The sequence below is a fragment of the Metarhizium acridum genome (assembly GCF_019434415.1).
Source record: "Metarhizium acridum strain ARSEF 324 chromosome Unknown scaffold_579, whole genome shotgun sequence".
Classification (NCBI taxonomy): Eukaryota; Fungi; Ascomycota; class Sordariomycetes; order Hypocreales; family Clavicipitaceae; genus Metarhizium; species Metarhizium acridum.
Genome location: NW_027094047.1, coordinates 498285 through 559232, shown reverse-complemented (window position 1 = coordinate 559232; position 60948 = coordinate 498285). Strand labels below are relative to the sequence as shown.

The following is a 60948-nucleotide window of genomic DNA, read 5'->3' as shown; positions in this document are numbered from 1 at the left end:
AACTTCTTTTATAATATTTTAATCTTTTCTTATAATATATTTTATTTCTTTAATAAAATATCTTTAAAGTATTTTACTTAATTTAAGTATATATTAACGTATATATTTAAAAATAATTTAACTTAAAGTATAATAAGCCTTTCTATATAGCTTTTAATAATAAGAAATTAAAATAAAAGTTATAATATATAATATATTTTTATACTTTAATATTAATTATAAGAATACGTATATTTACGTTATATTAAGTAAAGTTAAGTATTTAATTATACTTTAAGTAAAAGTATTTCTTAAAGAAATATTCTATATTATTATAATAATAATATTATATCTTTTAATATTCTTTTATATAAATATAATTAATTTTAAGATAATTATTAATATTATTATTATTTAATTCTTTATTCTTAAATTAAATATAATTAAATTAAATTAATTTTTAATTATTTTAATTAAACTTATTACTTTTTTAAGGTAAGTTCTTTTAATATTACTTAAGTTATTCTTTTAAGTTAATTTATTCTTTAACTTACTTAATTAACGTAATTTTTATTTTTTTAAGTTACTTTATAATTTTATTTATTTAATTAAAAGAAAAATTAATAATAAAGTTAGGTTTTTTACTTTCTTTTTTATTTTTATTTACTTTTTTAATTATAAATTTATTTTAATATAAGCTTTACTTCTTATAATTATTTAAGTTACTCTTAAAAATACCTTTTATTAGTTTATAAATAATCTTTAAAATATACTTTTAATTTTAAAGTAAGTATTTTAATTCTAATATAATTAAGTTATAATTTATAAGTTTAAGCTTAACTTATATATACTTATTTAACTTACTTTAAAGTATAATATACTTTTTTAAGATAATTGTACTTTATAAATACTTTTTCTTATTTATAAAGTTTATAATTAAATAATTAAGTAAAGCTTTATATAAGATATTTAATTAAAAGATAAATTTTATTTATATAAAAGATTTAACTTTACTTTATAAGCTTTAATAAAAATATAATTAATAAAAAGTCTTAAAAATCTCTCTTAAATATTAAGTATTAAGACTTTTTAACTTATTTATTATAATTTTTATTTAATTTTAATTAATTATATTATATTATAAAAGAAGTTTCTTTTTAACTTTATTTTAATTATTAATAATTATAAGAGTTTTAATATACGTTTTTTTAAAAGAAGTAATATCACGTTTTAATATTTTTATCTACTTTTTCTTTAAAATAATTAAAATAATTATTTTCTTTTTAAATTTCTTTAAAAAGTTAAAGATATTCTTTTTATTAAAGAGTTTAACTTTAAAGGCTTTTTAAAATATAATTAAAATTCTTTATTTACTTAAAGTTTCTTTAAGAATTTTAATAAATCTCTTAAAGTTAAAGCTTATATTAATAAAAAAAATAAGACTTTATTAGCTTTTAACTTTAAATAAGTTTTTATTATAAATTATAATAAAATTAATTAATCTTAAAATATTTAACTTTTTAATCATAAGCTCTTTTTTCTTTAAATTAAATTTTTAAAGAGAGTATTATTAATAAAAATATAAGTTTTTCTTAATAACTTCTTATTAATTAATAATAAATAAATTAATAAAATCTTTTCTTTTAAATTCTTTTTAATTATTTAATTAATTATATTTAAGAAATATTTATATTAATTTACTTAACTTAAAAATAAGCTTTTATATCTCTTTTAAAGATAATTTTATTATAAAGATAATTTTATAAGCTAAAATAATAAATATTATAATATTATTTCTTATAATTAATTATAAGATTATAATTATTAAAAATATTATAAGAAATATTATATTCTTTTAATTAATTAATTAATTCTTTCCCTTTTTAATTCTTTTTTAATTAATTTAAGCTATTTTAAAAAAAGTTTTCTTTTTAATTATAAGTTTATTAATATTTAAAGAATAAGTATATTCTTATTTTAATTAAAAACCTTTAAGATAACTTTTTCTTTTTAGCTTAATTATAATAATCTTTATCTTATTATAATTTCTTTTTACTTAATTAAATAATTTAAATTATTTTTATAATTTACTTATTATTTCTTTTTTAGTTTTCATTTATTTTATCATAATTATAATTCTTTTATATTCTTTTAAATATAAATATTGTTAGGCTTTTCTACTTATTTAAATTTATTTTTATAATAATTAAAAAGTACCTTTTATAAGAGATTAAATAATTCTTTTTTAATAAAAATATTACTTAAGTAAAACTATTATTTTTATTAGCTTAAATATAATATATATATATACTTATAACTTTATACGTAATATTATAATTTAATTACTTTTTAATTTTTATAACTTACTTCTTAAGAATAATAAGATTCTTAAATAAGTAATAAATTAATTTAAATAAAGTAATTAAATACTTTTAAAATACTAATAATCTTAATTATATATATTATAAGTTATAGCTTATTATAAGTATAAATAAGTAATTAAATAACTTAAATAATTTAATTATATAATATAAGCTTATATAAGGTTAATTAAAAGACTTAATAAAATATTAATAAAAGACCTTATAAAATTAATTATAAAGGTAAAACTTATTAAATTAAAGACTTAAGCGTATACTTATTCTCTTATATTAATAATATAGCTATAATTAAATATACCGTTTAACTTCCTTTAACTTATAAGTATAAATACCGCTACACATTAATTAGTATAATAGAATTATTATAATAATTAATTACAGGGATAAATATAATTATTTTTATTATTAAGGAATAATTAAAATAGCCTTAATAAAGATATTTAAGAGCTTAATAAATTATATTAATAAATTTAATAATATTATTAAAGTAAAGAAAAATTTATAATAATTACCTTATTATATACTATTAAAAACCTTATATATTATAATACCTTTAATTAAATTATAACTTAACGTAAAAAAAACGTGAAAATATTAAAAGATTATAATTTACATTTAATTACACGTAAATTACGTACGAGGGTATAGTAGCCTAAATATATGTGTATTATTTACGAGGTAATATAGGTTATAGGCTTATAGCTAGAGCTATAGAAGTAGTATAGTTTTATAGTTTTATAGTTTTTATAGTTTTTAATATAATAAATAATATTAAATCTAATAAAATACTTATAAAGTTATAAGTTTATAAATAATTAATATTAATTTAAAATTATAAGCTAATATTAAAATAAGTAAGTTCTTATATACTCTTATAAGCTTAAAACTTTAAAAACTATAAAATATAATTTTTATAGTATAATATAATATAACAAGTTTTTAAAAAATTATATAATTTAATTTTTAAGCTTATTATAAGCTAAAAGAACCTACTTTTTTATATAAGTTAATTATTTATAATATAAATTAATTTATATATTTATTATTATAGTTTAAGTATTTTATTAGATTTATTATTAAATATATAAGCTTTTTTAAAAATTAAAAATATAGTTTTCTTATTAATGCTCTGGTTACAGCGCTCATACATACAGCGGCGAATAGATGGACTCCTCACACTGCCATCCTTTTTTATTCATTGCTAGGCTCGCTTTGGTGGTCGACACCCTCTTTGAGGGTGCAAGCGAAGATGGAACCTAAAATGCCAATGGGGGCGTGGCACGAGTAGGCAGCCACGGGGCCCGTACGAGCATAATTTAAACCAAGGTCTGGTAGGTGTGCTCAGAAGTCGGAACGGGCCCTGTTACGGCAGACACTAATTGAGTAGTAAGGACAGTACAGTTCGTCGGCGTATCAGTGTCAAGTGTTGGCTTGGATAAAACGAGCGGCTGGAATTACATTTAAAAGAGCGAAATAATATAAAGCTAACCACCTATTGTAATACTACTACCTGGCAGGCAGCGGTATAATAATGACCGTTGGCCTGAACAAGGGACTTAATCTTGACATAGCAAGTCCCGTAACGTGATAGTCACAACCTGAAAAGAATGTGCTTGAGCTGTTGCTAGCTAAAAAGCCCAAAGGGGACAAATCCGGCCTGCTAGCTACCTCGGCTAGGCAGCTTTAACATATAGCCCAAATACCCAATCTAGGAGATAATAATGCCCTCACGCCCGCACGCACTTATAGCCCTTTACACGAACCGTAGGCCCCAATACTTCATCATAGCCTGTGTAAGAGATCACTTTCCCGCCAACTCTGTTACACTCCCGTGCGTTGTCATCGTAGTTGTAACCCCAGGTATGTCCGATAATGGGTTCAGCGAGAGGGGTGTCCGGCTTGGGCTTGCACCATAGCGTCTTGTGTCCAATCCAGCATCCGGCGCCATAATTTTCGCAGCAGTTCCAGCCAGGGAATGTGGGATCTTCGCGATCTTCGGGGTTGCAAAGTTGAGACTTGGACTTGGACTCTGTTGTCGCGTCTGTAATGCTAAAATCATTTGAAGAAGGAGATTTTGCCAAGCAATCAGTCCATTCGCACTCCGATCCTTGACGTATGCATTTGCCGCCACTAAGAACAGCCGGCACGAAGGTAATAGCAATCGTAATAATGGTAGGCCGCATTGTAGTGGTTGATGAGAGATGATAGATATAAGAGAATAGCTGTCTAATCGTAGCAGCAGAAAGTTGAAGAAAAGAGTAGATTTCTTTCTGAATGAAAACTTCTCTATTTATCTATAAAAGAAAAACTACTCTTAGCAATTTATCCATTATTTACACGGTATTAATAAGACAAGCCTTCTTATCTTGGACCTGTGTAAAACATCTACTGGTACCACGCCCCACTTTCTTCGTACTCGTATAGTTCATAAGTAAGAGAGCTAGCTATACGAAGGCTAATAAGCTGATTCCGGAGTCTTAATTTGAATACTTGGGCTAGGTAGCGTTAAGGGCGGTGTCAGTCATAGGTTACAAGCCCGCCTCCTAGTAGCATATCTCAATATGGCCTGATGCGCATAAATAACATCTTATAAGGTGTGTGGAAGCTACTAGGGCATCCCTTCAAATGCATATCTCTTAATTGACCTTTATACTTGACTTTATTAACCTTAACTATTCATTTCTACGGGGTGTCTATTATACCTGGTAGTAATCAAGCAGAGACTCTGGTGGAACGCCAACTACTACGGTGGTCCTTGATCACCCATCATCTTGGAAGCTCCCAGTGATGCCGCTATCAAGGATGATGAAGTCAACCATTCCAACTCGACCTTGACTGGTCTTTTTGCCCAGATCAACAAGGCCGGTGTTATGACTCTTGAGCATCGCTACTGGGTTGGCAATTCTCCTGTTGGAAAGAACTTTACAGCGAGACTCTGCAGCGTCTTACCCTCGACAACGCTATCCAAGATCTCATCTATTTCGCCAACAATGTTCATCTTCCACTTGATTCCCGTGGCAAATCAAGGCCTGAGAAGGCTCCTTGGGTCCTGACTGCCTGCTCATACGCCAGCGCTCTGACGGCCTGGAATGTCCTAGAACCCGGTATCTTTTAGGCATACCATGCAATGAGCGAGGTTTCTTCATTGCTGACGGGTCCGCTGGGAGACTTTCAAGGCACCCAGCTCACCAGTTATACTAATTCTACCCGGATGTGTGATTACGTCGAGGTTAGTATATAGCCGAACCACCTCCTTGCATCTAGCATAGCATTACAATGCCAAATAGTACAGACAAGCTGACCTAAAACCTCTCCCCGGGACCAATGGACTGGGAGCAATGTTACACTCCCTGGACCAGAGGGTGTTGTTGTGCAGCTTGCGCTCGAGGGTTTTGCCAAGTTGACGAGGGAACGTGCGGCTCGTCGGAGAGTGAAACAGACCCCGATGAGCCTCTCTGGTCGTAGTCCCATCGCAATGAGCCACAGGTCTGCCGTTCACTTTACAAATTTAAGGCCTAGTATCATCTGACATCAGAATCAAAAGGTTTGAGTAGTGGCCAGGCTGGGGGCCTGGTGCAGACAACGTCCTCGTTTCCAGGGCTTGCACCCGCAACAGTACCCTGGCTCGGTGCAGAGAAAAGTTCCCTACCATCGGTAATTTCACATAGGGCCTTGAAAAGGGCCTCGCAGTCGATCAGGTGAATTTAAAGACGGGCGGCTGGAATTACGTCAACACGACACGCCTCATGTGGGTGAATGGCGAGTATGACCCCTGGACCCCGGCTACCGTCTCGTCCAAGTCGCGACCTGGAGGCCCTTTGAAGTCCTCCAAGCAGGCTCCTGTATGGATCGTTTCCAATACCAATTATGATGGCATATTTACCAGTTATAATGGTATATTTACCAATTATGATGGCATATTTACCAATTATGATGGCATATTTACCAATTATGATGGCATATTTACCAGTTATAATGGTATATTCACCAATGAAGATGGTATATTCACCCGCCAGGATGGTATATCTATCCATTATGAGGGTGTATCCATCCGTCATATTCTTTATCCAATCACTTACAACGTCGTGCACACACGCTACCCTTTGTGAATTTGGGTGGGGGGGGGGGAGTAGTGTTTCCAGCCCTTGGACATACTCAAGTCTTGTTTTCGCCAATGAGGCTCATGAACCCGTTATGCGTCTTATATCCCTCCTGAAAACAGTCAAGGACGCGCCCTGAGGATTGAGAATGTCCATGATGGCGTGAGAGACCTGTTTAGTGAGGCAGACTGGGATTTTGCTTGCTGTCTGGTCCCGCGACCAAGATGGAACCGAAGCTGCTCGAGCTTCCGTACAATGGGTATACAACGTGATTGGAGAGTTGTTGCCCTTGAGCAGCGGAGTCTACGGCGCCGACCTGGGGCCGGATCCCAGAGACACCGCTTTGGCAGCCAAAGCTTTCGGACCGAACCGGCCGCGCTTGATCCGTCTCAAGCAGATCTCGGATCCGCGAAACGTCCTGGCTTATGCTTGTCCACTGGCCAAAGCACCGATGGCGCCGACGCTCATCATTCTCGTTACAGGCAAAAGCTGCGCAGGCAAGGATTATTGCGCCGACACCTAGGTCTCCATCGTCACCAAATGTGCCCTCCAAAGCTCACAGCACGCGCAATCAGCATTGGCGACACGACCAAGCGAGAATATGCAGAGGCTGCTTGGGCCGATCTCCAACGCCTGCTTCGGGACCGACGCTACAAAGAGCAACATCGGGCTGCGTTAACGGCATTCTTCCAGGAACAGCTGCACCATCGATCTCGGCTGCGGGAAGAGCATTTTCTGGATGCGGTGAAAGACGCTATGGATGTGGACATGCTGCTTATCACAGGAATGAGGGATAAAGCACCCGTCGTAGCCTTTCGCACTTGGCCCCAAGCAGCAGACTGCTCGAGGTTAGAATTCAAGCTAGCAGTGAAACGCAACGGGCTCGTGGGGGTTGCCAAATCAGCGGCGATAACGACGACGGCATGGAGCTCTACCCGCCCAGTTTGCTCTTCAATAATGACTCTAGTCACTCGACCGGCAATGAGGCGGCAAAGAAGTTTGCCTAAACCCATCTGCTTGCTTTCTTCCACGAGAACCTGCAGCGACTGGCTAGTATGGTACGCCTAGTGCCCGGCTTCCCACGCCCTGGTCTCGATTTTCGCCACGGGCTTGACATCTCCCAGCAGCCGGGCGGGCTGGACTTGTGCACGTCCCTGCTGCAAGCTCACTTCACCGGTGACTAGGCCAAAGCTGATTTGGTGGCGTGTTGCGAGGTTGGCGGCTTTGTCTATGCGTTGGCCTTGGCCTTGCGTGTCGGCGCGTCTCTGGCATTGATTCGCGAAGCCGGTAAGCTTCCTCCGCCCACGATTTCCGTCATCAAATCCCCGTCACACATCTCGTCTTGCGCCTCCCACGGTACGGTGGAGAAGGGAATTGAGATGGGCCTGAATATAGTCCCAAGGGGCGCGTCTGTCGTGGTGGTGGATGATGTGCTTGCCACTGGGAAGACGCTTTGTGCGGTACTGCAGCTCCTAGGACCTAGATGAAGCCGGAGTCAGTGCTGACAAGGTCAATGTCATGCTTGTAGCAGAGTTCCCTATTCACCGAGGCCGGGAACTTTTGCGTCGGCGTGGCTATATGGTTTAACGGCAGAATTGGTGACATGACTTAGTCAGCACCCGTCAATGGCGTTTCTCAAACGGGCACGAGTGTTAGGGTTAGGGTCAGCTTCACAGTGGATACTACATTGAATAGAAATAGAGTAACCTTTTGACTTCCATAGTTTATTTGGACACTAAAAAAACTTTAGATAATTTGATTCCGAAGAACACGATAACTCTCTCCCTTTAAAGGCCAAATACCCCATCCTTTTTATGAAGAGCTCCACTACTAATAGGCCGTAGATATCGCGTTCTTCTTGCACAGCGTGTTTTCTGCATACTGCTATTATCTTCAAAAAAGTTAACAAGGTGGTCGGTTGGAGCCGACAAGTCCCAGCCATCAAGATGTCCCGAGAGTAAACAGGGATCAAGTTCCCCGTTCTAACCCTTGTGTATGACGTAGTGACAAGCACTCACAATGCAGCCACGGCCGACTTTGCATGGCTGATTGCCATGAGAAGAAGTCCACAGATCCATTCTAGTCAAGGTAGTTTTACGCACCACATGTAGATTCCTGGTCTCTAAGGTAGCGTAGGAGACCAGGGCCCCATGTGTTCTGTTCCTATCGTTGAGCCATCTCTTTGAGATTGACCGGTCGGCGGAGGAAGAACCGCCGGATAAGAACAAAAGGGGGACGGATAATGAGACAATTGATGCGAAAGGATTCTCCACATTCTGTTTCCCCGCATAGGCAAGCGAAGTCTCCCCAAGGTGAACTTGACTCATGGCTGCAGATCTGGAATTGGGTGTGCTCGAGGCCGGGTCTGCGCAGGACTCGATAAATCTCTGACAAGGCATTCCATCAAAAACCAGCCACATCCTTTCCATTCACCGCAAGTTAGCTCAATTATTGATGTGATTTGTCTGTGTTACTGAAAAAGGGGGGTGCCAAGGTCACGCGGATCATCTAGAGGGTGAGACATGCTGCCACCGCGGTACCATCGCCGTATGAACTATATTGATCCGATGAAAGAAATACAGAGTTAAAAAGCCCCCAGAAGCTAAACTGGCGCGTCAAGTCGGTTATGATAGTTGCGGTGGTGAGAAGTTCAGCAAGTCGTAGACATAGAGAAGGGATGAGGCCATCGTATCCAACCTCGGAGTACAAGAACTTACAATGCGTCGCGGTATGGATGCCCAGTAGTAGTAAAGTTGTACAACTCTTGGCAATAATCTCGAAACGTTTCGGTGCAGCTATTGCAATGGGACATGGTAACGATGGCCCACGCCAAGATTTGGCGGGTTGGGCGGGAGACTGTCGATTCCCAACAGTCTGCAGTCGGTGCAAAGAATTCGGAGAAGGGTACTGGTTCGGCCCGTATGGTTTGGTGACTTGGCGAAATAAATAATAGTTTTAGTGTGCGCGAGAATAGCCTCGTGGTTCTCTCATTCCTAAGGCTTTTGCTATAGCATCAAAGCAGAGGCCAGCAGCAGGTTCCAGGACTATGGATAACCTCAACTCAAAGAACTGGCTTGTAACAATGTCTCCTCTGCCCTCTCGTGTCCTGGTTGGATGGAATACGTACGCATCATGATGCTTTTGGAGGGACTTGGGCATCACTAACAGCTGCTGTACATACGCAGATGGTAACGGCCCTTGCTCGCGGCATCTCCACGCAACATCCGTAAACATATGCCAGTCCAACCAGAATACAGACTATGTAGCTGTCATGCCGGCAGATATGTTGTGACTGCTGACGAGTCAACAAGCCAACACTGACCGAAAGGCAAGAGGGGATATTATTGTCACACAGCAGGCCGGGTAAACATGGCCCTCTAGCTGCAGCTCGTTCCCATGAGCTGCCCGACTTCCGACTTCCGACATTCTTCATCCATTCATTTCAGAAGATGCGGCGCCATTGAAGATATAAAGGAGGTCTCACGCCGTCTTCAAGGACCAGACAACTGAAACTCCACCGCCCAGCCATACACTTGATATTCAATCACTCCCAACAAGCATTATTTCATCTGAAACAAAGTCAAAGCCTTATCAAAATAGCCTTCCAAAATGCACTTTAATTCATTCACCCTTCTCTGCATGGCTACTGCTATCGCAGCTTCTGGCTCAGCTATGGCTATTCAAGGTTGTGAGCGAAGTTACAGCTATTGCGGCTGGGTGCTCCGTAATGATTTCGGTAGGATCAGCCAAGCGAATAATGCCATAGAGACAGTTGTCAAGTTTTGGATATTTCATGCTAACGTTAATTGACAGGTTGGGACGCAAGAGCAGTCCCCGACCTAAACGGGATTTACTACTGCGATTCCACCTACAACGCCATTTATATTGATCATTGTGGTGGAGGCTGTGCGGGACCAGTTGCTCATTGTGCGTAGAACATGCTACACGTCTGAGCTCCGGTTGCATCGACTGGTCATATATCCCGGGAAATGACTGTCAGCCATCACCAAAGTCGGCCAACTCTTTCATAAATCTCGGGCAAGCCTACACTTGACCTGGCCTATTTTTCCTTCTTCCAGTCTTATTTTTACTACTGGCCCGCTTTAACCTTCTTTGACTACTGCTGTGGAATGCTCCTTAGATGATTGGAATTCTGGTTCTCGAGCTAAGAATGACAATTAGTGTTGGCAGTTTTTGGTTTGGAGACTGCCGTCTGCCTTGGCGTTGGTTCTGACCTTCTTTTAGGTATCCCTATGTCATAGTGCAAATGCAAAGGAAGTTCTTAGCAGCATTGATAATAATATAAAACGACATATGTTGCGGTCTGAAACCCCTCGCAATCATATCGTGATGTCAACTACTGTGTATGGTACATCATAAGCCATTACGGTATATCATATCGAATCGTCATGAAGTCGAAAATAATCACCGGGCCTCCAACATCCCCAACATCAAATCATGCAAATACAGGCACCCTACGTATCGGCTTCGGCGTTACAATGTCCAACCAAGTGACAACTAATCCAACAAAACTCATTACTGAGGTCTCGAGAAAACTTCGTGCGAGTCCACTGCAATGCATACTCGGAGTTTTCTAGGATGGGCTTGTTGACAAGATCATGAGCCACGGGGCTCGACTGGGGGTCCGCATGGAAGCACCCGATACCCGACAATTGTTACCACAAGATCTAGACAGAGGTCCCTATGAGCATTATAAATAAGGTGAGCGCAAGAATTGGAAGTTGGATGGGGTGACAGTGAGGAGCAGTGGAAAGGAGGCATCAAAGAAAACACATTGAGTACAGGTGGTACGGAATTTATACACTCTAGTCATTGATAGAGAAATAATTTACACTTGGTAGTACTTCGCCTATCACGTTAACAGCTATGGAAGCAGATTGAATAGTGGAATTATCCTTGATTAAAGCTATCTGGGTACGAATAACAGGCCCTTATTTATAGATATAAAGGTCGACTAATAGGTTACCTAGAAAGTAATTAATCTAAGGGGTTCTACGGTATTTAGCTATTAAAGGTTTAGCTTTAATATAATAGTAGTGTACGCCTTCTTTTAAGGCTTTTCGTATAATTAAAAAGCAGCTATTTAAGGCATTTTAGGGCTTATTAGGGTCCCTAATAAATAATAGCTATTTTCTATTAAAAGGGGCCTTTAACGTTAATATACCCCTCGTAAATTAGATTAATAGCTAGCTATTAAAGCTATTAATAGCTATTAGGGTAAGCTAGATTAGTTAATTTAAGCTCTTTTAATAATGCTAATAATATTAATAAGCTTTAATTACTTAATAAAGCGGTTAAATTATTAGCCTATTAGGGTCTTTATTAATTTATTAGCTAAATTATTAGCGCTTTAAACGAATTTAATATTAAAGGTCCCTTATTAATAGGCTTATTAAATCTAGCTATTATAAATATTAATATAATAAAGAGTAGTCTTAAGCCTTAAAAGATTACTATTAATAAGCTAAATTATCTGTAAGTTATTACATTATATTATAGGCTTTAGATAATTTAGTTAAAGGTTTAGCTATTAAAAAAGCCTAGATATTATAATAGTCTCTTTAATTATATGTGTAAAAGCTAATAATTTAGCTTTAATAGACGATATTATAACTGTATTTTACTTGCTAGCTATTTAATTAATAAGTCTATTAAATAACTGAATTATTAAGCCTTATAACGACTTTTAAGTCTATTAGTCGTTTATAAATACGGTATTAAAAGCTATTTAAAGCTCTAGGTTATCGGGATTTTTATTGAATTTAATCGCTAGGTATCACGTTAAATACAGGTACTTAATAACTTAATTAGCGACTTATTAGTGGATTTCTAACGAATTAAAGAGGAATTTAGCTAGCTTAACTACTAGTTTAGCTATATTAGGTCTTCTAATAACTATAATATAATTAATAGAACCGATTATCTACTAATATTAATGAATTTAATTAGTAGTTATAATACCTAGATTAGATTTTAATTAATTTTTAGGTATTAAACTTTCTTTAAAGCTATCTCTCTTAAGAATATTAAATTTTGTAGCTAGTTTTTTAATATAAAATCCTAATATAATTAAAGCTTATAAGTAGCCCTATCTTAAAGGACTTAAATACCTAAAAACTATTATAGCTTACTAAGGTCCTTTATATTATAGGTTAATTTAAGCTTTTAAATCATTTAATTAGTAGCTTTAAAAGCTACCTAATAGTATAAAAAAACGATATTATTAACGTAGAAAAAGACCGTTAATATTAGGCTATTAAAGATATAAGAGTCTTTTAAATAAGGTGTTAAATCTAATAGCTTAAAGGTCTTACTAAGAGACTATTACTATAATAAGGCTAACCTTTATAGCCCGTATAGGGCTTATAGTAGCCTTATTATTTAACCGGGCCTTTTAAAGCCTTTAAGAAATTTAACGTAAACTTCTTCGTTAATTAAGCTATTTATAAAGGTATTTACTACGTTAAATTACCTAGCTTTAAGGTTAAATTTAGCTATAATAGCTATTAAAGTTTAAAATAACCTTTTAGCTAAGGTTATAGCGTAGGTCTTCTTATTATTAGGTAGTTAAAGGTTATCTTATACGTATAAACGGGCCTTAAATTTATTAACGAATTCGTATTTATCGTATTTATATTTAAACACCTTAAGTTAATAGTAACGGGTAATATAACTATTTTATTTAATTAAGTTAAATAAGTTAAAAGGTCTCTTAGCTAGTTAGGGTATTATATTAAGCTTAAGTAGCCTTTTTAAATTTAAGCTTATAAAGGTACTTTTATAGCTCTTTTTAATATTAAGGTTTAAGTAGTAGGCTTCTTTTATATAGCCTTTTAAGCCGTTTAATTAAAAAGCTATTATAAAAGCTACTAAGAGCCCTATTAGAAATCCGTTATAACTATTAAGGCCCTTTAAATTAATTAAAAGGCTCTAATAAAGCTAGTATTAAAAGGTCTTAATAAGAGCCACTTATATTAGATTTAAAGTCTTTAAAAGTGTTAGATTTAAATAACTAACTTTCTTTCTAATTAGCTTAAAGGCCTTAAGTATTAAGTTTAATAATAAATCGTATCTTATTAGTATTATTATTATTATTAGACTTAATATAGGTTAAAGATTTAAGCTATTATAGCTTTTATAGTTAAATTTAATAAATTTAGCCTTAATAAAAGGTTTTTTTATTAAAGGTTATATCTTTAACTCGTTTAACTTTTAATTTTAATGGAATTTATATATAAAAGATATTAGTTAAGTTATATTTAATAAGGTAGCTAATTTTTACGTGAGCTATTATCTTAAGAGCTCGTTTTTAAATGCCTTAAAGGGCTTTCTAGGTTATTAAATAGGCCCTATAATTATACGCGATTAAATGTGTAATATTAGGCCTATTTAAATAACCTATATCGCGATTATTTAATTAGAGCTACTATTAAAGCTATTAGAAGAGTGTCTTTTAGTTTAAGCCTTATTATAGTAATAGATTATAAAGGTAAGTAATAGCTTTTTAAATTTTAGGCTATAATCTAGTAGAAAGGTTAGCTATTAGTTGTATTATACGAGCTTTTAACCTTAAAACACTCTTAAACCTTTTAATAGGGCTGTTTTAAGTAGGTGTATATAGTAATATAGGCTTATTAATAATCCCTTTATAGTTAATCTAAGCCTTATAAGCTATTTAAAGGCTTCTATTATTATTCTAATAGATTTAATAAATACCTAGTTAATACTACCTTTAAATTTAAGCCTTAAATAATTAAAGGGCTAATAATAGGGTATTTTAAGTGGTATTTTTAAGCTTAAAGACCGTTAAAAGGCCTAAGAATTTATCTTTAACTATTAGAGCTATTAACTTATTATTATAGCTAGGCTTAAATTAAAAGATATTAATGTAAATCCTTTAAAAGAGTCTTAGACTCGTTATTTAAGAGCTTTTATAAGAGATAACCCTTTTAGCCTTAGCCTTAAAATAGGCTTTATAATTAATTTATATAGGGCCTTAAATCTTTAACCTAATAGTCTATTAGACCAGATATTTAAGGCTATTTACGTTTAAGTAGCCTAGCTATTAGTGCTAGAGGTTAGTAGAGGCTATTTTTTAGGGTTAAGGTAGCGTTAAATTAAATTAAAAGCTTTTAATTTCATAAATTTCATTGAATTTAATAATAGGCTACTTAAAACGACGTCTTATATAAAAGATAACCTTATTATCCTTTAATATAGCTTTTATAACTAGGTTCTAATTATAGCTCTTTTCTAGAAAGCTATCTAGTAAGGCTATATTTATGTGAAAGGTTAGAATAAAAGCTACTTACTCTAGCTAAAAGAGCTCTATTTGTATTTATAGAGAGACCTTTTTATAGCCTTTAATTTAGAGCTTTATATCGCTTATAAAGGCTTCTTTAAGCTATTAAAGAACTTAATAGTTAGTAAATTAATTAAGGTTATTATAAATATATGTGTTTAACCTAGAATCTAAGATAAAAGAGTCCCTTAAAGAGTAAATATTCTTATAAATTAACTAGATAAATAACGCGGTTACTTACTTCATGTAATTTAACCTATACTTTAATTAATTATAGCCTTTTTCATTGATTTAAGCGTTTTTAGCGTTTTTAGCGTTTTTAGCGTTTTTAGGCCCTTTAGGCTACTCTTATTTTTTAATCTTTTAAGCCCTCTAATATCTAGACCTTTATAGGCTTTATTATTTATTGATTTTTTAGGCTTTTAATTCTCGTAAAAAGCGTTTATTAGCTTCTCTAATTAATGCTTATAAAAAGTATTTATAAGCTTCTTTGATTTAGTGCTATTAAGGCCTAGATTACCCTAGCGCTTGTAGAAGGCCTTTATCTTGTAAAGAACCTTATTAATAAGGGCCTTTATTTTAAAGAACACCTTATTATTATTATTAAAGTTAGCTTAAAAACGCGATACCTTTTATTTTTAGGTTTTCCTATTACTTTTAATTAATTTAATTGAAAGCTTATTAATAAGCTTAATTAACTTTTACCTTAATAGATAGGTTTAATAGCTTCTATTAAATTTAAGCTTTAATTTTAGCGTTAGGCTTTTATATTAGATCTTTAAGAGGCTCGTTTAGGTATAAACACTTATAATCAGAGCATTGGAAGTAGTGTAGTTTTCTAGTTTTGTAGTTTTTGTAGTTTCGAATATAAAAAATTATATTAAATCTAATAAAATACTTATAGAATTATAAGTTTTACGAATAACTAGCATAAATCTAAAATTATAAACTTATAATAAAAAAAGTGGGTCCTTATATACTATTATAAGCCTAAAACTTCAAAAACTACATTTTGTAGTTTTTGTAGTGTAGTGTAGTGTAGTAAGTTTTTAGAAAACTATATAATCTAGTTTTTAAGCTTACAAAAAGCTAAAGGGACCCACTTTTTTAAATAAGCTGATTGGCTATAATATTAGCTATTTTATGTATTTATTATTATAATTTAAGTATTTTATTAGATTTATTATTAATTATTTAAGCTTTTTTAAAAAATGAAAATGTAGTTTTCTTGTTAATGCTCTGCTTATAATAGTAGTATTTCTAATTATAGAGGCACTTTAAAGCTGTCTTTAACCTTTTATTTGTAGGTTAGCTAGGTGCCTATAATACATTTAAGGTCTCTAATAATAATAGGCTTCCTTAAAAGGTAGAGGATAAAGAACCGCTCTTACCTTTCGTAGCCTTTTAATGCTAGTAATACTATTTATATAGATTACTAATTTAAAAGCTATCTAGGACCTTATCTATTTAACCTTTCTTATTAAGGTTTAAGAGGTTTAAGATATAATTATTCTAGTAGCTTAAAAATATAAAGCTAATTAAGGCTATTACAGCTATAAAATCTAGGGTTAGTTAAAGCCCTTTCGTATTAGGTAGGTTAATTTAGCGAGCTTCTACTAGCACCTTCTACTAGCTTATAATTTAAGCCTTAATTTTCGTACGATTAGCGCCCTTTAATACCGATTTATATTTTAATAGAACCTCTCTTTTATATTCTTATAATATGGGTTATAAGCTTATAGCCGAGCTTATAGCAGCTCTAGTTATCTTAAAACGCTATTTTTAGTAGCTATTATATTATAATAACTACTAATAGTCTTTATAATAAATTACTAAGTAATTAAAAGGGCCTTTTAATACCTTTAGTAGGCTTAAATATTAACCTAATAGTTATTTATAAGGAATTTAAGCCTCTTAAATTAAACCTTTTTAAGGTTTGTAATTATTATAGCCTTAGAGTTAATATTACTAGGTTAGGGTTTTTTTAAAGGGATAATAGCTACCTTATTAGGCTATTAAGGGTTAATTAAATGCTAAATACCCTAATTAATAGCGTACTTTTTAACGATAAAAATCCACTAAAACTAGCTTTTTAAACCTATTAAGGTTACTAATAAAGGACCTTTAATATTTATAGCTAGGTTAATTAAGTCTTTTATTAAAGACCTTAAATATATTATAATTTAACGTTAAAATATCTTAAATTTAATAGTAAACTAAGCTTATAATTATTACGTTAATAGCTATAAAAGTAGATTAAATAGTGGAATTATCCTTAATTAAAGCTATTTAGATACGAATAATAGGCCCTTATTTATAGATATAAAGGTCAACTAATAGGTTACCTAAAAAGTAATTAATTTAAGGGGTTCTACGGTATCCAGCTATTAAAGGTTTAGCTTTAATACGGTGGTAGCGCGAGCCTTCTTTTAAGGCTTTTCGTACAATCGGAAAGCAGCTATTTGAGGCGTTTTGGGGCTTATCGGGGTCCCCGATGAATAGCAGCCATTTTCCATTGAAAGGGGCCTTTGGCGTTGATATCGCCCGTTACTCTCGCCTCGTGACACTGCATGCAACTAAGTGATTTCCATTCACTTACACAGGAAATCTGTCAATGTGGGCTTCCTTGACGAATGGGCTTGGAGAGATAACATGATCAACAAGTCACTCTTACAAAATTCCATACCCTGATTTACAAGGGCGAATAGGAAGTATACAGGTCCATCTCCATCATCTCATCAGTACTACGGGTCAAATCACGACAACCATCTTCTGCCCTCCTCCTCCCTGCTCCAGATTATCATGAATTTCCTGCAGTTGGTCGAGGCGGAACTCTTTAACTGGGACTTTAATCTCCCCCTTCTCAACTGCCTGGATTAGTTTGGCCCATGGCAATGCCATGAAGTCCTTTGGGTCACCTGAGTACCCTGTGAGACGCCGACGCTCCGGCAGATCTGTAATGGGCGAAAAGTCATCCATTATCCACTCCCCGCCCTGTATGCCAGTCATGCAGACCATGCCCTTGGGGCGCAGGCATCTGATACTATCTTTGAGAGTTTTTGTGCCAATCAGCTCCAGTACCTTGTCGAATCGTGCAGGAGCCTGCTTGGCAATGTTCCCATCGTCAATAAAGATCTCGTCGGCCCCGTAGTCTCGCAGCATCTTCTCCCTGGCACCAGAGCGTGTCGATGCCGCCACACTCCCGGCGCCCAGATACCGCGCGAGCTGGATCGCCGTGAGGCCGACGGAGCTCGTGGCGCCACGGATGAGGATGCTTTCGCCGGGCTGGAGTTCCAACGCTTGAACAAGCGAACCGTACGCCGTTTGAAACATCTCTGGCATGGCGGCAATCGTGGCGATGGGGAGCGTAGTCGGTGGGATACGGGAAACATTCGCCTTCCACGGGCAGGCATATTCGGCGTAAGATCCATGGATGTGTCGTCCCAGCCCTCCCATGCAGGTTGCGATCCTGGTGCCGATGGGCAGGTCGTCCGCGTCTGCTTCAGAGCCAGAAGGATACCCAGCAACTTCGCCAACAAGTTCAATGCCCAATATACGAGGAAATTCAACGCTCGGCGAGTGACCTTGGCGAGTGTACATTTCTGAAAATCAAGACAACAGCAGGTCCGTTAGGTAACATTAAGTCGGTGTGTGTTAAGGCGAGACGTACCAGCACGGTTGATTCCAAAGCCAAGGACCTTTACAAGGACTTGTCCTTCCACTGGAGTGGGCAAAGGAATATTTTGAATCCTTAGCACGGAAGTTGGGCCCGGCGAGTTGCAAACTACGGCTCTCATGGTTCCGGCCGCTGTCGAGGACATTTTTGGGAGAGGATCTAAAACCGTGCTCATGACCTTGACGTGGAAAATTCAAGAGACATCACTTGCGAGAGAATTACGTTCACTGTGTCGACCATGGCTGCCCCCGCGAATCTAGGCTATGAGACCAATTTACAAGAACTCTAATATTGTTACGTCAGCTATCGCGCTCTAATTATATGGAGACAGTGGCAAGTGGCGGCCCCTCCATAATACTCGGGGGCATCGGAGGTTTGCTGTAGATAGGGTGGTCAAATACGTAACGAGAGTAAAGCATATTTGCCATCGAGGCTCCCACATGTAGATGCTGGAGTGCCCACCTCGACTATGAAGTCTTGCAGCGTGCTGTCACCAGACTAGCTATATCCGAAGCTCACCCAGCGATACCAAGCTTCGGAGACCGGCTTTATTAGTCGTTTCGCCGTACACCAAGTGCTAGCGGTGTTGCAAAGATTATATGACCTATGAGATATCTCGTCTGCCACCGCATCTTGGCTTGGTCGACGGCAGTTGCCGATACAGTGGTGGAGAGGTCAGCATGCCCCAAATGTCGGTCCGTATTTCCTCGCCTTGTGTTGGCGACAGGGCGAGCTCGAGTCAGCCTGCCTTATGTCCAGGCCCAGGCGGTTAAGATGGCCAACGACAAGATTGAATGGCTTATCGTGACACAGCGAGTGATGCAGCAGCAAGTCATATTACTATCCTTGTATATATGAAGGAAACTGTAATGAACATCATGTTTCATTTATCAGAGGTGGCCGGACGACATATCCCAAAAAGCAGCACATGACTGAGGCATACGACAGGGTCTCCAGGTGAGAAGACGGGATCTCGGGGTATGATAGGTTCAAACGGAACGGGAAGAAGCTCTTCTTAGACAAGTTGACTAATAACGCTGACACGGCACAGGTGTGGCGGCGGAAAGGTTGTAGGCTGAAGTGATCTACATATAATACTACCCCATAAAGGACCATTTGGCTTACTACTTGGGCAGAAACAAAGCCTGTGTTTCAACCTGTCAAGATACATTTCAGTCACAGTAAGTCGCTTAGACATATCCTATATAACGCCATATCAAGTCATTCGTCAAGTTGTCCTGGAGAGAGATTCTCCAACGTAATGGAGTTTTCCTGAAACTGACTAATTGCAAATCATTCAAAAAAGCAACTAGTTCTCGTGACGTGTTCTTTTTCCCAACACTCCTGGCTGTGTAGATGTATGTCTCGGCACATTTGCCGAGCCAAGGTGAATGTTGCCATTACACCGTGACGAAACAAGTATTAAAGGAGGACGATGCCTTAACCGTTTGTCCTGCTCGCACAAATACTCTACACAAATATTTCACTACTGTTTGTAATACGCAGCATCTTGACACATACAAACCATGAGATTTATTGCCTTGATCCCTTTGCTAAAGGCCGCTGGCGCGGTGCAGATGGTCCATCTGGGCTGGGAAGCAGCAAATGTCCCAGCCAGTGGGCTCCAAGATGTTACGTTTCCCATGGCGATGCCAAAGGCGCCACACGAATCAGGCTACTATTTTGAGCAGGCCGTTTCATTCCAAAATGTTCCCAGCGGGTACCCCAACACCGTCATCTATACCGGCCTACAGCCCAGACCGGATCAAAACGGGCAAAGCATCGTGCATGCCACCTACTCGAGCTTCTTCCCCAACAGCACGACGACAGACGCAAACTGTCACCCCGGTGCTGACAACGGGCCTGGCGTGTCCTGCGCGATTGATGTGCAAGCGAGCTACGACGACACGTATCATTTGCAGATCAACGTCACCAAACAAACTTACAACGGCACACTTGTCAACCAAAGAACCAAGCAGGCTTGGCACATGGGGTCCTTCGACTTGCCAGACGGTGTCAGCGGAATGCAAGGAGGGTACTGGGTAGGGTTTGTAGAGTACTACTACACCGGACTTGGCGACTGCTCCAAATACCCCTATACAGCTGCAACTTTTGGCACTCCGTTGACTTCAGCAGCCGGAGTGGAGATGAGCTTAACTGCTCCCTGGAAGGATGGCAGCTGCGGGAGCGACATGCCGTGGAGCGTAACTTCAACCGTTCCCGGAACATACGAAATCACTGTTGGGGAGCAACAGAGCAAGTAGCGTGGCTACAACCGGCAGCAAGTCGTGACCTGTTTGGATTGCGCTGAAGCTGGATAAGAGTTTTCATTCGATTCCAGGCCAAGATTTGGCCATGGGGAGATCTGCCGGTGCTTGCGCAAGATCCAGTGTCTCTCGTCTGACCAGTATTTACATTCTCATTAGTATATTCGCAGATAGTTGAGCTACCAAAGCCTGAATAGCCTGCTTTGAACGTAATGGCTCGTGGCTCCGTGACTCTCATGTACTGTATCCGTATGATACGTCTCTTTATCGAGCATTTTGTGTGGTTATGGCAGTTACAACGAATCACTATGTAGTTATGGACTTAGGACTTGCATTACATTTTTGTCGTTTATATCGGGACTGCTCCCCAAGCCCTGATAGACGGTGGCGATAAAAAAGCTGTCGTTACTAAGAAATCGTCCGCATGTATCTAATAGAGCGAGGGCGGCAAGTATTATAATTTCTATTTGTTTCAGATTAGGTTGCGGGTAGCAGCGCTCGTGCTAGCATTAAATAGCGTTAAATTTAAAAAAAAAAAAAAGGAAAAAAGGAAAAAATGAAAGAAAAGACAAAAAGAAAAATGGAGAAGGACCTAGGTTCCTAAAAACAGCTCTCCGAAAATCACATCTACAAAAGCAAAGCCAGTTATAGCAGAACAAGAGCACATTCGTTTCCTCGTGGCATACCAGCAAGGAGTCATAAGCTAGCTACAAATTGAATTGGACAACTATTTCCTCGTTGCCCGAATCGGGCGAGCACCAAATAGAGCTAAGGCCACATTTCCTTGTAGTCTTTCCTCAAGACCACGGCCAAGGCTGTGCGAAGTTGCTCCGCCCACTCTTCACGATCCTCAAAGCTGCCCGCAAGAATCTGGGCAATGACTCGGTCCAGATCCCCGGCAATGTCCGCCTCGGGTTTGGATGCCCAAAGTACCCTCGCCATGACGGCATATCCGCTAGTCAGCAGTTCAAGCCCAGGTGCGGGTGCAGCATGATACTTGTCAGAGGCGGCCGAGAAGCGAGCAAGCGCCTCTTCAAAGTTTCCCAGCACCAGGTCGAACGCGCCGACGAGCCAGGCGCCTGTGCCGACCTGGATTGGACCAAGTCTCAGTCTGTCAACCAGAGATGCCGAGCGCAGGGCCAGATGCTTTGCTCTGAGAAGAGTAGGCTTGTCCAGCAAGGGTCCGTCGCGTTGCCAGCCCGGCCAGGCATCGGCCGCAACATTGAAGGTGAAGCGCTGGGCAGCGGTTAACGCTTCATTCTCGTCTGCAGACCCGTTGATGGTCTCGCCAATCTGGCTTTCTATACTGTCGGCGGCATAGTTGGCCGCAGTGATGGCCGCTGCGGCATCTCCTCTGCTCCGAGCCTCTTTGACTTTGTCCACCTCGCCATTCCAAGACGGCGCGGGACGAGGGGGACGACTAGCTGACATGGGCAGCGGTGGTAATTTCGCTCTGCAAAGTGCTTTGTACTGCGGGCGTCTTGTCGAGAGTGTTGGCAAAGAGATGCCGGGCAAAGACGAGTCTGGTTTGTTGGGGAGGGGAAAGGCAGCCGGTGTTATATCCGTCAATACAACATTCAGCTGCACATGTGCTGACTCTTGACCAGCTAAATGACCATGCAATGATGTGAATTGCCGTGAATGTGGACCTGAACCAATTACATGCAGCAGCCGAATCCGAGTCTTGCCAGCACCACGTTTTGATTCTCCTCTTTGCTGTCGAGACAGGCCGTCCCAGCCATGTGGCACCGCAAGCTTACCATTTGCCAATGGTTCATTTCAGATTACTGTATTCTGGAATCTTTACTTGTCTACTATCTAGTACAAACATTTGAAGGCATTACCCCAGACGAAGACAAGGGTAGGGTCCCAATGCAGGACGCGAGGACCACCGAAGTCGTAAGCAAGGTGCTCAGCCACTAGAGCTCACAATTAGTCGTTCTCAACGGAGGTCTGGTATTAGACTACGGCATGACGAGCAATAATTTGCTGCTCTATCTAGATCAGGCTGCCGCATCAATTATTGAAAGGAGTGCTGTGGCATGGCCGAAAGTATGACAAACGTCATCAAAGGTGCGGTGAACATGGTTCAAGCGGTTACAGGGCTGTATCCAGCTTTTCCTCTCAATTTTTTTATTCTTTATTTTACTTTCGACTTTTGGAGTTGACTGATATGTATATTAGCATTGTTGCGACGCGTCTTGGGCAAAGGACTTCATCCCACGACTCAGATGGCTGTGGACATGCCCCGAGCACAGATATTCACCCTTGTCTTGCCTGAAATGAAGCGAGAAAGACCTCCTTATATATTCTCCATTTGTGTCCGCGTCGAGGATCGCTGCTATACTTCGCTAGCTACGTATGGAAAGGCCGGGAACCCAGCAGGTATCGAGCCTGAAGTTGCAGCACTAGACATGCTGCTGGCAAAACGTCACGGCTTCATACCAGCGTAAACGTCTTCGCCCAGCGGCTGAGATTGTCAATCACGAAGGAATAGAGCTCTCTTGTCCAGCTGAGTTGACATCTCACTGGACCTGTTTGCAAGTTTACGGAGTTAAGGGGGTGGAAGCGCGGAGATAGCAACTCTCCTCCGTCAGACAACCCTCACCAACCTATATAACTGCCGCGAGGCGTCAACCATTGACAGTAATCCAGATTTAACTGACCTAAAAGCCTCAAGCGGCTGCGTGCGTAAATCTACAACATGTCCCAAATCCTCGCTGTCTTTGGTGCCACAGGCCAGCAGGGCAGCTCCGTCATTGACTACGTTCTTGAAGACGCGGCCCTGTCTCGAAAATACAAGCTCCGGGCCATTACGCGCGACCCGGATTCTATCAAAGCGCGACGCCTTGCCGATAGAAACATAGAGGTGATTCGGGGAGACCTCCATGACGCCGACTCCCTGGATAGAGCCCTGGCCGGAGTGCACGTCGTCTTCCTCGTCACGGTGCCAGACTTCACTCCCGATGCTCTTCAAAATGAGTTCCGCGCAGCCAAGAACGCGGCCGATGTTGCCTGCAGTAAAGGGGCGCGGTACATCATTTTCAGCACCCTGCCGTCCGTCAGCGACATATCAGGCGGCAAGTTCAACAGCGTCGCCATGTTTGATGCAAAGGCCAGAGCGGAGGCCTACATCCGCAGCCTCCCCATCAAGAGCGCCTTTTACTCACCGGGTTCCTTTATGGAAAACTACATTACTGTGGCGGCCCCGAAGCGATGCCAAGACGGCGACGGCGCCTACATCATGTCCATGCATGTTTCTCCCCGGACCACAGTCCCGCTGATAGACGCCCAGGGCGACACGGGCAAGTTTATCGGATCCATTCTCGCCCACCCTGACGAGCATGATGGCAGGGTCGTCTACGGGGCGGAGCGGTTATATAGCCTTGAAGAGATTGCACTGGCCATGGGCAAGGCGACGGGGCAACAAGTCATCTATCGCCAGGTCTCGGCGGAGGAATACCAGGCCGCTGTGCCATTTGGAGGTGATATCCTCGTGCAGACAATGGGCTACTTTGAGGAGTTTGGGTACTACGGAGGGGCTACAGGCGAGTTGGTCGCTTCGGCTGCGCAAAGCGCGAGAGGAGGATTGACGTCGTTTGAGGAATTTCTGGCAAAACATAGTTCCAGGCTTATCGTTATGTTTCCAAAGATCAACCAAGACTAGGGCTGCATCAGGTCTAGTTGAGCCTACTTCTACATAGGATTAGGGCTCAAGACATCAGAGAGATAGATTCCGCAAGTCCTCACGATAGACGGACATGGTAACTCAATAGAATGCAGCACAATGCACCCCGTCCAACAGGTTACACAAAGTTGCTGGTGCCGCTCGTTTTCCTCTCAGATTCTTTGTCCTTGGTTGTAAAGACGAGCTTAGGCCTTTGGCCAGCATGGCAATGGACACCCCCTGCCCTCCCGCAGCCAGTATTGCCACACAGAGTCTGTGCTTGCCAGATTCCAAGCCTTTCAGTGCGCCCGGGGGATTTCGTCAAAGCCAACAGGCGTCAACTGGTATGCTTTGCAGATAATTCCCCTTCATTCGAACCACATGTCATGGCCCGAGCTCAGCAAACAAGGCAGAGTAGGCATCATATAAAGCCAGAGATGCAAACACCCGCCGAGATGGCCAGGGCACTCATATCTAGTTTCTTATCCCCTCATCTAAATCTTGTCAGCAAAACAACATGTTCCCAAAGCTCGTCTTCGTCACGGGTGGCAACACCGGCATCGGATTTGAGACGGTCAAGGCACTCATCAAGTCAACCAAAGACGACTACCACATCTTTGTTGGCGGTCGCACGCTGGCCAAGGCATCGGCGGCCATGGACCAATTGAAGGATCTGCTGGCGCCGTCTAGCACCACTGCTGAGGCAATACAGGTTGACGTGACGGATGACGAGTCGATTCAGAAAGCAGTCGAGTATGTTGAGCACAGATTTGGATGGCTTGACATCTTGATCAACAATGCTGGTATGCTGGTATTGTCAATGGCATTTCACTCACACTTGGCTAACGCGTGCACCGAGGCGCTCTCTTCGACACCACCTTCAGCGGAGACGCATCCAACTTCAGGGCCGTCTTCAACAAGGCATACGACGTCAACGTTACCGGCGCCCAGGTCCTGACCGGCCTTTTCGCACCTTTGCTCATTAGATCCCCAAGAGCGCGGCTCCTTTTTCTCAGCTCGAGCAATGCGAGTCTCAGCGGCGCGTTTGAGGGTTGCGCTTCAGGCGGGACAAAAGAACCGCAGGACGGCTGGCCAAAAGATGGACTCATCACGCACCAAGGATATAGGTGTTCCAAGGCGGCAGTGAACATGTGCATGTTGACTTGGTACCAGGTGTTGAGAGACGACGGCGTCAAGACTTTTGCCGTCAATCCTGGGCTGTCGGCGACACATCTGGGCGGGAGCACTCCCAGAAAGATGAAAAGGCTGGGCGCTGTTGATGCGGCGCGGGCCGGCGATCTCGTGCGAAGCGTGGTCGAGGGCGAGAGGGATGAGCATGTTGGCAGAGTCGTGACGTGGGACGGAGCGCAAGAGTGGTGATTGATGACGGTCTTGAATGACGCCACGTACATGTACTCAAGCAGGTAGTTTGAAATCAAGCCATGGCCATTCGTCGCCGGGTGCCTCTGCCCGACTTTGCACCTGACGCCCGAGGCTGGAGGGGTGAGGTGGTGAAGAAACGAGGCATCAATTGATCTCGTGATGCGCGCGCCGCGCTTCGGCCAAACAATTAAGCCGTCACTTGATGACTAGACCAGTTGGACCTCGCCTGGCTGCGCAACATGGACCGACCAAGCATTTCACCACTTGCGCCATTTCAAGACCATGGGCCTCTCTTCCCTCTCCCCGACAACGTGGAACGCGCTCGGTCTCGGCGTGGCATCGAGCTGGTTCCTTCTCAGCTCCCTCGCCACCTTTTGCCCTCATCGCACAGCTGCGCTCTTTGGCATCACAGCCTTGAGCGACTCGCAAACGGCAGACTACGAGAGCACCCTCGGCTTCTCGGGCGTGCTTGGGTCGCGAGACTTGGCTATTGGCCTTGCCATGTACTTTCTTGCCAAGAAGGGCCGCAACGACGAGTTGGGCACCTTGATTCTCAGTACCCTGTGCATTTGCGCTGCCGACATTGGGCTTGTGTTGCGGAGGAAGTCGTATGGAGAGTACGCGCTCTTGGTTCTATGTCATCTTCTCCTTGTCGTCCCTTGTCTTTTACCTTTTCTTTTTTTAAAAAAAATTCTTATCCCTCTTTTGAAGACAAACATGGTGCTAACCATTTCAGATTGTCCGTTCTGGCCGCTGGTACGGCCGTGTATGCTGTCATCGGGCTGGGGCTTCGCGGCTTGTTCCATTGACGCGAGTGACCCCTCTGTGAAGCTCGCTGGATACGAGTGTTGTGCCTCTTTGTGTCATAACCTATTTGGATAAATCAAGAAAGAAACAGAACCGTCAATGATGCCCGACCCAGTACACCGCATCCCTCGTAAGACCTCCGAGCGTGAGACTTCTTTCCACATGCACCTTCTCAGATTAGTCCTTTTGCAGCCTCGCTTTAGTCGCAGCTTCGCCTTGACGGTTTTTCGAATACGTCCCATGCCATTGTTTGTCCGCCTGGTCCAGCCCATGGACTTTCCAGCTGGTGCTCGCGGGCTTTCCGCGGATAAGCATCATGTATCGAGCCATGTAAGGCTGGAAAAGTACATAGAAATGTCATGATATCTGTCAAGTTCACTTGCACTCATCTCACAACCATCAACTCAAAAGCTCACTCCCACCTCTTCAAATCAATATAGGTTGCATCATCTCCACGGCCTCCCAAACCAGTCACCATGTCTTCTACGCAGAGTCTCCAAGACATCAACAACCAGACCATGGGGACATTGGCCAAGTCGTTTCCCATTGTCACGCTCCCCAACGGCGACAAGCTTCCCACAGGCACAGTCGGTGCCTTAATAGTCAACATCAAGGCGTACGACGCCGGCGACGAGCATCAAAGAAAGGCCCTGGAACCAGCCATCAAGGCTGCAATTCCAGTGCTGCGCAAGGTCGGCATGTTCGACATCTTTCCCGAGGACGATTGGATCAAAGGAGAAAGTGCGGGCAGGGCGTTGGTGGGAAAGCTGGCCAAGGAGGAACGATAGGCCAGGCATTGGCATCGATTTGCGCTGTCATTGATCGGGCGAACATGGGCTACTCTGTACATGACAACGGCAAAGGGAATTGTTGTACACCCTAGGTTTCCTTCTTGTTTCTTTTCTTTTTTTTTTTTTTTTTTTTGGGCTGTAGAATTCAAAAAGAAACAAAATGTCCATGAAAACCCAACAACTCACACGCAAGATGCCTAGTCAAGATGCATCGCCATGAACCCGAGCGCTTCCACGCGTTGCCAGCCCAACCTGGCATACTCGCCGCTCGCACATCCAAGTCTCGCAAAACGACCAAGACAATGTTTAAAACGCAGTCCAGCTACAAAGTAGAATGTTCGTCCCATCCAAGCACGGTCTAGTTCTTTCAGCATGCCGGGTGGTCCTTCTTGTGCAACACGGCTACCACTTCGACATATGATACCACACTTATACACAGTTTCATGCAAAAATGAAGGCACTGGCCAAGATTCCATCCCGCTACACTGATATCCAGCCTCCTGCTACGAAGTACTCAAGGAAATTTCGCGACGCGGCCACGGCATCGCGTCAAAATGTCTCAGACACCACTCAACTACTCACCCACCACACAAAGCCTTTCCGCCCTCTTGGCGCCTGTCTCTGGAACGCTGTCTTAGAAGCCGAAATACCTGTCTAGAGGCGGTACAAGGGCTACTTCCAGTCCCTGACGGCTCGCACAAGTCCAAGTCTACTACTGCCAACGCCAGTGTAAATTGCAGCTGCATTCCAACGCCCCCTTTTCCCCCCTTCAGCGCTCATCGGCCGCGACCTACCTTGAATTTGTATGTGACGTCGGCTACATGCCTTGGACGGGCTCGTGAATAGCTTCAAGTGTTTCAGGTAGCTGTGGCATTCAGTAAATGGCGGTGCTTTGAGGGATATAATACGATGTCCTTGCCTATCCGTATTCCTCCATCGACAACAGCAACACTCTTCACCAACGCTTCATCCCACCCTAGTAACAGTGTCTTCAAATTTTGATTCGACTTGAACGATTCCCCATTCATTCTTGGTTCTCTTTTTTCCCTTGCCCAAAAGGTCTTTCAACGCTCACTCGTCACTTTCCTCCGGATCACGCAACGCGGTCCGGGCAGAAGAGTCCCATCATACAGTGCTTCTCTCAACTTGCTAAAAGAACTCCCCGCATAAAAAAGCCAAAAATGATGCACACGCTCCTAGTCACCGGTCTCATGGCCGCCAGCGCCTCCGCCCAAGCCAGGTATGCGTCCGACGGCTTCCAATACGTCGGCTGCGTACAGGCCAAGGCCTGCGATTTCCCAGTCAAGATGGATCTGGGCGATTCCTTCACCGCCGCCCAGTGCCAGCAGGCCTGTGGCAAGAACGGCTCCTACGCCGCGGCCGGCGTCAACGGCTGCTACTGCGAGGACCCCGTGTCCCGCGCCGCCCCCAAGTACGGCGTGACCGACGACTCGAGGTGCCCCAAGGCCTGCAAGCCGGGCGACGACAAGGCAGGACACTGCGGCGGGCCGAGCCCAGCAGACGGAGAGCAGCTGTACAACCTCTACAAGCGTGTTCCCACGGAGCCGGCCGGCCCAAACGCCTCCGTGACCCGTCTTACTGACAAGCCTGGCGCTGCTGCTGGAGATCCCACGCCCACGGCTCTCCGGACGACTGCCACGCACCCCGCCGAAACTGCCAATGCCGCCGGGACCAGAACCGAAGAGCCTCACGCGGCATCCTTCAGGGAACCTACTTCGTCGGCGGCCGAATCAAGGGGCGGAGTGGCCTACTCGAACGACACGGCCCCTCTTCCTCCCACACCTACTGCTAGACACGGAGGGGACGAGCCCTCTGCGTCTCATCCATCCGGCCCCTGCAGGGGGCGCGAATGCCCGGAGACGGAGACGCCTCCTCCGCTTTCGTCCAACGCTGCTCGGGCTACTGCTGCCGACAGCAACCCCAGCAGCCCTAGCCACTCGGTCATTGTCAGCGAGGGCCCGTCTCAACCTGTGAGTGCCATCACGATAGTCCTGGGCATGGCGGCTCTTGTTCTCGCCATGGGCATGTCTTGAACGTCGGTTTCCGAGTCCGAGTCCTGAAAAGTAGAAGCGGTGACAGTTTTGCCCTGGTGGCGTACATTGTTTTGCTCTTTTTTTTTCCCTATCTGCATTTCTTATGATGAAATTTCATGACGTTCGGTATAGGTGGGTTATGGCATTGGATGAGGTGCACAAAAAAGGAGAGCACATGAGACAGCGCTGGCAAGTTCGTATACTAGTAGAGTTGACGAGTTTTAGTGTTTACTCTCAATTTCCAATTTCGTCGTAATGTGACAAACCTCCATCCCATGTGACACAGACTTTCCGCAAAGAAAGAAAAAAATATTCCCGTAATACAAAGCCCAAAAGCTCAAATAGTACCCCCCGACCCCGTAAGGCGGGCCAGATTATGTCGGGGGATCCGTCAACTTGACATAGCGAACACCACAGATATTCTTCTTGGTCACCTTGCCCTCCTTGTCTTTGGAAATGCGCCAAACAGATTGCATCACGCCACTGGGGTCGTCGTCAATAGGGATAAACATGCTGCGAATTGTCAGTCGTCAGAATCGGTCCCAAAAAAAAAAAAAAAACTCACCACCCTGGTGCCTTCAACTGGTCCAGCAACGCCTGGTGCAGCTCCTTTGCGCTGGCACCGACATGAATCACGTCCCAGTCTGTCCCGTGCGCCTCCTCGCCACGTCTCGCGGGCTCCTTGAGCCCCAATCTCCCGTCGCCAACTCTGAACTTGACCTTTCCAGAGTCCAGCAGCTTCATGCCCTCGGTGCTCTTGCGCATGTTCTCCTCGCCAATCTGGCGCAGTGCGGGGATGTGCTCCAGCCCAACTACAAGACCCCTTTCGCCAACGAGTTCGGCGAAGAGGTGCGTCAGGTAGCCCGATCCGGAGCCGATGTCAAGGACTCGGGGAGCCGGGGAGGCCGCAGAGGGCGTGAGGTAGTGGAGCAGGTTCTCCATGGCCATGGCATGCATGTGTGGTGCAGAAATGGTTGCCTCATGGCCGATGTACTGCGGCGAGTCTTCGTAGGGGGAGTGGGGGGCGTAGTGAGCTCTGTCGACCTGTTTCCCAAATGAAAGCAAGACAAGGTGAGCGTATGCACTCGGCATGGAGTGGGTTCGAGAGGAAATGTACGCGGTTACCATACCTTGAGGAAAGCCTCCTTGGCGCGCGGGTCTGTAATCAGGCCCGATCGCCACAGGTTCTCGATGAGCTGTTCATTTGAACCCCCAGAGCACCGCCACGCCATGCTGTAGTTTTGGCGGATAAAAGGGATAGATGCAAGTGGTTGCAGAAATTTGGCAAAGAGCATGCAGGCCCGGGGGTGAGACCGAGTAGCTATTATCGACGTGGCCAGGCTGCGTGATGTCGTTTGAGGAGCTGTTAGTCTGGTTCGGCAGGATAGTATGAACGAGGAAATCCTCCACAATCGAATATCCTGGAAAAAAGATCAGGGGTTTGTTACGATCAAAGGGTATTTTCAAGAATGTTTAGAATACGGGAAGGCTAGGATGACTTTATTACAAGGTGTGTAGCTGGGATATCCAGGTGGCAAACTGAAGCTTGAACCATTATTTGTATGAGAGAGCCGGTGCGGGGCCGCCCACGCTTAATTTCTGGAAGCTATCCGAGAAGTGGCTCCACCTGTATTGAACGTTTGAACCGTCGACAATTGCCCCGCGGATTTGGACGGAGCGAGTTCCTCGATGTAGGTCTACGTCTCAACTTGACATCATGTTCCAGCCATGGTGTACACATTTGCCCATGTTAGAATATGGCAATAAACATGACTTTGAGCCGCGTACCTCAAGGTGTTATTATCACCAAGATGTTAACAGCCGTCCATCGCCGTCTTGGCTCGCAGGTCAAGCGATCGCACCAACAATAAACCGCATGGTGACACAAGAAGCTGTGCATTAAAATAAACGAAGTCTATTCCAAGCTGCAGTTGCTATTTTTTTTGCTATTCAACGAAAAGAAGAGAGAAGTGCGTGCTCCGCCTCGGCTTGGTTCAACATTAGCCCAGTGCAATCCCAGCCAAAAAAAAAAAAAAAAAAAAAACAGCGCAGAATAGCAGCAACGCCGAAAAGAAATGCCAGACGCTTATCCAGGTCCGCGAATTCCCATCTCTCGAAGTATACTTGGGGAATCCAATCGCCATCATATATACACCTGATAGGTATGAATCGTCAGGGTGCTTGAACACTCGACTCCTATACCACTCGTTCGGGGCTCTCTCCCTCAGCAACAATCGGCACAGCCAGTCCTCGATCGGGGCTCTGTAGCACTAGTTGCTCATGTCTTCGAGCCTTCAGAAATTCAGCCACACTCTTGATAAGGATAAACCATCCTACTACCATCAGTACATATCCCATCCACTCGCTTCCAGTAATCGTCGTCGAACCGCCATCTGTGACATCGCCTGCGTTAAAGTCGTGAGAGTTTGGATCCGGCGGAGCGGCATAGCCGTCAGGGCCACTCATGACTGGGGCATCGCCGCTTCCAGAGTCCTTCATGTAGAAACCATATTGTATCAGTGTAATTCCAAGACCGGCGCGTGATCCATTTTTGGCGGCATGTGTCGAGTGAAGTAGGTACGTGAGCAGGAATCCAACGAGCTGGAAAGAGGTCGATATCATGCCGTTCCATATGAAGGAGAATACTGAGCCAACAGGCATTCCGTCAACATAGACTTCATCCAGACCGCCCAGGCCAGGTGCCAGAATAGTTGTTTCCCAGTATGGCGGCGCAGCGTCGGCGGCGGCTTGTTCATATGACTATGGGGGGAAATTAGTAGAGGAGCAAACACGTCATGCGCTGGCTAGAATCTTACCGGTGGTTGTTCCTCCTTCTCAGAGTCCGATCTCTCAGGTCGTGCCGACATGTTTGCGAAAACACCGTCGGTGCCGACACCGCCTCCAACGACTCGCGGTCGTGAGCCCGATGACGAGTTTGATTGTGCTGCCGCTGGCTGGGGAGATGACGGCCCATGATCGATGGGGGGCAAATGGGTGGTGGAAGGCGTGGTATTCTGCCTCACAAGTCGTTGTCTATCGTCGGCTTCATCTTCACTAGCATCCTCATCGTCAAAGGCATCTTCCAGGTCCGGGTCAACACGATTTCGTCGAGTCAGAGAAGAGGCTCGTGAATGGAATGACGGCGGCGGGGAGTTGGGGATCGGGTGCAAAGGTTTCGGTTCGTGAGATGATTGAAGGTCGTCGTCATCGTGTTCATTAACCTATCGCAGGCAGTTAGCACGTAATGCTCTTCGGGATATAAAGCGCCAGGAAGATGGGACCAAACGGCAGAAAAATCACTAACCCGTTCGTATCTTCCGGAACCAGGCATTGTGACTGATGCTGCGATGACAGCGGCGACTGAGGGTTGAAAGGGAAGAGTTGCTGATCGGGCGTCAGGGATCGCTGCCACGCACGTAATCAAACGAGGGGAGGCGGAGCACGAGTCAGGGATAACGCCTTGCGCGGTGCAAGAGCAGAGGGCGGCTGACAAACTCGAGAGATTTGGCGCACGAGTAGGGAAGTAAGGGAAAGAAAATCGTACAAAGGTATTCCAAGGAATGAACTAGCAGTGGATTGAATGGGATGAAGGATACCGCCCTGCTCTGAGTGTTGAAGAACCGGACCAGACTGATCAAGGACAGAGCAGACTTCGCCAGCTAAACCAGACCACTAATGCCAGGCAACTAAAGAACAGTCAAGTGCGGAGTTAAGCGCTGAGCGCTGGTGGCAGCAGTGGAAGCCCCTAGAACACCCGCTACGGCCACTAAAATCGAGATGCGAATGGCCGCATCAACCAATCGAGGGACCCGGGATTGATACTGTACAGATGGCGGAAGTATCACATAACAGACAGTGTGAACCTTAAGCAAAATACATTATGCAGGCCCCGCATGTATCCCCTTGGGCGCTCGAGTGGAGATCCGATCCACCCGAACAGGCCATCTCAATTACGTAAGTCATGAGTTGGCCCAGACAGAGTCGTGACGACATAAAAACAGCATCACCAGCACCTTATCATTACCAGTACCTCACCACCAGCCGACAGCCATGTCGCGCTCAATAGCGGTAAGCTCCACGTTGACTTCCTCTGACATGCGCCATGCGCCATGCGATGCCCAAGCTCAATTTTCTAACCCCAGCTAATCACCACTCAGCGCCGCATCTACGCCGACGCCTTTGCAAAATGGCCTAAGCAAGACCTCCGGCCCGATTACCAACTCCAAGACATCCTTAAAGCAGCCGTCGAAGAGCGCTACAAGAACTACAACCCTGCCATGGAGGCGGAGGAAACTTTGAAGGCGAGAGCTCTTCAGTTCCTTGTGCAAGACAAGTTTAACAATAGGGTACGTTGGTCCGCCACTCGCCAACAAATGCGATTATGTGACCACATATCCGGATACACTTTACTTGCGTGCATCATTTGATACTGATGTTACGATACAGTATAAGCTCAAGGGGCCAATGCTGGAACCAAAGAGCCAGCCGACCTATTTCCAAGATCTAGTACGGGAGATTGAGGAGGCGCCGAGAAGGACGTGGCTGGAACGATTAGGCAAACGACTATCCGGAATGATTCGACTTCAATAATGGCTTTTTCGAGCCGATTGTGAATTGGTGTTGCTCCGCTTCGATAGATGTAATGTACCAAGGAATTCAGGATTGGGCTCCTGGATATCCCATGAGGGTTCGAAATTAAAGGGAAAGGGGAACACGACACCCCCTCCATGCCATGAGAGGCTGACTGTACGATATTTGTGTAGCATAGCAAACGCTAGAAAAAGAATATTTGCATCGTGTATTATCCCAATGGTCTATATAGCTCTTTTTGAAGTCTACCACTGCATCGTGAGATGTCCACACTCCGCTACAAAACGCCCAAACCCCGGCCCCAATCCCACCAGAAGCTCAGATGTACTTCATTTCCGGATCCAACCTGTTGAACAAGTCCATGCTCTTCTCATACATGGTAAAGACAATGCCGCCACTCAGGACCAATCTCGCCAGCCTAGGCAAAGCACCACTCCAAAAGGTCAAGACACCCTCCTGCTTGAAGATCATGGTCGCGCAGCGGAGGGTATTCCCGTACTGCTGACGGGCCTCGATGCTCTGCATACGCGTCTTGATGGTATCCAAGGGCTGCGTGACAAACACCGTCACCAGCCCTGCGAGGCCGCCCATGGCAAAGGTGCCCACGGCACCGAGCTTCTCCCCGGGCGCCGTGTACGATTCGGCCATTTGCTTGAGAAAGGTGTACGAGCCGAAGCGGGTGGCACTGTTGGCGGCCTGGCGAGCCGTCGTCGGCACGAAGCCCTGGAAGAAGCCGCGGATGCCACGTTCGCGCGCAATGATGGGGACGGCGTGGAGGAAGCCGCGCATTCGGGGTTTGGGAGACTTTTTGTCGTCGATACTGGGGAATGAAAGGAGGGGTCGCCCGTTAGCAGGTAGGTTTGGCAAAGAGGAGGGTGCATGTTGCACGCGGAGCAAAAAACGTACAGGGTGGTCTTGATGCTCTCCGTCGGTGTCACAGCCAGCAGTGATTCTGTGACACCAGCTCCAAAGCCGGCGAGGACGGTTCGCGGACCAGATAGTTTTCCGTCAGCGTCGGCGAGCATCCTCTTGTACTGGTCGAATGCGACGAAGCCTGAAATCACACACGGCGGGCTATTAGCACCAGACGGCACCGCGAGGGATGGGAGAAACTTTGGGCAAACGTACGAATGCCAGCCTTGGCCGAGTTGCCAATGATGAGTGTGGTGCACCCTGCGTACCATTGCTTTCCAAACGGCGGCCAGGGCAATTTCTGACCCTCGGCCAACCGCCTATTCAGCTGCGATCTGGTCTTGGCGACTGCGCGCGTTAGTATCGTGGCTGTTTGACTCGCCGAAACGAATTCGAGGGCCTACGACATACATTCCGCAGGATATGTAATGGCTAAAACCAGAGTATTAATTAGTACGCCGTTGGTGACCAAGATGTAGTCTGGGAAATTGGGCAGCATACCAATCTCGATGGCTCCAGCAGTCGAGCCCGCCAGAATTGACCGCAGAGCGCTGGGGCTCTTCTTCTTCTCCGGGTTCGCGGGATCCTGTGGTAGTGACGCCATGGTGCCTCCTGGTGGTGGTGGTCGTTGGGCCAAGATGACTGATGGACCGCGGACGGCAATGAAATAAGTTGACGGCCGACGGCCGAAATGTGGCCAAGATCGCCCCCGGTCGTTTTTTTGAATTTACAATCCCATCACACGTGCCGCGGTCCGATGCCGCTGGGGCATGGAGGTGGAGGTCCATGTCTGGTACGGGGCACCTAGGTACCTAATGTTTGTTGGGTGCTCAAGTGGTCTGGTCGGTGGTGGCTGGTGCATTCAGCGCTGACTGCTTGGGCCGCCAGCCAGGCATGTGGCTGCGACAATCAGTCTTTGGCGTCGAGGCGGGTCAGGAACAGCAAGACATCCGAACTCAGACATCTGCAGTGCCGCGCAGGGCGATTACCGAATGCATGCATCACTTATGTGGCACATGAATGCGCAGGTCCGCACGGGCAGATTCGCAGGGATTCAATCATCACATCTCACTCTTGCATGACCATTGACCACGCAGGGAGGTGTACCAAGTATGAGAGCCAGGCACCAGACACCAATCCTGCCTGCTAGCATCACAGTCATTGTCACTCCGCTTCACACCTGCAGACAAGCAAAACTTGTACTCCGTATTCCGTCTGCCATGTTCAAACCAGTTCCCAAGTCGTAAATAAAATGCCCTCGCCATGTTCTTATTCTTCACAGGGTATCAGGATCCGGCCGCGACAACCCAATCACGCATACTAATCCCATTCTAATCCCAGTTCACCCAGGTAAATCCGCAATAAACACATCATGTTCGCTAAGTGTATAGTCATGTCCAGTAATCTATCGTGTATTCTCATCGTCTGTCTCCAGTACGTCCTCTTGCACCTGCTGCTCCGAAAGCTTGGGGTTCCTCAGTGCCAAGGCAAACGCAATCATTGGTATGCACAGACACAGTCCTGCCGTGCAGAGCAACAGCTGTACTGACTTGTAGCTTTCGATAATGGCGCTTCGAATTTCCGTGCCAACGGGGTACTGTGCCACAATGGGAAATGGTGATTTATAAATGTCCCGTGCAAGCGTCTCGTTTGGCTGAAAGGCCAGGTTCTGCTTAAGCGTGGGATACAGGGCTTGGCTCCAGATGGCGCCAGCTAAACAGGTGCCAAAGGCGCTGCCGACGTTGTAAAAAGACAGGTACAAGCCGGTCAGGATCGCAACGTGGTCGCGAGTCGCCGACGCCTGGATAGATGCCTGTGTTGGGTAGGCAAAGAGACCGCTGGCAAGACCCATGAGAACTTGCCCGCTAATCATACCCGCGTGCGAACGAGCCGTCGCGCCCCCGGGGAAGTTATAAAGGACGACAAAGGCAATGGTAAACAGAACCGTGCCTCCGACAATGATGGCTTTCAGTCGTCGAACTCGGTAGACCACGAGGCCCACGATGACGCCGCTTATAACACCAAAGAAGGAATAAAAGGATAGAATGCGGGTCGCCGTGCCGATGGAGAAGTCGAACGCCACGATGAGAACCGTGTACAAGTAGTTGCCCTGGACGTACCAGGCAAAGTTCAGCAAGCTTCGGACAGCGAGGGCAGACCAGACACCGCGATCGGCCAAAAGGTGGAAAGGCACAAGGGGCGTCTTGGCACCGCGGCGTTCCCAAATGATGAATATCGGTACAAGGACGAAGCCCATGCCAAGTGACGAAATAACATACGGGTTCCTCCAGTGCTCGGTCGTAGTTCCAATAATGGAGACGGGCGCGAGTATAAAACTGAACCCACCAACCATGGTGACAAGTCCAACGACATCGAGCTGGTCCGCGAGCCCCTTTGTCGACTTTCCGAACCCAAGAAAGTTCCATCTGTCACGGAAGTTCTTGGGCGCACCGTGTTTCGGCAGCGAGACCCGGCGGTCAATCTTGTACAAGGTGGTGATAAGGGGCAAGGAGCAAATGGGATAAATGATGCACCACATGCCAATACCCCATCGCCAAGTGGTCACGGCCAAGACGGCAGACGTCACGTTGCCGCTAATCCAGGTGTTGATGACAAAGGGCAAAGCAGGTATGTAGCTGAAGAACACGCGGGCTCGCATAGATGAAAAGTCGGCAACAAGGACCTCGAGCAGCAACACGATGCAAGTATATCCGACCTGGTAGACGATGGCGCCGGCGCAGAAGGCATACACCGAGGAGGCGGTGGACTCGATGGCCATGCCGACGACGTAGCAGAGGGTAGAGGCCACTACGATTTCAAACCGGCCAAATATATCTGCGATTTTGGCAGCTGTCGGCTGTACGGCCACGGCAATGACGCTTCGGAGCACATTGATGGTGGACAGGTACGAGTGTAGGGAGAAGGAAGAGGTAGCGTAAGGTTGGTAGGTTGAACGGACTTGGCTCTCGAGACCATATGCATACCCGACGAGGAATATGCCAAAGAACAGCCAAGCTCGCTCTGCAGTCGTAAGTTGCGATGCCACTATTTCCATCCGTGCCACACCAGGGGCACGGCTTCGGACTCGGCCGGCATCAGGCTGGGATGGCAGAAGGGATGTCCGTTCGTGAACATGTTCGGAGCTTCGGGAGAGATAGGATGACGGCTCACGACCCGGCTGGGAGATACGGCCGAACAGCGGTGTTTGAGATGCTGAGCGCGACATTTTGTCTCAGTCGGATGTCGGCAACAGGCCGCAGTCACGGCCTTGGCTTGCACGATGGATGATGGATGGTTCACGGGTCCGAGGAAATGGCGCAGGGCGTTTGCAACTCATGGCTGGAGGAGGGAAGGCAAGCAGGACGCAAAGGAATCAAAAAAAGAAGGACACAAGATCTAGTAATCAGGAGAAGGGCCGGGGGTGAGCAACAGACAATGTGACCAGTGTGTGGCCGACGTGAGCGAGGCGAGCGAGGCGAGCAAAGTGACTTGCAGTGACCGGTGACTTGACTGTACATTGACAAGGCACCTGGCATGGGCAGCTGGACACCTGGTGGGAGCATGCAAGTCGGCTGATCAGATAAGATCAGTGATCGGCTCAGGCGGCTGAACATGATTGACGGCGGTGGTAATTATAGGCCTCCGGGGGGTGCTGCTGGCCGGGGGGGAGCCGGGCGCTGCTGGGGGGGCGCTGCTGGGGCCTGTGCCCGCTATAAATCCCAGCGCCCAACGGGCCGTCCCAGCCAGCCACCCCACTGTAACCACGTCATCCGACAGTCACGTTGTCACTGCCAGTCCTGCGCATGCAAATGCTGGGTTTAGTCGAGGCGAAATACGCACGCAGCTTTGTGCCCGAGTTGCACCTCTTGATGTCTTTATTTTTGGGGGGGTTTTTTTTTTTTGGTTCTTTTTTGCAACCGCCAGTGCCGTTTCGACCCCCGTCTTGTGTTGTCACACGGAGATACATGGTCATCTGTCTCTTCCACTTTGATCCTGCCGCACAACCTCAACCCCATTCATCCCCCAGGACCAGTTTGACCCGTTTTGGAATGTGGAGCCGAACTCGGCATCTTGGCCTCATCCTCTGAACCGGGCCCCCATGACCGTCTCAGCTGAGGTGCTCCGTAATAAATGGCATTGTATTCTGCGTGTACAATCAAGCCCCTCATCCTCCTTGCCTCGGCGGTCCACGTCGCGCGAAATAGTCCGAGATACTCCGGGATGACAAACCCCCTACGGAGTAGTCTGCTTGTATCGACGCTTACCAACCAACCAACTAGCCAACCGTCGGAATACGACGTCCAGGAGCGGCAAACCGAGAAACCCTGCACACTGCCAACCTGAACCATCGCCGGTGACCCTAGCGGCCAGGACCTTGTATCACGGAGTACTGTTTTGCCATGTTTTTGTGCAAGACATGCAGCAGGATAGCTGCCTGATCTGGATACTACGTGGGCTAGGTGTGACTGACTGACGCAAATCTGGTCAAGTCGTTCAAAAATTGTAGGTAGTTAATTAATTAGTACTCGGTTGTTGTCCGGTCCGATCGGATGGGCTGCGAGGCTGGAAAAATGACGCTGCGGCTGAGGTGGTCAGCCCCCAAGGTGTGACATTTGTTCTTGTCCAAGGCAATCTCTGCTATCCTAGAAGAACTTCTATTCCATGTCCCGAGTGGTGGCCATACATATATTCCCTCCACCACCAAAAACGCGCTGTCCAAATGTACAAATCTTACACCAGAGACGCAAAGGGGTCGTCAGCCGAGTCCGTGTTGCGGATATACTCGGACCTTCGAGCAATATCGCCCGCCACGTCCGGCCCATATATCTCACTAACAAAGGCGTACATCATGTCGATTCCCGCAGAGATGCCCGACGAGGTCCAGATATTACCATCCGTGACCCATCTGGCCTTGGCAACCCAATCGACCTTGTCATCGAGACTCACAACCTAGGGTGCCATTTTGTGTCAACGTCATCCGCGTACTCTTGTGTTCGAGACAAAACGAAGAAATCATACCCATTTGTACGCAAGCTTATTCGTAGTAGCCTTCTTCCCCTCCAGCAGACCCGCCCTTGCCGCCAGCGAGCTTCCCGTACACACAGTCAACAGATACCTGAGCTTTGGGTACGTGGCCCGCAGAAAGGCAACCAGCGGCTCTGTCGACTCCAGCTGTCGGGTTCCTCCACCACCGGGGACGAGGAGCACTTCCAGGTCCTCGGGCGCGTTGTCCAATGAGTGCGTAGGGACGACAGACTGCCCGACGGTAGGGCTCGTAGGCTCGACTTTGGTCGACACGGGCTCTAGGGTGGCTGCTATGATGGAGAAGTGGACGGGTGCGGTTTGCGACAGCATGTTGAGGATGTCAATGGGCCCAAAGGCGTCCAGCGCCTGGAACCCAGGGAACAGGAGGATGCCATACTTCACGGGAGGGCTGTCGGCCACTGGCGACATGTTTGCAGCTGGACCTGAGCTGATTGAAGTTGAGGTTGAGGAAAATGATTCAAGAAGACGGGACGCAGCCAACACGGCGTTTCTCTTGAATGTTGCAAAAGCCCCACCGCATTGACAGGGTTCAGGAACAGGAGTATCATGATCCATGTCATTGCGAGCTATTTCTTATGATTTTACTATCATTATTATTATTATGATTTTATTTTATTTTTCAAATTCTTCACTGAAGGGGGTTGGGGAGAAAAAATTAAGGGAGGGGAGCTGTGTTTAAAAATAAATCATCAAGACGAAGCGCGATCCGCAAGATTGCGACAAGAAGGAGACGTGGATTAGCGCGTCATTTCGTCATCCCACCGTAGCAGCGGCCATGGTGTAACGGTTAGCATGGCTGATTTCCATTCAGCCGACTCGGGTTCGACTCCCGATGGCCGCACACATTCTTTTTTTTGGCTGCCATGACACTGCAGGCTTTCTTTTTTGCAACACAAGGGAGAACTTGCATCATACCTCATCGCCGTCGCGCACATTGTCAAGGTCAGTAGTCTAGGCTTCGGAATAGGTCCTGGAGACTAGCGCTGCACGAGCGCATTCTGTTATTGGGCCTATTAGTTGATGTCCATCTGTCGCACCAAACGCAACGTCTATCCTACAAGAAACAAGGCATTGGGCCCTCTTTCAACTGCACCATCAGAAACAAAACACATAGCGCAGACCTGGCACAATTAGTCGACAATCCCACGTCTCGTGCTGCCCAACACTGGCTTCAACGGCCGTCTGGCATCCAACGGGCCCAGAGCACCGAGGTAATAGCACAGTCTTTGCAATGACGCGCAAATAAACGTCTGCTCGTGCGTCATCACAACTCTTGGATCAACTTCCATGCCCGGTACCCAAATCAGCTTGAATCGTGGCGTGTGGCACCACGAGCCCGGCTGGTCCATTTGGGCGAGCATCCTGAAGCTCAGGGGACAAAGATGGTGGAGAGGACTCAGAGGAGGAACCGAGCTCGAGTAACCAAGAGAGCCCAGCCTGCAGCATCAAATGATGCGATGCGGTAGAATATCTGCGAACACGCCGCATCCAGACTGGACCGGGGCCATCTGCCATGACTCTCTGACCGAGGAGTCGTACCTGCTTGATTCGTATGATGCATTCGAGAAGTTGGTTTGCGCAGGGAAAGTCGGAATTTGCTCCGTCCCTGCAAACCGTGTCTAGAAACGCCATGTACTCAAGCTGAGCGACTGTGTCGTGGGGAATCTAGCATGTTGCTTGGTGTGAATATAGCACTAAGAACGTCCATGCTGATCATCTTGTCAAACTCGTGCTCCTTGAAGGGTAGAAATGCCTTGGAGAGTGAACCTACAAAACAAAGGTTGCCAAACCCTCGCCAATTTTTGTATTATTTTTCGGCAAAAATATTTGGAAACCGCCGCGTTGAGCGATGATGGCTCTCGCGGCATCAGGATGTGCGTCCGTTGGTCTGGGGACGGCGGCATCGTCATGTTGCAGGATTTGTTGAGTTGGCGGCTAGACTTGCTTGGCAGATTTCAGGCACTGATGGGAACTGACGCTGAGGAATACTTCAAATAGGTCCGGTCTGGATAGGGCTGCTTCACGCACACCAGCGGCCCAGTTGGCGCGCCATCCAGAACCAATAAACGTAGGACAAAGAGATGGAATCGGATTTGAGACTCATTTCCCTATACTAGCACTCTAGTTTTCATAACCTAAATATACTCCCCATTGTATTCCGGCTGATGGGATTTCCCGTCGGCGGAATACACATTTAGTTTCGTAATGTCAATCCCCTGGACGATTCGCGCTTGTAATCCTGTTAGCGTTTCCTCTCGAGCGCAATTTACGAAGTATTTTCTTGTCTCTTGGCCCAATACCGAAGTATATCAGGCAGAGGAGGTATGCTTATAGACCAGAAATCTCACATTAATGGCAATAATATCCCCCTTTTCATTACTACCCATGAAATCGATGCCGATGCTTGTACCGCAATCTCCGCAGAACTTGTGATCACGAGTTTTGGACGCGAAGCGATAGTTTCACAGGGTTTCCCAACCGTGGATATGCTGAATGTCGGTTCTGAAAACATAAATCAATAGATGACCGTTTTTAGAACAGATTGAGCAGTTACAAGCTGCTACTGGCGCGGCCTTGCCAAGGAATGCGACAAGGGCTCGATAGAGGGCTTGAAGCAAAAGGGCTTAGGAGACTATTTTATATATATAGAAGAAACGGCTTATACTTAATGCGCTTTATAGTTCTCCGTCTGCCAGTGCGCTATTTCCTTTCGACATGATAATGGGCAGAGCTGAAATTCTATCAACAGCGTTGTGCAAGCGGCCCTTGGACTTGATAAAACCGGTTATCCCTCTTCTGAGAGCAGAGGTTCTGAGAGCAGAGGGCGCCAGACGCATGCGTTTACCGTCTTGTGTAGCATCAGCCTCATCAGGTGTATAGGCGGCCCTGCTGGCAGAGACGGGGTTCTCAACCCGGTCTTATCACTTGGATTAAACCTCCTGGCAAGAACGGTATGAGACTTTCATCAGTCTTATTTCGGGGCATTCAGTCTTGTATTTGCAAACCCTAAATAATCTAGGTGCTTTCCAGCGGCAACTACGACTACTATACACAGTCATGATTGCTATGTAAACTGCCGTTATGATTGCCATGTTTCATCTACAGAAAGAAATTATCACCATCAGGCGTTTGCCTAGCCCGTTGTGGTGCACGACCATGTCTCACTTGTGTATTTCAAATACTGAGCTTAATTATCCATGTTTATAAACCAGCGAACATATGGAATTCACAAACTTGGAGGCATATCTTGGTAATGTGATTTTCTGTTGCCTCTGAATAGTGAATGTCCGACTGTCTTGGTCTCGTCCCCTGTCCTCTGCCTAATGGCCCAAGCTGGCTAATGTGACTCAATTTTAACCATCCCAGGCGTGGAGGGTCTCTTTCGGGCTCCATACTTAAAGACCTAACTTTAAGGTATTCATATCATGAAGGGCATAATCTTGAGACCCTAGTATGTCTAATAACACTATATACTGTACACTCTAACGGCTGCTTCTGACATGGTTCAACGGCTCCTAAAGCCCCTTCCTTACTCTGTGTGCTTAAGCCATCAGGAAGCCCTCCTTTTGATACCTCTCAAGCCGTCGAGGTTCTATAAGGCGAATAGGTTGACCCTCTCTTTTATATCGCCAATGTTCATGAAACTCAACCAAGGCAAGAGTAGACAGACCGAGCTTGCTCTGTACAGGGAGTCCTACTAGACCGACTGATCTAGAGCCACGATAGACCCCAGCCAGACCGACAGGCTGGTCTGGGTCTGTCGGTCGATTAGCCACTGGTGAACTTTTGGGGCGACGCGTAGAGAAGGCTTTGCTTCCTCAGGGCATATGATTCGTCGCGTTTTATAGAAAGGCTTAAGCGGGAAGTTACTTACAAGCCACAATTCTACCTTGCAAAGAATCTGCATCTTGTCTTGCGCACCCATCCTGTGTGGCTCAAGCGGGGTCGCTGGTTGCCCTCGCCCAAGACAGGCAACTTTATACGCATGTAGTAGATGTCTCCGTGTCCCTTTCTGAAAGAAAAGGGGCTAATCACCTTTTCTGGCTCAATCTCTGCCACATACCATTCAAACGATTATAGCCTTCATAAAGCAAGATCCTGACAGGCATTTCCATTAGGGCCTACCTTTTCCTATGAACGATCCATCTCGAACTCCTGCGGCAGGTCAATGCTATCCAAGGCCATGGCTGGGGAATTAATCTCAACTACCATGCACTATTTAACGAGTGCACCAGTGATTGACCCACGAGCGGAAGCATCACAAAGCCCTGAACTATGCGGGTTCAAGGACCGAACCTCTGCTGTGACGTGTCCCAGCGGTTATACCTGCAAATTCAACACCGATATCTATGGCGTCGGTTGCTGTACTGGGGATACCTGCGACTGGCGGACGACTTGTTGCAATTATCTGCCCGGGCTTACTTCCAGTTCCCAATGTGGTAAAGGAGGGAGTTACGCCTTTTGGTAAAACCCTGTTTCCGCATAAAAGCCATTTATGCAACTAACTTTAATAAGGAAGCCCCGTCACTGATCCCAAACACTCAGCGGCTATATATTGCCTTACGCAGCGATTCGAAGGAGGATTCACATGGATGCCGCTCTGCACCACGGCTTCTGCAATCACCGAGTCATGCTACTTCACGACGGCCGATGCCACAAGTGCCTGGCCAGGACTTCCGAGACTAACCGGGCTGGGTGGGATTCCTACTCCCACAAGTCCTACAAACAGCAACATAAGTCCAGGTGCCCTCGCCGGGAGTGTCGTTGGCGGTGTTATTTTTGGTGCTTTGCTTTGTTTTGCTCCCATATTCGCGATTCATTATCGCAAGAAGGGGCAGGCACCGCGGTATTCTTTGGCACAGCCAAACACTCAACCGACTCCTAACACAGATGTGGCGTATAATCCTGCAGCCCCATACCCCGGACTTGATTCCATAGACCGGCGTGAGCTAGTGGAAGATGGGACAGGTTGGGTTGAGTTAGGGGCAGACGGGACGAATCCGGTTGAGCTGGAGAATATATCTCAACATTCATCAACCCAACCAGTAACTCATGAGTTAGGCCACAACTAAAACTTAGAAACCAACGTGAGTTGAGTTTGGTTTTCCGCTCTTTACTTGTAAGTTAACTTGTAACTCAATTGTGCTTGCCGAAAAATGTGCGAAGCCTTCTACATGGAAGTCAGCAATAGGCCAAATATAGGAAACCAAGTCAAATGCCGACCGAACGCATTCAAAGCCTGCGCATGTGGTCCATGACTACTATAAATTGTTGGCAAGTCTTTGCTAAAATCAAAGTTTTTCCATTTTCTCTTCAGAAATTCGGATAGCTTTTCATCCTCAAAGAAGAATCCAGTCTGCCTTTTTAGTAAAACGGACCAAATCACCGCCGTCTCCCTTAATCTGCCGGCAACTGGCAGGTCTTGATCATCCTGTAGCTCCTGGAAGACCAGACCGCCAGGCTAAAAAAGCAGTCTGCCACGCTGAGATGTCTTCAACACTTGTTGCATCAACCATCGGAACTTCCCGTTTGCTATCAATGCTACATGTCATGCTGTTGTTGAACGAGCGCATAGGTTGCCTTGCTAACCCAAGCGCTAACGTATCGCGAACTAGCCGTGAAGACCATAATGTAATAATTGATGGTGAGTACTGGATTACGAATTAGTATTTTGGAAATTTTGAATTGGGGTTTGCATCGGACATAAACATAGGTATATGCATATGTCTTGTTTGAAATAAACATGATCAATGTAAGCAGCGTAAGATGTACGCTATGCGCTCTTGTTTCTCGTGCCCCCAAAACAGCAAAACTGGCTCGTGGAAACTCCAACGGTCGTGCATGACGGCAACCTTGGGCGGTTCGCATTACACACTATATGAACCGTGCACGATATTGAAGGACAGAGTTTAAGAGCCCTGACCCTGACCGGCATTCCCCCCTTCGAAAATCTGCATGCCAAGACGTCGCACTGGTCAGTATTACCCGTTGGCAACTAAGTGGGCTAGCCACTTAGTCGCTGACGGGTACATGAAAGTTGGCTATGACATGACTCTCGCATTGTAACAGAAGGCTAATTTAGACAGCCCACACCGCCGCTTTTACACACCGGTTGACACCAACCGAGGCGCTAATCACCTATTGCTTGCTCACTGAGCAACAGTGAGCTTCCAGAGTTCCCCATGAGCGTGACCTGAGCTTCCTCTTGGTGTTCCTGAGCCAAGGTTATACACACATAGAGAGGCCAATTAGGCAAGTGGTGTACACGAATAGTCAGGACGTGGTTCCTGATACCTGCTTCTGTCGTCAAGGTTTTTGGGCAATCTTCCACAGGGCATTTGACCTCCAACTTGAGATGGTCTCTTTTGGTGGAGATTCAGGGCCCGCTGACTTGGACACTCACTCCACTTCACATCCATCATAGGTGCAGAGAAACCCCCGCTTTAGAGCATGCTTCTCTTCAAAATGAGATCGCACTATCTCCTGCTGAAAGTCTCATTGCATCCATTTGCTGGACATTGGTAGTATTCGGTACCTGATGAAGGGCCGGAACGTCTCTTCGCATCCTTGAGCTAGGCAGCGCCATGCTCGGGGTGCAACGTTTCAGGTGTCAGAGCATCCCCTTTCTTCTCCTATACATGCTCTGGCAATCTAATACCGGGCAAGGCCATCTATTGCGGTTGACCCTGGCGTGTGTGTTCTGTAGTGTTTCTGCTTGTCTTTGCCTGTGTGACATCGCAGCCGGCAACCTGGGAAGTCGCATTGGAGGTAGAGAATTTTTGGATGCTTCTTTCGCATATGACGTAGCATATGTGCACTGGCTCGGCGCGAATTGTACTACACGTCGCAATCTGGATTGTGACAGCTTATCGTTGGATATGCGGCGTCTAACACAGGCTTGCTATTGGGCTCGGCTGCTTCTGATCCGAAATTGGCGTGAGGACCGAAAGGATTGGTGGTCGGGCGTATTCGTTTCGCTTCTGGGTTTGGGCCCTTGGACTCGGTCTGGTCGGGACAGTCGAAGAACAAAGCAGTGCATGACGGGGACTCACTCTGGGGCGTTTTTTTTTGTCATTTTCGCGATGTACGAGAGAGATGGCTTGGATGTCGAAGTGTCCGGTGTCACTAACAACGCATCTAACAAAGCCAGCACACGTCAGCAAATGCTCTATGATCGAAAGCCTTAAGGAAATAAAGTGGCGAAACAGACACGACTTACGTTCATGGGCAGGGTGGTTGAGGAGGATGATCGCGTGCGTTGCTTTGGTACCTACGAATAGTAGGGTGGGGTGGTGGTTTTGGTGAGATCATGCCCAGGGTGGTGGGCGAGTAGGGCGGAGAAGTGGGTGCGTGAGTAGTTATGTACTCCGTACCTCTAGTAATTAACCACACCCAGCAATTCGTGCCGGAGTCCTGCTGTGAACTTCTCGTTGTTTGTCGCCGATGACAATGGCCCAGCACGATCAATGGATGGCTCTGGGTACATCGGTCTTGGCCCTGCGTTACAAGTGCACGCAGCGGTCAGACTTTAACTTTGGTGCCAGCTGGCGTTTAACTCGAATTCAGGTACCAGACGAAGGGGTTAGGTCATGTGATAAGCCGGTCATCGGAGGTGACTCAGTTTTTTCTCTCAGTAGTTCTTAGCATACATCTAGCTCATAACCCTTTCACCAACGTATTACCCCATTCCTTCTTCAATGGTATAGAATTCTATGCCGGTTGGCTTCCTTCAACATGCGGCAGAATTTCTTGATTCCAGATCCTACTTGTGACTTGGATTGGGGCGGATTCCGTGGAGGTAAGTAGTAAAGCTGTGCCCAAGCACGACCAGCGTCGTTGAGCGACTTTCTTACTCAACGTTGTAGCAATCCATGACATATTCGCAGCCAATGCGAAGCGAGTGCCTAATAGGCAATGTGTTATTGAAACACGGAGCTCACGAAGTCCCGAGCGCGTCTTCACATATCGCCAGATCAATCAGGCCTCGAACCAGTTAGCACATCACCTCATAGCTCATGGCTGCAATGTAGGCGATGTCGTCGTCATCTATGCCTACCGAGGCGTCGACCTTGTCGTTGCCTACATGGGTGCTCTAAAGGCTGGCGCAACTGTCAGCGTCCTCGATCCACAGTACCCTGGAGAGCGCCAAAAGGTTCTATTAGGCGTTTCGCGACCCCAGTTTCTCATCTGCATCCAACGAGCCATTGACGAGTTTGGTCATCTTCCCAGCCTTGTCAGCGATTTCATCACCACCGATCTGGACGTCAAGGCCACAGTCCCGGCGCTGCACCTTTCGAATAACGGGCAACTAACCGGAGGCACTGTCAAGGGTCAAGACTGTCTCGCAGCCCAGGCACCCCTCATGGAACACGACCCTGATGTCACTGTTGGTCCCGATTCTATACCGACACTTTCGTACACCTCAGGCACTGAGGGAATCCCGAAAGGCGTACAAGGACGCCATTACTCCCTGACCTACTATACGCCATGGATGGCAGAGAGGTTTGGCCTTTCGGAGACGGACAGATTCACAATGCTGTCCGGTATTGCACATGATCCAATTCAGCGGGACATTTTCACGCCGCTCTTCCTGGGGGGAACGCTGATCTGCCCCCCCGTCGAAGTCATTACATACGGGCTGCTAGCTGAGTGGATGAATGAGCATAAGGCTACGGTGACTCACCTTACTCCTGCCCTTGGCCAGATTCTTATTGGCGGCGCCACGACTCAATTCTCCTCACTTCGGAGGGCCTTCTTCGTTGGCGATCTTTTAACCAAGAAGGATTGCAGAAAGCTTTGCGACCTTGCACCCAACACAAGGGTGATCAATCTATTCGGATCCACCGAGTCGCAGCGTGCCGTCTCCTTCTTCGAGATTCCAAGCAAAGCTGAGGACCCGGATTTCCTTGACTCATTGCCAGACATCATCCCTGTTGGCCAGGGCATGTTGAATGTTCAGCTGCTGGTTGTAGACCGTCAAGATAGGAACAGACTCTGCGGAGTTGGCGAGACTGGTGAATTATTCATCCGTGCCGCGGGTCTTGCGGAAGGTTATCGTGGAGACGACGAGAGAACAAAGGAACTGAACCGGTCCAAATTTGTGTCTAACTGGTTCGTCGATCCTGCCAAGTGGATTCGAGAGTCCGAGCCCCAAGACGCTTCTGTTGGTTATTACAAGGGGCCGCGAGACCGTCTATATCGGACTGGTGATCTAGGTCGGATGCGCGAGGATGGAAGTGTTGAGTGCACAGGTCGAATCGATACACAAGTTAAGATCCGAGGTTTCCGGATAGAATTAAGCGAGATCGACATCTCCTTGTCCCAGCACCCATACGTACGTGACAACATTACAGTTATACGGAGAGACAAAAACGAGGAGCAGACTCTAGTCACGTACTTTGTCCCCGAGACAGGGCGGTGGTTCCAACACCTCCAATCGGAAGACGACCCAGAAGTTATTGAGCAAGAGATGACGTCCGAAACGATGGCCAGCATGCTCAGGCGGTTCAAGCTGCTATCTGACGACTGCAAGAAGTTCTTGGCAGCCAAGGTTCCCAGCTACGCCGTCCCAAGCATTTTCATCCCCCTGGCTCGGATGCCACTGAATCCAAACGGCAAGATTGACAAACCGGCGCTCCCTTTCCCCGACCCGGTGGATCTTCTCTCGGGCGCCGAAAGGAGAGCCTCGTCAGTTGTCGCCAATATGACTGATACGCAGAAAAGACTAGCCGCGGTGTGGGCTTCGGTTCTCCCCAATCGCTCCGCACGAATGTTTGTCCCGGAGTCTAACTTCTTCGACGAGGGTGGGCACTCCATCCTCGCACAGCAAATGTTTTTCCGCCTTAAGAGCGAATGGAAGGACATCAACCTGCCAGTTAGCGTTATATTCCGGTCTCAGACTCTCCATGCCCTCGCCTTGGAGATTGACAGAGCCCTGGATCCTATCGGTCTGCGATTAGATGCTATGCCTCTTCCCGGAGATGGAGAGTCTGAGGATGAGTCGTACGCGGCTGACGCCCGGAAACTGCTGTCCCAGCTCCCAGACCGCATCCCGCAGGCGCCGACAGATTGGGACTACACGGCGACGCCACCTACTGTGCTCCTAACCGGCGCCACAGGCTTCCTCGGATCGTACATCCTACGTGAACTTCTCGAAGGCCCAGCAAAGGCACGTGTCATTGTGCACATTCGTGCGGGTGATGCAGCAGCAGGTCTCGCACGCGTAGAGTCTACGGCAGCGGCCTACGGCCTCTGGTCTCCGGAGTGGTCGTCCATGATTGAGACGGTGGTGGGTGACATCTCTAAGCCGTCCCTCGGCGTCTCCGAAGACACCTGGAAGCGCCTCTCCAACTCTGTAGACCTCATCATTCACAACGGCGCTCACGTCAACTGGATGCTGCCATATTCAAGTCTAAGGGCGACCAATGTGATCAGTACTCTGGACTGCATCCGGCTGTGCGCGGAGGGGAAGCCCAAGCGACTGTGCTTTGTCAGCTCTACGTCAACTCTAGACACCAACCATTACGTGCAGCTATCGCGAGACCTCAAGACGGGTGTGCTGGAGACGGATGACCTTCAAGGTAGCCGTAAGGGCCTCGGGACAGGATATGGGCAGTCCAAGTGGGCCAGCGAATACATTATTCGCAACGCTGGGGCCAGAGGGCTTACAGGAGCCATAGTTCGGCCTGGGTATATCACTGGAGACCCGGCGTCCGGTATCTCTGTCACCGACGACTTCTTGGTACGGTTATGGAAAGGCTGCCTGCAGGTCGGGGCACGCCCAGACATCAACAACACGCTCAACGCAGTACCCGTTTCGCGGGTCAGCCGCATCGTTGTCGCCGCAGGATTGCTACTTCCTACCGTGACCGGGCAGTCTCTCAGCGTAGCCCAGGTCACCAGCCATCCGCGACTGAAGCTCAACGAGTGGATTGGCGCTATGGAGCTCTATGGATACCGTACGCCTCTCGTACCGTACCGAGACTGGTGCGCCAAGGTTGTCGAGTACGTAGAGGATGAGGCCAACGAGGAGCATGCCTTGCTCCCACTATTCCACTTTGTGACGGGGGACCTGCCTGCCAATACCATCGCCCCGGAGATGGACGATTCACAAGCTACAGCCGCTCTAGAACTCTACGACAAGAGAACAAGCTCTGGCGCCCCCGGTGGACCGCAGGCTGTAGATATAGGCACCATAGGCATGTACCTTGCGTATCTAGTGGCAGTTGGATTTCTACCCGCACCAGTGCAGAAGGGTGAGCAAGAATTGCCCGAGGTGGACGTCAGTAGGCTACAAGCTGTGAAAGATGCGCTAGGTGGTAGGTCAGCGAAGAGCTAAGGCTAAACAATACCACAATTAAAATATAGGTGCTGTGTCGTATACTTGTTATCTCTCGTTAGGGGTAGTACTCCATGTCGTCCCGCATACCATGGTCAGGGCTACAGTTGGACTCAGACCGGACTCGGACTCAGGTATTGGTTCTGGGCCAGCGGGATCCTTGGGTTTCTACTGGCGGCGGCGGCTCACGACCCTGGATAGGGACGCGTTGACTTTGCAACGTTTTGAACGCTGACCAACGTTGCCGGCAGTGCCCAAGTGGTTTTAGTTGGCCCTGCTGAGGCAGCCCCAAGTTGGCTGAAATTCGCCTGGTTCTTTGGCCTTGAATGGATTCTTATGCCGGCGCAAGTTTCCGAAAAGTACTTAGAAGTACTCGCATGTATCTGTCTCTGCTTTCCCTGTGAAGTGCATGTCCAAAACCTACCACTGTGGCCAAAGTGACTAGAAAATATACAGCGGCACTTGCTGCCTGCGTTGCAAATCCTCCGTTTATTAACCCAAAATCAAGTAGGAGAATGTGCGCCTGAATCTGCCACCCATGTGGTCGCTTTGCGAGTCCGCAGATGGACTGTGCACTATATTTCGAAGCCACTTTAGCTTCTTAAAATAACTAATAAAAGAAAAGTTCATTAAATTATTATAATTTAATGTTAAATTTATTCTTTTAAGTCTTTAATTTAAAAATTTTATTCCGTTTATTTAATGTTTTTTTTAAAATTAAAGCTTTTATAAGTGTATTTATATATTATTGTTTTTATAATTTAATATTAATAATAATAATATCAAATAGCTTATAAGCTTATAATAAAAGTGGGTTTTTAATAGCTTTATAAGCTAGTAAATTTATTGCTTTAATTTTTTTGAAATATATTCTAATATGCGTCTTTTTAGTTTCCTCTTATAAAATTAAGTATATTTTCTCTACTACTCTTTACATTACTTATACGCTTTGCCGCCTTTAGTAGTAAGAAGTATTACCGTTTCTTACCTAGTATTCTTAGCGTTTATGTAAGATTGTAAGAGAGACTAGAAGTTAGGTAGCTAAAGTAAGAGTAGCTATATTATAATAACTAAAGCTTATCTTATTTTCTAATTGTATAAGATATAAGGGATATAATCTTAAAGCTCTTATTTTACGTAACGTTATTAATCGCGTTATAAGTAAGTAAGGTTTCTTAATTACCTTATAATTATTTCCCTTTACTTTAACTAAGCGTTAAATAGCTTTAATACTTACTTATTAATTATATAATAGTATATTATTAATTAATATATAAATAATTTAAACGTTTAATTAAAGTTAATTATATTATTATATAATTAATTATATATATAAATTAATATAATTTCTTTATACTTTTATTAATTATTTCTCTTTTAAATATTATTATTTACCTTATTCTTTTTTATATTACCTATTTAATTCTCTTTTTTAACTTAAGAAACCTTATTTTATTAAGCTAATTACTTATTATTTACTATTAAAATAATAAATATTAATATTAAGCGTTATTTTTATATATATTACTTACGTATAATAATAAACGCTTATTATTATAGCTTTTTAAAGAAGCTTAAACTTCTTAAGATTTTTTATACTTTTAATAGTAATATAAGCTTAAATATTAGCCTTTTTAAGCGCTATTAATAGTATATTACACGCGTTAATACGTATAATTTAATTAATTTATAACTTTAAAGAGTTTTCTTATAGTTTTATTATATTTTTATTAACGTTTAAGTAACTTATTTTTATTATAGTTAAAGATATAATTAATCTCTTATATCTTTTAAGTTACCTTTAATAGCTTATAATTATTTTAGTCTTAAAGAATAAGAATAATAGTAATAATAATAATACTAGTTATATTTTTTCGCGTGTAACTTACATACGCTTTACTTAACTTTTACTAGAAATTATTCGTAGCTTTAATTATATTAAAATTACTTATTATATTACTTATAAGTTAACTAATATAATAAAGAGCTTATAAGTACGTTTTTTCTTAATTTATTATAATATATTTATTAATTAATTCTCTTCTTTTAATTTACTTAAAGTATTTACTATTAATATATAATAGCTTAAGAGTAGCTTTTAATTACTTAAATTCTCTCTTTATAATTTAATAATATAAGTAAACTTTTTTATTAATAACTTCTTATTATTTTACTTATTAATTATTATTAAGTAAATTATAATTAAGTTTTTAATAAATAAAAAGTAATCTAAGTCTTATATTTACGCTTATTTAACTTAAATTATATTACTTAAGTAATAGTAATTTATTACCTTTATAATAATATAAAAAAGGTAATTATTATTAATAAATTTAATAATAACTTACTTAAAGAAGGTATTTTAAGTGCTTTTTTATTAGTTTTTCTTATACTTTAAGCGTTATTTCATTTATTTTTTATTTAATAGTTTATTAACTTAAAAGTTAAAATAAATAAAATTAATAATAATAAGAGTATAATTATTTAATTTTCACGTAATAATCTTTTACTTATAGTTTATTATTATTATTTTATTATTTAAGTACCCTAGAGCTATTATAAGCTATTCTAGTACTTTTATATATAGTTTAAGTAGGAAAACCCTTTATATAAAAAGAAAAACCCCCTCGCTTCTATTCTAGGTTATCTTTACCCTATTATAACCTATAATTATATAAAGTGTATTCTAAATCGTATAAATTAAAGGTATTTACTAGGCTAGCTATTCTAGTAATAGTTTATTAAAGTATATATAGTAAAGGTTTAAGCTAAGTTTAAGTTAGCCTTAATATACTAGTTAAATAGCTATCTTAGTATTTAGGTATTTAAGGCTATTACGTAGTTATCTTTAAGCGTTATATTATATCGTATTATTTTAAGCTTAACGTAATATTATATCTTAAATATTTCTAGTATAATTAATATATTATAATAAACTCTACTTTATTCTTACTTTTAAAGCTACTTAGCTAAGCTTAACTAGCTATTATTAGCTATTTAAGGCCTATTATAGCCTTTATAAGAGCTTTAAATTAAGCTATTAATTTTCCTTTCTTTCTTTCTTTCTTCTTTAAACCCTTAATTTTCGTATATATAGCCTCTTTTTATAGCCTTTAATATTAGGCTAGCCTTATAATAGCTTTTAGCTCTCTTTATAAGCTTATTAAAGCTATACTTATATTAGCTTATTTTTTAAGCGTTTCTTAGGCGAATTTAATTAACACGCGTTATTTTTTAGGCTTTTTCTTATCTCTTATAGCTCTTATAAGCTTTTTTTAATTTAAGATAAGTTCTTACCTAACGCTAGCTTAATACTAGGCGTTTCTCTCTCTTACCTTATTATTATTTTTAATTATATATTAGTTTATTTTACTTTATATATTTACTTAACTTTAACTTAATTTTAATATCTTTTTATTAATATTTTATAAAAGCTTATTATCTTTAAAATAATTATACTTAATATTACTTTTAAGGTATATTTTAACTAATTAATTAACTTTAATTTAATAGTAATATTAACTTAATTATAAAAGAATAGCTCTTTTAAGGGTAAGATACTTACGCTTACCTAAAAGAAGAAGGCTATTAAGTAAAAGATTACTATAAGTACTCTTATTTTACTTTAGCCTAATATTATATTAATATTTATATAAGTTAATACTTAATATTAAATCCTATATTTACTTTATATAGCTTAAGTCACTATTAGAGCATTAACAAAAAAACTACATTACATGTAGTTTTTTAGTGTAGTTTTTAGTGTAGTGTAGTTTTTGTAGTTTTAGTGTAGTTTAACTATACTATAACTACATTTATAGTGTAATGTGTAATTATAAGGGCTTTAAAAGTAGACTTATAAGCTTATAAAGATAACCAGAAAATACTATGATTTTAGTTTATTATAATGCTATAAAAATATTCTTTATAAGTTAATTAATAAGTAAGATATTAAAGTTTAAAGAATTCTAAAAATAAAGATATTAACTTAATTTATTTTAAGTATTTAATAAGAAATAAATGCTTTTTAAATGTTATTTATATATATATAATATATGTAATTAATATAAAAATTTGAAATATATTTTTTTTACTTTAATTATATGTAAATAATATTTTAAAATATTTTTAGTTTTTATTTACATTTTATTTAATTAAAATAAATCTATAAAAGTAAGTAATAAGTATTTTTATATTTTATATAAGTTATTTTAATAGCTTATTAATATAAAACGTATAACTTTATTTAATATATATTTAATAAAATTTATATAAATTATTTTATATATAATTAGGTATATTTTTTAATTTAATTAATATATATTATTTATATTAAAGTAAAATTATATATATTATTAATTTATATACTATAAAGTATTATATAAGCTTAAATATATATTTAATATAATTAATCCTATATATATAAAGATTAATATAAATATTAAAAACTTTATTCTTAAGTTTTTTTTTATTCTATATATTAAAACTATTATAACTTTATAAAAAAAAGGAGTTTAAAAATAAGAGTAATATTATTTTAAAGCTTATAATCTTAGCTATCTAGAAGTATTAACCCCACTTAATTTTACCTATTAATTATAAAGATAATAGCCGCGGTATTTAGTAGAGTAAGTTAACTAGGGTAAAACGCTATAGTATTTTACCTTACTTTAATAAAAAACGCTATAATTTCTATTTCCTAATATCTCTACGAATACTTGACTAAAATTTACAACCTTATAATTAATTAATAGCCCTTAAAAAGCCCTTTAATTTAATACTAGTTATATAATTATAAGTCTAGTATTCTAGGAGTTATATTCGGTTAAAGTTTTAAGATATAAAGATTTCCTATAAGCTATATATACATGTTTTAAGTGATAAAATAGCATATTATCATATAATATAACGCCTTTAATACATTATAAGTATACCGGCTTTTTTAACTATTTTACTATAGTTGCATTTTCTCGTAAAACTATTCTATTATTTTCCACATAAATATACATGTTTAAGGGGTAAGTTAAGCATTAAAAAAATGCCTAAATTCTAAGGTTTTTAAAACCGTTTATATTATAAATTTATTCTATATATTAACTATATTCTTTCGCTTTAAAGTTTAAAACCTTTCTTTTTTATATTAATCTTCTTACCCTTATAACTCTATAAATACTTCACTTTTATTTAAACTTTCCTTATTATTAAATAGCCTTAAATTTAAGCTATCTTATAAAAATTATCTATTATTTAAAACCTACCTTTATAATAAATTAAAATTCTCTTGGAATTACACCTCTTATTATTACGAATAATTTAAGCTTTTCTTAGTAAACTTTAACTAAAAAAGACTATATAAATAATAAGAGCTATTAATTTCGTATAAAATCATATATTATTTAATATAACCTTTTTTTTATAAGGTTTTAGTAGTTAATTTAAAAAAACCACGAGAAATCACCTTTTTTTACAGCTAGCTAAGCTATAACTTTACTTTTACCCACCTAGCTAGCTGTTTTTAGTCCTTTAATAGTTTAGTATATTATAGGAAAAAACATTCTACTATTATAGTATTAAAAGCTAAAGAAAACGATAAAATAACTAGTAAGTTACTTCTTTTATTATTTTATATCTTATTATATTATTATTTTATATCTTATTATATTATTAATTTATATATTTATAATATTATAAATTTATAATTTACTAATTTACTTATAAATAATACCTACTATTATAAAGTTACCTTTAATATCTAACTTTTTAACTAAATCTAGCTTTTCTAGCTTTTTAAGAAGTAATAAAAGACTTAGAAATAATACTATTACTAGTAGTAGTAATAGATTTTCTAAGGATACTACTCTTATATTAGCTCTTAAATTTATACTTTAAAATAACCTATCTTTTACTATTATAACTAGTAAAAGCTTTAAAAAGCTTTTAAGTTATAATTACAAGTAAGTTTATATTATATTATTATATTATTTATATATAAGTTATATTTTATACTAATATTAAGTTATTTTAGCTATAATATAAGCTTTTTTTATTATAAAGGCCTTATATCTCACATGAAAATATTATATTCTAATATAAAAAAGAATATAATAAATAAAATTTAAAATTAAGTTAATAAAATGGGTTTTATATCTATTTAACTTAATATTTAAACTTTAATTAATTTTAAATTATATTTAAGGGTTATAGCTAATTAGTTAAACCTCTAATTTAACTTAGAATATTATTTAATTAGTAAGTATATTTATATTTATATTTATATTATTATTATTATTATTATTATTATTATTATTATTATTATTATTATTATTATTATTATTATAATTTAAAAGCTAATTATATATTAGAATTTAAATACTTACCTACTAGCTATACTAGCTATTTAATTAATTTAATTTTTAATAAATTATTGACTAAATATAATATAAACCCTAAAAAAATTATAAGGTTAGTAGTTTATATATAAAATAATATTAATTTACTAACTTTTTAATTATTATAGCTTTACTAGAGATAATAGCTTTAATAATAATACCTTTTTATCTTCTTTTTTAAACTTATATTTTAAAAGGCATAAAAAGCCTTTAAATATTCGTTATATAGCTTATATTTTAAGTATAGTAGCTAAAGATATAATATTTATATTTATTAACGAAATAATAAATACTAAAAATATTAAAGATTATATAAATAGCGAATTTTTACATTATTCTACTAAAGAATTCAATGATTTCTCTGCTAAAAAAAGAATAAAATTTAATAATTTAATTTCAGGTATTTATTATAATTTAGAATACTTATTTTAAGTTATTTTATATAATTTAAGCTAATTATAAAATAGGAATTATTGGAAAAGTTAAAAGAATAGCTATTCTTATTAAAAATAACTAATAACTTTATTTATAATAGTTAAAAGCTTTAAAAGAAGCTAAAGATAAAGGATTTATTATTAGAAATAGTAATCTTATAAAAATACTATTAGGTAAGTTATTGATCCTATATTATAAATATTATTGAAAGCTTTAAAAGCTTATAAATATTATTATAAATATTAATAAGTTATAATAAGTATTAATAAGTTAATAATTATTAATAATTAACTTTACTTATATTAATAAACGTAATAAGATAGAATTTAACCTATAAAATGCTTTACACAGTTATTTTATTAGTAGAACCTATTAAAATATTACAGAAAAAAACGAATTTAATAGCTTTTAAAGATACTAGCTTAACTATATAAGAATAGGCTAATTTAAATACTTTAATAAGTATTTTAGAGATTTTTAATTAGCTTATAATATAATTATAAAGCTAATCTTATAATACTATAAGTTTAATATATTTTTTCTTAATAAGAATTTATACTTTACTTTAAGATATATTAAAAGATTAAAAAGGTTAGCTTAAAAATGTAAGTTTTATAATTTTATAATTTTATTTTAAATTATTAATTATTTTATAGTTAAATACTTATAATCTATTAGTTAAGGTCTTTATTTTAGCTTTAAAAAAAGGCTTATATAAATTAAATTACTATTTTTCTAAGAATATTAATAGTAATTATAATTTTTAAAAGCCTTATTTATTTACTACTATATTAAACCCTAAACTTAATTTATAATTAATTAAAAATCAATTAAGTATTAATTCTAATACTATTAATTAACTATTAAAAGACTTAAAAGCTAAATATAAAGAGTAAGTTATAATTTATTATATTAATATATAATATATATTTTAAATTTCTTAATAATTAATTATATAATAGAACCTATTATAAATATATATAAGACCCTAAAAATAAAGTAATTTCTTATATAGAATTAGAAGAAATTTCTTCTAATTCTAAAAAATTAACTAAAAATACAAATAATACTTGAATTAAAGTTAATTTATAATAACTAGCTAATTTAGCTTCTTATAATAATATTAGGCTTTAAAAAAAGCCTAGCTTATTTAATAACTTATTTTTAAAGTAAAAAACTAAAGCTATTAAAAAAACTAGAAAAAATAAGATTTCTAGTTATTTAAAGCTTAATTTTAAAGAAGATATAGTATTTTTTATCTTTATAATATTATTTATACATTTATAATTATAAGCTAACTTTTAATAGTAAGATATATTTATTTAATAGGCTAATTCCATTAAATCTTTCCTAATTCTTTCTATAATAGCTCGAAAATATTTAGCTATTTTAGCTACTTTAAGAGCTATAAAAGGGAATTTTAACTAGGGAATTAATATTATTATTAAGCGAAGAACTACTTTATTACATGAAAATATTTAAATTATTTTATTATTAAAAAACTAGGTTAAAAATAAGAATAAAAGGGTGGAAAATAAGAGATATTATAATTTATTTTTATATTTTAGTGGAAATTTAAAAGAAAAAGAAGAGAAAGAAGAAGAGAAAGAAGAAGAAGATTAAAATAAAGTTTTAACTAATTCTAATAAAAATAAGGATATTTCTAAGTCTAATTATATAGATATTAATAAGAATATAAAAGAAGAAGAAGAGAAGGAAAATATTTATAATTCTAATACTTAATTTAATATTAAAAGGGTTTTTTTATTATTATTTTTTATTTTATATAAAAGAGTGAAATTTTAGCGTTATGAAAGTTTAAAAAGTAATATTTAAAGTTAATTAGATAAAGAGTTATTTAAATTTATATTTTATATAAATTTATATATATAATATAACTAAAAGAATATAATCTCTTATATTTATAATAGTAATTATATTACTTATAAGGCTAAAGCTAATATATTTAATTAAGAATATTATTTTATTACCTTAATATATTACTTATAAGCTTTATATTTAATATTTTTATATTTAAGTTATAGGGTAATAAGTTAAATCTCTTTTTTTATAAAATATTTATATATGAATAATAGGATTTTCTTCCTTTATTAAATTAAGTAAATCTTAATTATAATTATAATATAAAATAATACTTACTTACCTAATATAAATCCCTTAAATTTCTCTTATACTTTCTCTTATTTTTATATTTTTATTACGTTTTTAATCCCTATTTTTAGCTTATTTAAGCTAGCTAATCCCTGCTTACTAATACTAATATTAGTAAGTAAATTTAGCCTTATTTTAGCTTACTAATTATATTAGCTAATAATAGCTTATAAATTTATTAATACTATATATTACACTAATTTTCAAAATGTAATGTAGTGTAGTAAAACTATACTATACTCAGAGCTCTTACAAATATAGTAAATACAAGTGTATTGTGTATTGTATTTTGTATTGTATTGTATTTTCGTGTATTGTATTTAAATACATTACATTACATAACTAAAATACCTATAAATGTATTATAAGTAAAAAAAAACCCCTGTTTTCTTAAACTAAAGATTATCAGGCTAATTATAAGGGTTATAAGGGAAAATTTTATATCATTAAAAAGAGCTAAATTAGCTCTTTAAAATGCTTCACTTTTTATTACTATAAGCTATTATCTTAAAAAGTTATAAGCAATTGAAAATTCGCCCCGCTTTACTTACTTTTTATTTTAAGACATAACTTTAAAGCTTAATATCTCGCTTAATATCCACATTTTAAGGTTAATTTTTAAAGATCTAAAATCACGT

The 60948-nt window shown here is 41.8% G+C and overlaps 19 protein-coding genes and 1 non-coding gene across 23 annotated transcripts; 10 read left to right on the top strand and 10 right to left on the bottom strand.

Moving 5' to 3' along the window:
- Window positions 1-4087: 4087 nt before the first annotated feature.
- J3458_021454 (uncharacterized protein) lies at window positions 4088-4543 on the bottom strand (the record flags this gene model as incomplete). The annotated part of the gene is made up of 1 exon (XM_007817954.1): window positions 4088-4543. The coding sequence occupies one exon, from the start codon at window positions 4541-4543 to the stop codon at window positions 4088-4090; it is 456 nt and encodes a 151-aa protein (XP_007816145.1).
- A 1563-nt stretch (window positions 4544-6106) lies between these two features.
- J3458_021453 (uncharacterized protein) lies at window positions 6107-6469 on the top strand (the record flags this gene model as incomplete). Its single annotated transcript, XM_007817955.2, has 1 exon — window positions 6107-6469. One exon carries the CDS (start codon window positions 6107-6109, stop codon window positions 6467-6469), a length of 363 nt encoding a protein of 120 aa, XP_007816146.2.
- Window positions 6470-17534: 11065 nt separating this feature from the next.
- J3458_021452 (uncharacterized protein) lies at window positions 17535-18383 on the bottom strand (the record flags this gene model as incomplete). The annotated part of the gene is made up of 1 exon (XM_007817838.2): window positions 17535-18383. The coding sequence occupies one exon, from the start codon at window positions 18381-18383 to the stop codon at window positions 17535-17537; it is 849 nt and encodes a 282-aa protein (XP_007816029.2).
- Window positions 18384-19985: 1602 nt separating this feature from the next.
- J3458_021451 (uncharacterized protein) lies at window positions 19986-20723 on the top strand (the record flags this gene model as incomplete). The annotated part of the gene is made up of 1 exon (XM_007817837.1): window positions 19986-20723. One exon carries the CDS (start codon window positions 19986-19988, stop codon window positions 20721-20723), a length of 738 nt encoding a protein of 245 aa, XP_007816028.1.
- Window positions 20724-21168: 445 nt separating this feature from the next.
- J3458_021450 (uncharacterized protein) lies at window positions 21169-22248 on the bottom strand. Its single transcript, XM_007817836.2, has one exon. It carries the CDS (start codon window positions 22155-22157, stop codon window positions 21495-21497), a length of 663 nt encoding a protein of 220 aa, XP_007816027.2. The 5' UTR covers window positions 22158-22248; the 3' UTR covers window positions 21169-21494.
- Window positions 22249-23430: 1182 nt separating this feature from the next.
- On the top strand, window positions 23431-24393 carry J3458_021449 (uncharacterized protein; the record flags this gene model as incomplete). The annotated part of the gene is made up of 1 exon (XM_007817835.1): window positions 23431-24393. The coding sequence occupies one exon, from the start codon at window positions 23431-23433 to the stop codon at window positions 24391-24393; it is 963 nt and encodes a 320-aa protein (XP_007816026.1).
- A 517-nt stretch (window positions 24394-24910) lies between these two features.
- J3458_021448 (uncharacterized protein) lies at window positions 24911-25773 on the top strand (the record flags this gene model as incomplete). Its single annotated transcript, XM_007817834.1, has 2 exons — window positions 24911-25196; window positions 25253-25773. 2 exons carry the CDS (start codon window positions 24911-24913, stop codon window positions 25771-25773), a joined length of 807 nt encoding a protein of 268 aa, XP_007816025.1.
- A 285-nt stretch (window positions 25774-26058) lies between these two features.
- On the top strand, window positions 26059-26585 carry J3458_021447 (uncharacterized protein; the record flags this gene model as incomplete). The annotated part of the gene is made up of 2 exons (XM_066122629.1): window positions 26059-26393; window positions 26513-26585. The coding sequence occupies 2 exons, from the start codon at window positions 26059-26061 to the stop codon at window positions 26583-26585; spliced, it is 408 nt and encodes a 135-aa protein (XP_065972387.1).
- Window positions 26586-27059: 474 nt separating this feature from the next.
- Window positions 27060-27371, top strand: J3458_021446 (uncharacterized protein; the record flags this gene model as incomplete). The annotated part of the gene is made up of 1 exon (XM_007817832.1): window positions 27060-27371. One exon carries the CDS (start codon window positions 27060-27062, stop codon window positions 27369-27371), a length of 312 nt encoding a protein of 103 aa, XP_007816023.1.
- Window positions 27372-28555: 1184 nt separating this feature from the next.
- On the top strand, window positions 28556-29428 carry J3458_021445 (uncharacterized protein; the record flags this gene model as incomplete). Its single annotated transcript, XM_007817831.1, has 1 exon — window positions 28556-29428. The coding sequence occupies one exon, from the start codon at window positions 28556-28558 to the stop codon at window positions 29426-29428; it is 873 nt and encodes a 290-aa protein (XP_007816022.1).
- On the bottom strand, window positions 28991-31013 carry J3458_021444 (uncharacterized protein). 2 transcript variants are annotated; one of them, XM_007817830.2, is made up of 3 exons: window positions 30559-31013; window positions 29994-30472; window positions 28991-29941 (listed from the first exon to the last, which is right to left on the bottom strand). In XM_007817830.2, exons 1-3 carry the CDS (start codon window positions 30721-30723, stop codon window positions 29803-29805), a joined length of 783 nt encoding a protein of 260 aa, XP_007816021.2. In that variant the 5' UTR covers window positions 30724-31013; the 3' UTR covers window positions 28991-29802. The 2 variants fall into 2 exon arrangements, with proteins under 2 accessions (XP_007816021.2, XP_065972386.1); XM_066122628.1 differs by having other exon boundaries at window positions 29609-30472; window positions 30559-30931.
- Window positions 31014-31164: 151 nt separating this feature from the next.
- J3458_021443 (uncharacterized protein) lies at window positions 31165-33120 on the bottom strand. Its single transcript, XM_007817829.2, has 3 exons — window positions 32733-33120; window positions 32245-32649; window positions 31165-32188 (listed from the first exon to the last, which is right to left on the bottom strand). The coding sequence occupies exons 1-3, from the start codon at window positions 32757-32759 to the stop codon at window positions 31625-31627; spliced, it is 996 nt and encodes a 331-aa protein (XP_007816020.1). The 5' UTR covers window positions 32760-33120; the 3' UTR covers window positions 31165-31624.
- Window positions 33121-33426: 306 nt separating this feature from the next.
- Window positions 33427-34225, top strand: J3458_021442 (uncharacterized protein). Of its 2 annotated transcripts, XM_066122626.1 has the most exons (3): window positions 33427-33496; window positions 33586-33774; window positions 33875-34225. In XM_066122626.1, exons 1-3 carry the CDS (start codon window positions 33479-33481, stop codon window positions 34016-34018), a joined length of 351 nt encoding a protein of 116 aa, XP_065972384.1. In that variant the 5' UTR covers window positions 33427-33478; the 3' UTR covers window positions 34019-34225. The 2 variants fall into 2 exon arrangements, with proteins under 2 accessions (XP_065972384.1, XP_065972385.1); XM_066122627.1 differs by having other exon boundaries at window positions 33586-34225.
- Window positions 34226-34336: 111 nt separating this feature from the next.
- Window positions 34337-35534, bottom strand: J3458_021441 (uncharacterized protein; the record flags this gene model as incomplete). The annotated part of the gene is made up of 5 exons (XM_066122625.1): window positions 34337-34838; window positions 34925-35072; window positions 35147-35278; window positions 35342-35362; window positions 35432-35534. 5 exons carry the CDS (start codon window positions 35532-35534, stop codon window positions 34337-34339), a joined length of 906 nt encoding a protein of 301 aa, XP_065972383.1.
- An 801-nt stretch (window positions 35535-36335) lies between these two features.
- On the bottom strand, window positions 36336-38156 carry SIT1_3 (ferrioxamine B transporter; the record flags this gene model as incomplete). The annotated part of the gene is made up of 1 exon (XM_007817826.2): window positions 36336-38156. One exon carries the CDS (start codon window positions 38154-38156, stop codon window positions 36336-36338), a length of 1821 nt encoding a protein of 606 aa, XP_007816017.2.
- A 1505-nt stretch (window positions 38157-39661) lies between these two features.
- On the bottom strand, window positions 39662-40384 carry J3458_021439 (uncharacterized protein; the record flags this gene model as incomplete). The annotated part of the gene is made up of 2 exons (XM_007817825.1): window positions 39662-39880; window positions 39950-40384. 2 exons carry the CDS (start codon window positions 40382-40384, stop codon window positions 39662-39664), a joined length of 654 nt encoding a protein of 217 aa, XP_007816016.1.
- Window positions 40385-40745: 361 nt separating this feature from the next.
- Window positions 40746-40817, top strand: J3458_021438. Its single transcript has one exon. It is a non-coding gene; the product is annotated as a tRNA-Gly (tRNA).
- A 437-nt stretch (window positions 40818-41254) lies between these two features.
- On the bottom strand, window positions 41255-41608 carry J3458_021437 (uncharacterized protein; the record flags this gene model as incomplete). Its single annotated transcript, XM_066122624.1, has 1 exon — window positions 41255-41608. The coding sequence occupies one exon, from the start codon at window positions 41606-41608 to the stop codon at window positions 41255-41257; it is 354 nt and encodes a 117-aa protein (XP_065972382.1).
- A 3726-nt stretch (window positions 41609-45334) lies between these two features.
- Window positions 45335-52130, bottom strand: J3458_021436 (uncharacterized protein). Its single transcript, XM_066122623.1, has 2 exons — window positions 47196-52130; window positions 45335-47113 (listed from the first exon to the last, which is right to left on the bottom strand). The coding sequence occupies exon 2, from the start codon at window positions 45842-45844 to the stop codon at window positions 45518-45520; it is 327 nt and encodes a 108-aa protein (XP_065972381.1). The 5' UTR covers window positions 45845-47113; window positions 47196-52130; the 3' UTR covers window positions 45335-45517.
- LYS2_8 (large subunit of alpha-aminoadipate reductase) lies at window positions 47424-52130 on the top strand. 2 transcript variants are annotated; one of them, XM_007817824.2, is made up of 2 exons: window positions 47424-47774; window positions 47842-52130. In XM_007817824.2, exons 1-2 carry the CDS (start codon window positions 47711-47713, stop codon window positions 51312-51314), a joined length of 3537 nt encoding a protein of 1178 aa, XP_007816015.2. In that variant the 5' UTR covers window positions 47424-47710; the 3' UTR covers window positions 51315-52130. The 2 variants fall into 2 exon arrangements, with proteins under 2 accessions (XP_007816015.2, XP_065972380.1); XM_066122622.1 differs by having other exon boundaries at window positions 47424-52008.
- Window positions 52131-60948: the final 8818 nt, after the last annotated feature.

What these genes read in the sequence shown, in the direction of transcription:
- J3458_021450 (XM_007817836.2), bottom strand. Translation starts at nt 22,157, where the DNA reads ATGTCAGCTAGTCGTCCCCCTCGTCCCGCGCCGTCTTGGAATGGCGAG.
- J3458_021444 (XM_007817830.2), bottom strand. Translation starts at nt 30,723, where the DNA reads ATGCTCTTTGCCAAATTTCTGCAACCACTTGCATCTATCCCTTTTATC. An exon ending in CCAAGGAGGCTTTCCTCAAG is followed by an intron (nt 30,473 to 30,558) that starts GTATGGTAACCG and finishes TTTGGGAAACAG; the next exon opens with GTCGACAGAGCTCACTACGC. An exon ending in CAGTTGAAGGCACCAGGGTG is followed by an intron (nt 29,942 to 29,993) that starts GTGAGTTTTTTT and finishes GACAATTCGCAG; the next exon opens with CATGTTTATCCCTATTGACG.
- J3458_021443 (XM_007817829.2), bottom strand. Translation starts at nt 32,759, where the DNA reads ATGCCTGGTTCCGGAAGATACGAACGG. An exon ending in GTTCCGGAAGATACGAACGG is followed by an intron (nt 32,650 to 32,732) that starts GTTAGTGATTTT and finishes TGCCTGCGATAG; the next exon opens with GTTAATGAACACGATGACGA. An exon ending in AGAAGGAGGAACAACCACCG is followed by an intron (nt 32,189 to 32,244) that starts GTAAGATTCTAG and finishes TTCCCCCCATAG; the next exon opens with TCATATGAACAAGCCGCCGC.
- J3458_021442 (XM_066122626.1), top strand. An exon ending in AAGACAAGTTTAACAATAGG is followed by an intron (nt 33,775 to 33,874) that starts GTACGTTGGTCC and finishes GTTACGATACAG; the next exon opens with TATAAGCTCAAGGGGCCAAT.
- J3458_021436 (XM_066122623.1), bottom strand. Translation starts at nt 45,844, where the DNA reads ATGCGAACCGCCCAAGGTTGCCGTCATGCACGACCGTTGGAGTTTCCA.
- LYS2_8 (XM_007817824.2), top strand. Translation starts at nt 47,711, where the DNA reads ATGCGGCAGAATTTCTTGATTCCAGATCCTACTTGTGACTTGGATTGG. An exon ending in TTGGGGCGGATTCCGTGGAG is followed by an intron (nt 47,775 to 47,841) that starts GTAAGTAGTAAA and finishes TCAACGTTGTAG; the next exon opens with CAATCCATGACATATTCGCA.